Genomic DNA, 62,647 nt, shown 5'->3' with positions numbered 1-62,647 from the left:
GCACAATAACGTTTGGAATCATCAAAACTTCATAAGTTGTAAAAATGTAAAGCATGCAAATAGCAACTATCTTAACACAATAGGACCAAATATAAAAATATGGTGCATATTCTCCATATCTCGATGTTGAAACAACATTGACACTTGGAAGCCGAGATAAAACTTTTTTTGATGAGATTATCATCCGAGGAATAAATCTATGCAAGATTCGCCAAACAAAAATAGAAATAGTAGAAAGAATGCTCTTATGCCAAGTATTAGTGAAAATATTATCAATATTTCTTTTATCTCTAAAAGTATGCCAAGCACACTTTAAGTGAAAACCATCATCTTTTGATAGATCACATAAAATAATAACTTTAGAAGCAGTATTTATAGGCAAGTTTAAAATATGGTGGAGGATGCAATCAAGAATCATATTAGAAAGCTTATCATAGTTCCAACAATTATCATTAAAAAAAGAGTTAACCTTGACTAAAGCAGTAGAGGTAGAATTCAAGATGGAATTAATAAAATCTTTAACTAACAATCTTTCTTGCCAGAAGAAGATATTACCTTCACCAAGCCCCTTAGAGATAAAGGGCTCCACCTCTCATTTAACATAGCAAAGCCTTTTCCAAACTCTAGAATCACCAATCTTAGGAAAACAATTAGTAGGATGTTTGCTAACACAATATTTGGAGATCATAAAGTTATACCAAAGATTCTCTTTAGTGCATAAGTTATACCAAAGTTTAAAAGAAAAAGCCTTTGCAAGATCTTTTAAATTCTTGCAACAAAGATCACCTTCAACCAAAACACCATAACAGTTCTCCCAAGCAGCCCAAGTAATTTTAGAAATAGAAGAAGTGCTTTTCCAAAAGAATTTGTTAATAAGCTTGTGGACCCTATTGCAAACAGCTTGAGTCGGAAAAATAGTTTGAAAATTAAAAACTGGTAAAGCACAAAGAACACTTTTGATAAGAGTAACTCTACCACCAAAGCTAAGAAAATTGGAGTCCAACGATAAGATCATATTCTAGACATAAGCAATAAGATCATCAAACAAAAAAGTCTTCCTCCTACCATTAAAAAGAGGAACACCAAGATATTTGATGGGCAATTGAGAATGGGTAAAACTGGTTAAGTCTTTAATAGCTAAAATACAATCATTAGAAATCCACTTAGAAGCAATAAAATAACTTTTATTTTTGCTAAAAGATAGGCACTAACCATGTCAAATTGATGAAAGAAATCCATAAGTTTATGGATTCTATTAATAGCTACAATAGTAAAAATAATAAAGTCATCTGCAAAGCATAAATGAGATAAAGGAAAATCATCCAAAATTCTAAAATAAAGACCAGGATTATTCTCAAACTAATTGGAAAGACCCGTAGAAAGAAATTCAGCAGCAATAATAAAAAGGGCGGGAGAAATAGGATCATCTTGTCTTAAGAAATGAGAAGACTTGAAAAAACAATGATTATAACCATTGAAAATTATAGAGAAATAGACATCTTCAATACAATTCTTAATAAGCTTAATGAAAATAGAATTAAAACCAAAAAGCTCAAGGGTAAGGTAAATAAAGTTCCAATTAATATTGTCATAAGCCTTCATGATATCAAGTTTTACAATCAAATTACCCCCTCTCACCCTAACATCCAAATCTTGACAGAATTCTTGAGCCAATAGAATATTATCCGTAATAGCCCTACCTTTCACAAAACCCATCTAAGAAGGAGGAAAAATTCTAGATAAAATAGCAGTAAGATGATTCATAATAATTTTAGATACCAATTTGTTAAAGAAGGTACAAAGACTAATATATTCAAAATCATTCCAAGTGTTAACAGAATAGTTCTTAGGAATAAGCACTAATGAAGTAGAAGTAAAAAACTTAAGCATAGGGTTACCAGCAAAGAAATCCAAAATAGCAGCAAAAATATCATTATGAATAATAATGTGCCAAGATTTTTGGAAAAAAAGAGTGGTAAAACCATCAGGCCTGCCATAGAATCACCATTCATAACCAACAGAGTCTCTTTAAACTCTTCAAGAGAAGGAGGCCTATGGAGAGAGGCATTATCCTCAAGGGATATAAGGTTGGGAATAAAAGAGTGATCCATAACTTGAGTAGAATTAAAACTTTATTGAAATGGTTACGAAAATGATGAACAAATAAATAAGCAATCTCCATAGTGTTATCAGTAAAACAACCATCCTCCCTTTGGATTTTATTGATACTACTTTTAACCCTTTTTCTCTTAGTAAACACATGGAAGTACTTAGTATTATTATCACCTTCAACCAAGTGCTTAGCAGTAGCTTTTTTCTTCCAAAAGACCTCTTCCTGAGCTTGGAAATTAAAAATATTCTCTTTAGACTTCTTTAAAAGAGCTAAATTAGCATCAGTAGGGTCATTTTGACACAAAAGCTCAGTAGAATTCACAAGTTGTTCGGCTTGTAAAATGTTAGAAAAAAATAAGGGTTGAGATTCTGTCTCTATTGGGGAATGCAAAAGAAAAGTTGAAATACTATATGATTAAATATTTTAAACTAATGACAAATAATTACTTATGTTTTGCTAAGTAACTTCTTTTATTTTTAATATAGATTAGAGCATATGCATCCCTACATCTCTTTTAAGATTGTAGGGATATAAAGTGAGGTTTATGGACTTCTTATAATGATTATATCTCCATTGAACTTAAAACGCTAAACATCCTATGTCTGGCCATATAATAGTTCTATTTTAATTCTCCTAATTATTTTAATATTCTTCTGTTAAGGCAATATATCACACTAAATTTTAACTACATTCATGGTTATTGTATGCATTAAATTAAGAATAAGAGATAATGAAAACATCTATTATTCATTTAAAATATAAGGGTCTACATTAATACTTACAAAGGATTCACATTATTATCCCAAAACTAGAAATTTTGTCAGCCATAGAAATAAATAAAATAAACCAGAATTCATTGCTTATATATAAAAAAAGTATAAGACTAGAAGTGAAGTAAGATGTCATCTAGATACTTTAATACAATAATCACTCTCCATTCTCCTCCAAATATCTGATTACTTATAAATAGATTGGTTAAGAATCACCAAATGAAGTATCTTATCCTCCTCTAGTCTCCCTTAAACTTAATACTACGAAGGTACTCCACTTAAGCTCTCAAGACTCACTAAAAATGATAGACCCCCACAAAAATATTAGAGCACACTACTAGAATGAAAAATTTATATATATATATATATATATATTAGTATAAAAATAGACCCAAGTGCCACGAACCTTGAGATTGTGTGGCCATAGCATCATAAAATGAACTAGCACCTTTATGGGATGATTTGTTCAATTATTTCCTCCAGTAAGTAGTTAATCAAAGCATAGATGGGAAAAAAATTTCTAAGTATTGTTCATTCTGGATGAATTTGGATTCGTATAGATGACATCCAGAGTATAAAAATATTATGAACATTTTTATCCATACGAACATGTAAAATTTTTTAACTATTTGTCCGGGAAGATCTATAGTTCGTACATATGGTATCTAGAGTATAAAAATATTGTGAACAATTTAATCCATAGATACTAGTAAATTTTTTGAACTGTTTGTCTGGGATGATCAAGAGTTTGAAAATTTGGGATATCTTTTTGTCCAGACGAATAGGAAATTTTTTATAACTGTTTGTACTATACGATATACATATCATATTGTACGATATGCTTGTACAAAAATATTTTGTGCGGGATCATACAAGCAAGTTTTAAAATATTCATCCGGGATGATTAGAGATCATATTGTACAATTATGGATGGTAAAAATTGAAATGTTTAATTTTCTAGATAGTTTTTCATGTCTTTCATATAAAAAGTCCTTAACAATTTACTTTGATGAGTCTTATCTTCATGATTTCTTAGAGAGCAAGTGAAAGAGTGATTTGGGAGAGTGTTTAAGAGAGAGTTCTAGTTAGTGGAGTGTGAAGGATTCACAAGGTTATTCAAAGGTGAGAATCCCTTTTATTTTTATGTCAATCCTCATATTTTTTTCTTTCTAATTGCTCGAGAGAAGATCTTTGGAGAAGATCAAGTTCTCTACCAACACTTGAAGGGTGTAAAAGGATGATGGTATTCTGCCAACACTTGGAGGGTATAAAAGGACAACGATACTCTGCCGACACTTGGAGGGTGTGAAAGGATGACGGTACTCGGCCGCATCGAGGATTGGTGGAAGAGAGGAAAATTATAAAGGCTTCTTCGCCTTGTTGTGGGGGAAAAAGGAGAGTCACTTTGGTAATAGTGCAATACCTGAAGATGGAGTCTTCAGGGAATGGATGTAGGTCTTATTGGATCGAACCACAAGAAATTCGATGCTCTTTTTATATTTTTGCATTTAATTTTTTGTAATTTATTATTATGGTTGAAAAGTTTATTTTGAAAAAAAATTCAAATTATGAAATTAATAAAAAGGGTTTTTTATTCAAGAGCAATTTTTTTTTTTGAATACCAATCCCCCTCTCCCTTTTGGTTAGCCTTGGGACAATTGTGTAGCTCTAACAACCTATACAGACTTTTTAAGTGGTATTAGAGCCTACTTCAAAATTTAAAGTTTAGATTACTTTTAAAAAAATGATTATGGTCAATTTTGGAAACCATAACACCTCTAAAGGATAGTCAATCACTAGACCCCCATTATTTGATAACATCCCTTTCAATTTTGGAAAACACAAATGTCTACCTTTTCTTCAATCGCTTCACTATCGCATGTAGATTTTAGTTCAGGATGGATACACTACGCCAATTAGACTCATAGATGACATTAGAACTAAAATACCCTTTACTGACTAGACTGTAGAAGAATGAGACTTAGCATAATTAAATGCAAAATATTTGAATAGCTTCTTTTGTGCTCTTAAATCTGGAGACTACATGTGTGTTTCTACTTGTAAAAGTGGAAAAGAAATTTGGGATAAACATTGTATCACATATGAAGTGACTAATGAAGTGAAACAATTTAGATTAAATATTTTGTTACAAGATTATAATTATTGCGCATGAAATCAAATGAATCTATATCTGACATGTACACATGTTTCACTCAAATAGTCACCTTCATGCATGCTTTAGTTAGGGAATTAATGAAAGCAGAAAAAGTGAATAAAATACTTCATTTTTTGCTACTACTTATAATATAAAATAACTGCTATTACGGAGTCTAAAGATTTAACTATTTATTCCAATGATAATCTTCTTGAATCACTAATTGCTTACGAGCAAGGAGTGACTCAAAAATAGATTGATGTAGGAGAGAAGTAAAAGGAGAAGAATCAAGCATTAAAACTAGATGACTCGGAGAGTAATCAGTCATAGCCTGGGGATGAGGATGACATTGCCTTGATGGCAAGATAATTTAAAAGTTTTCTAAAAAGGAAGCAAAGGAGATAGATGCCAACAGTGGAATAAAGTTAAGTTTCACAAAAATGTTAAGGTTTCTAACAATGTTATTTACTATAAATACATGAAACTTGGACATATCAAATTGAACTGCCCTAATCTTAACCCCACTCCTAATAAAAAAAAGGTGGAGGAGAAAACAAATGTGAGGAAGGCAAAGAAAAGATTTTAGAGAGCTTTTTGGGTAGACTCAACTTTAGACTCTTCAGAAAAAGAGGTAGAGGAAGAAATCACAAATTTATGATTGATGATCGACAAGCTTGATCAGCCAGATCAAGAAGAGGTATGTGATTTAACCTATGATGAGTTAGTTGAAGTTTATGAATGAATTCATACGAAATATAAAAAACTTAAAAAAATGTATGCTAGGTTAAATTTAGATTTCATTGAATTACAAAAAAGGGCATGAAATCCTTAGAAAATATCACACATTAATTAATAGCAACCATATAAAATTATTAGATAAGTAGGATGAATTGAATAAACAGCATAAGTTATTGAAATCATCCCACTGTGAACTTAAAAAAGATTTTAAAACTTTTATGGATGAATCTAATAATAGATTGCACTATGTGAAAGTTGATGATGCAATGTTAAAAATTGAAAACTCATTTTTTAAGGCACAATTGAACGCACTTGAGAAAAACAGGATTCCACCCACAACTGAGGAATTTTTTAATCTTGATAAAAAGACAAAATTCAAAACCTAGGAAAAGATAAGTTTACACAAATAAATTAAAAAAAAAAACATTTTTTTTGTAGTTAAATGTTTTTCTTGTGGCATGATTGGGCATATATCCCACACTTGCACTATTCATAGAAATTATATCTAGTGTGGAGATTAAAGATGCATAAAATAAATCATATCATATATATATCTAGTTTAATTCAAACTTATTTGGGTTCCCAAGACTAATGTTTGATCATTTTGTTGAGATGCTCTCATAGAAGACCTCATAGAGCTTTTGGTACCTAGATAGTAAATGATCAAAGCATATGACTAGAGATATGACACAATTCATATCACAGGAAGCTAGGAATGAAGGCAAGGCTACACTTGAGATTATAGCACTAAAAATTTATACTCATAGGTATGATTGGAAACTTGAAAAAAATTTCATTGAGATTATTTTACTTATATAAGGCTTAAAGTATAATCTTTTGAGTATTAATCAGCTATGTGATAAGGCTTATAGTGTTAAATTTTCCCACTAGCTTCATATTAAGCCAAAATGGAAATGATGTACTACATAGAACTAGGATAAATAATGTGTACATACTAGATGTAAATTGTATTAAATATCCTAATGTTTTTTATTTGAAAATAATTACTAATGAATTATGGTTATGGCATATGAGACTTTATCATGCTAGCATGAAAAACCCTAGAAAAATTACTCAAAAAGAACTTGTTAGAGGTATACCAAAATTACAATTTACTAAGGATCACCTGTGTGATGCATATAAATTAGGAAATCAGGCGAAGTCCTCTTTTCATTTCCTTAAGGATTTTAGAACTATTAAACCATTGGAGATTATTCATATGAATCTTTTTGGACCTATTAGCACTGTAAGTCTAGGAGGTAAGGTGTATAAATTTGTGAATATTGATAATTTTTCTAGATTCACTTGAGTTAAATTTTTATTTTATAAGATTAAATCATTTGAGCAATTTAGAAACTTTTTGAATTAGATTCAAACAAAACTAGGATGTGATATTTTAACAATTCAAAGTGATAATGGTCGTGAATTTAAAAATGAAAAAATTATCATAATGTTTTAGCACTTAAGACCCCTTAGAAGAATTGGATAGTCGAAAGGAAGAACAAAACATTAATTAAAGTCACTAGAGCCATATTGGTAAAATATTCACTTCCTATATATTTTTAGGCTAAAGTGGTTAGTATAGCTTATTATGTTCTTAATACGGTGAACATTTGATTAAAATTGAATAAAACACCCAATGAACATCTTAAGGGTATAACACCAAATTTATCACATTTGCATATTTTTATATGTTAAGGTGTTCATTCATAATAATGAAAAATCTCTTTTAGAAAACTTTGTTCCAAAATTTGATGAACAAATTCTTTTTGTATACTCTAATATTGGAAAATCATATAGAGTTTTTAACAAAAGAACTTTGGTAGTTGAGGAGACCATACATGCTGTGTTTTATGAATCTGATATTTTGGAAGAGCGAAATTTAAAATCAGATCATATTAAAAATAACTCCCAAAGAATAAAAAAGATTGATTTAGAAGAAAATGTGAAAAAAGAAAACCCTTTGCCTAGAGAATTGAAATTTTCTAAAAATCACCCTAAAGAATTAATTTTAGGTGAACTAAGTGAGGGTGTTATGACTATACATGGACTTAGAAATGAGGTTAACCATTCTACCTTTATATTAATGATTGAACCCGCAAATGTTAATTTAGCACTATCAAATGAATTTTTGATTTTGGCCATTCAAGAAGAGTTGAATTAATTTGTAAGAAATTTTGTTTGGAAGGTCAAAAAATTGAAGTGTTTTTGAAACTAAGTGGGTGTACAAAATTAAAATGAATGATTCAAGAGTTATGATTAGAAATAAGGCTAGATTAAAAGCTAAGGGGTATAATGAAATAGAAGAGATTGATTTTAAAGAGACTTTTTTCCCTGTAGTAAGACTTCGAGCAATTAGGATTTTATTAGCCTTTGCTTATTTGAAAGGATTTAAATTGTATTAGATGGATGTTAAGAGTGCCTTTTTGAATGGGGTGATACAATAGAATTTTTATGTTCAGTAACCTCCAGGTTTTGAAAATTCTAAATTCCCTAATCATGTGTTTAAATTGAAAAAGGCATTGCATGGATGCAAATAGGCAACTAGGGCTTGGTATGAGAGGTTAAGCACTTTCTTATTAGATAGATCATTTATAAAAAGAAGTGTGGAGATTGCTCTCTTTTTGAAGAAATTAGGAGATGATATACTCATTATTTAGATATATGTTGATGATATCATTTTTGGATCTATAAATAAAAATATTTTTGATGATTTTAAAAAAATAATTAGTAAATTTGAAATGAGTTTAATAGAAGATATGAGTTATTTTCTTAGTTTTAGCATTAAGCAAAATGAGGAGGGAGATTTTTTTAGTCAGTCTAAGTATATTAAGGACATTCTCAAGAAATATCAAATGAATAATGCTAAACTAGAAACCACACCAATGAGTTTCTCAGTTTAGTTAGATAAAGAACAAAAGGAAAAATTTGTTAATGAAAAGAAATTTAGAGGTATAATTAGATCATTACTTTATTTTACTGCTAACAGACCAGATATAATATTTAGTATAAGTATGTGTGCTACATTTCAATCTGATCCAAAAGAATCACATTAGATAGTAGTAAAAAAGATTTTGAGATATCTTTTGGAAACTCAAAACTTAGGGATTTGGTATCCTAAGTACAGCTCTTTATTTGAAATTGTCTGATATTTTGATTCAGACTTTGCAGGTTATAGGGTTGATTGAAAGAGTACATCTCGAACTTAACAATTTATAGGAAATTCCTTAGTTTCTTGGTCCAGTAGGAAAAGAAATTATGTAGCCCTATCTACTGCTGAAGCTAAATACATTGCCTTAGCAGGTTGTGTGGCACAAGTAGTTTGATTGAAATAATAATTGATTGACTTAGGATTTACAGTTGGCATAATTCTTACTTTTTGTTATTATACTAGTGTCATTTACATTTCAAAGAATCCTATCCAACATTCTAAAATCAAACATATAGATATAAGGCATCACTTCATTAGAGATCATATAGCCAAAGGAGAAATTTAATTGAATCATATTTCTATAGAAAACCAACTTGCAGATATTTTTACAAAACCACTAGCCTTTGACACTTTCAGCACCTTAAGAACAAGGTTAAGTGTAATTGATCTTAATGCTTAGATTAAATTTTTTTGCAAACTTCATATGTTTTTTATGTGTGTATGTTTAGTTTTCTATTTTTGTTTGTTTTTTATTTGTTTGTGTGTGTTCTTTTTGTTTTTTGTTTCATTTTTGTGTGTTTTTAGTCTGGAAGCATGTCATTTTTTGAGATAATATATTTTGAGAAGTTATTTTTCTAATTTTCATATATTATTCTCTAAGTGTGTTTTTCGTACTGTATGAATATTTTTCATCATGTACAAATTCTATAGTGTATACATGATTGTTTTGGAAGTTGAACATGTAAAACCTCAATTTTTTTAAAAGGTTTCATAAAATATGATGATGTCATCATACGGTACAATTTGCATGGGTTCATCTATACGACTAGAGACCATTTTACAAGTTAGGTTCAGTTATTTATTGCTGATTGTCAAGGACGAAATCATTTTCGTCTACATGATCCAGATGTTAGTTTCTACAGGGGATGAACCTAACCGCTTTAAAAATGATCATTAATATTATGATCATCCTGGTTGAACACATGTTTGTCTGTAAGATCGAGTGGATAAAAAGCCTATACAAAAGGAAGCCTCGGAAAGGGTGTTTTATGAAAAACTATTTCATCATTGGTCATTTCTATTCGTACATGAAGAAAAAAAAGTTTCACCCCGTATGATTCCAAAATTGTACGTATGAAGAAAATTCATAGAGTACGATGTGTCATTTTTGTATATATAGAAGGGTTTTGAAATCATTTTTATTCACTTCCTTATTCCTATAAAAACTCTCTAGAGCCCTTGCCTCGGAAATGGCCAGTTCCAATAAATAACCTCGTGGTTCAGAGGGAACTTCTTCTTCTAGTGCTGTTAATTCAAACTTCTAATCTAAGAAGTATAAAGAAGCATATTTTAGGTTCATTGCTGTGAAGATCACCCAATCTTGACTTCTAATCCAATGTGATCTTCATTTTTCTATAATGCCTCTTTTTTCTTCCACTCAACTATCCTTTATTCTCACTTTTATCTATGGATATCACAAAGAAACCTTTTATTATTTCTTCACCAATATGAGATTCAGTGAAGATAACTCTAGGATAATTTCCTATGTTCAAAGATATCATGTGGAGATTACCAAAGAAAATTTAGGAAACTACTTTCGCTTGAGAACCCAAGGGATTAGAGCACACACTATGACCTCTAGATCTGACTTTAACTAGTCTGGAATTAAAAAAGTTCTTAGAGGTGTTTCCCAAGTCAATCATTTAGCTAGAGCTTATGCCTTGAACTAAATGCCCAGATCATCTAGCACATTTTAAGAACTTATGTTATTCTTAAAGCTGGTGATCGAGTGAATATGACTCTACTACTGTCCAATATCATATATCTTATTATGACTGAAAAACTCATTGATGAAGCCCAACTCATTATGGACTACTTGTATAACCTTTCTAAGATTGGTCTTCCACACCATAAGAGGAAAAAGAATGTGGCCTTAGGACATCTTATTGCCTTTATCCTTCATAAGAAGTACAACCTGATTCATCCTGATCCTCCCACTGAACTCCCGATCTATTTTACTGATGCCTCTTTTTTATCACTATTTGGGAGAGATCAGGGATTGAGTGATGATACTAAAGGATAAGGGAGAGCTCTACAACTTGCATAAGGACCTGACCAAAACTACTTTCAAGAGATGGTCCAACGATTTGATCGATTGGAGACTCACTTTGATCAATATTTTGATCAAATTGAGACTCATTTAAATTAGCAGGATGCGAGATACCAGGAGGACCTGTGTTGGATCCATGGTCAATTTAATACTGTAAATACAAATATAGCTATGATGAATAATTATTTTTTAGTGTTCAACCAGCCTGCTCCACCTAATCAGGCCCCTCTGAGTTCTAGAGGTACTTCTTTGTTGTTGTTTCTACCAGCCTTTTGCAAGTGATGTGATGATATTTTACCTTCATGTTTATAATGTTTTGATTCTATGTGATGATGTAATGCTATGTTAAGTTAATATCCATGAATAAAATGTATTTAATCCTTTTTATATCAATCTAAAATGACATGTTTTGGAAACTTGTGTTTGTTCCTCACTTTTATAAATGTTAGTATGCCTTTACGAAAAACCTTTTGTAATTGTCTAAAATGTGCAATAAATTGTTTTTCTTTACAAATTTATTTCATTATGAAATCTAATTTTTCAAAACTTTTAAATTAATTTATAAATGGATTGAGATAGGAAGATCAATTTCATGTTCTTTTAGGCAAACATAACTAGAATATCATTATTGCAATATTGATGTTCTATTATTTTTTATTTTTTTAATATGCTTATTTTTGTTATTACTGAACTTTGAATTTAGATTAATAATTTTGGAAAGACCAAAAAGTACAGCAAAAGAAATACACAATGTGTGCCAAAATTGAATGATTTTGTAATGGTTCGTAAGTGAAAAGAGGCATAAAATTAACCCAAATAGAAAAGATACACAAAGTCTGCCATAAATATTTGAAAAGATGCACAATATTGCCAATTGAAATTTTTTTATTCTTGTGTTCTTTCCAATATCATTTAATCTCTAATACAAATCAATCTAATTAACAAATATATTTTATATTAAATTTAAAGTTAACTAATCTTCATTTTATCATTTTTGCAATAATCATCTTTATTTAATTTGTCTAGCAAGAAACATGACCTTGATTAACTTTTCTTATCTTAGTTATTCTTTGATTTAAAATTTAAATTTTTTCATATTTAGTCTTATGAAATTAATAATATACTTGCAATTAGTTAAAACCATTTTCTAGGTCAATTCTTTTGATTTATCTTTTGTCATCATTCATTTCAAGTTCTACTTCCATTTTTGTTGTTGTCAAAAGGGGGAGTAATAATATTATTGGTTTGCTTGATTTTTGTTACTTGATTTGTTTTTTGTGTTTGTATTTTGTGTCTATTTTGTGTTCATACCTTTGTTCATATTTTGTATTATTCATATTATTTTTGAGATTTGGCGTCTTTTGGTTTCTTTTATTTTTTTTTTTGGTTTGCAATTCTTTGATCTTCATGGGAATCCCTAAATTTATATATGGTCATTCATTTAGAGCGAGCTAAAGAGAAATTTAGGATTTAAATGTTAGCTCAAACAATAATTATTTTGCCATCACAAAAAAGGGAGAGATTGTGCACTTTAGTTTTCATAATTATGTTTTCATATCATGTGTGTTTTTTATGATTCCAAATATTATTATTTTGATTAAAATTTCTCCTAACATATGTTGGATATAATACTTTTGTTGTTTGTGTGTGCTAATATTTCAGGGAAATCATACTCCAAAGAACTGAAGACTTCAAGTCAGATCATATTAGGGTTCAATGTAAATGGAGTATGTATTTTATATTTTTTTGAGTCTAAGAGAGTGTGGTTGTAATTTGGTAACCGTACACACACACACTTGGGAAGTGTTAAATTTTTTTTAAAAATTTTTAAACTAATCATACTGTTCGATTTAAATTCATATGGGATGATTTGTTCAGTTATTTCTTCCAGCAAGCAGCTAATCAAAGCATGGATGGGAAAATTTTTTTCTATGTACTTTTCATTCTATATGAATTTGGATTTGTATAGACGACATCCATAGCACAAAAATGTTTCTTAAATTTTTCCATATGAACATGTAATTTTTTTGAACTATTCATCCAAGATGATCTGTAGTTCGTATATACAACGTCTAGACTATGAAATTATTGCTAACATTTTTGTCCATACAAACAGGTAAATTGTTTGAACTATTCATCCGGGATGATCTATAGTTCATACAGACAACATCTAGACTACGAAAATATTACGAACATTTTTGTCCATACAAACAAGTAAATTTTTTGAACTATTCATCCAAGACGATCTAGAGTTTGTATAAACGATGTCTAGAGTATGAAATTATTGAGTATCTTTTCATCCAGATGAATAGGAAATTTTTTTGTAATTGTTCGTATTATACGATATACATATCATACTATATGATATGCTTGTACAAAAATATTTCATATAGGATCATACGAGCATGTTTTAAACTGTTCATTTGAGATGATTATCGATCATATTGTGCGATCATGGATGGTAAAAAGTGAAATTTTCAATTTTCTAGACAATTTTGCATATCTTTCATATAAAAACTCCTTAGAAACTAACTTGGATGAGTCTTTTCTTCATGATTTCTTAAAGAGCAAGCGTAAGAGTGATTTGGGATAGCATTTGAGAGAGAGTTCCTACAAGTGGAGTGTGAATGATTCACAAGGTTACTCAAAGGAAACAATCTCTTTTATTTTTTTGTTAATTCTCTTCCTTTTTATTTCTAGTTGCTCAAGAGAAGATCTTTGGAGAAGCTCGGGTTCTCTGCCGACACTTGAAGGGTGTGAAAGGATGACGGTACTTTGCCGACACTTAGAGGGTGTGAAAGGATGATGGTACTCTATCAACATATGGAGGGTCTGAAAGGATGACAGTACTCTGCCGCATCGCGGATTGGTGAAAGAGAGGAAAATTGTAAAGGGTTCTCTACCTTGTTGTGGGGGTAAAAGGATAGTCACTATGATAATAGTGCAATACCTAAATAGGGAGTCTTCAGGGAGTGGACGTAGGTCTTGTTGGACCAAACCATTATAAATTATTATGTTCTTTTTATATTTTTGCATTTTATTTTTAGCAATTTGTTGTTGTGGTTAAAAATTAATTTTTAAAAGAAACTCAAATTCTGAAATTAAAAAAAAATAATTTTTTATTCAAGAGGGGATTTTTTTAAATTTCCAATTCACCCCCCTCTTGGTAGCCTTGGGACAATTATGTAGCTCTAACAACCTATACAGACTTCTCATAATTGGGCCAAAAAAATCCATGTAAAAGATTTCTAGTGGTCTACTAGTTCTAATGTTCTTAATGAAATGAAAGATAATTTATTTTTTTTTTTCTTAAATAAAAGCCATCACACAAATGCCTCAAACTAGGTCCTTCTGAGTGATCTTCCTAAAAATATTCATGCTTGTATTACATAGTCTTCTATGCCATAGCCATGATTATTCAATAACTATTTTAAAATAATAAAGCATTTGAATTATCAATAGAAGATAGATCAAGAATGTAAATTTTATTTACCCTTTTTCCTTCTAAAATAATTTTTTAATTTATATTAATTATCATGTATTTAGTAGATAAAAATTTGTTATCAAAGCCCTTATCACACAGCTGACTAATATTAAGCAAGTTATGTTTTAATCCACCTATTAAAAGAACATTTTAAATAAAAAAACTTTTTAATTTCTAGTCATACTTGTGCCCGCCACATTCCAACCTGACCTATGTTCACTCCTCAAAATCCTCCTTTTTAGGTATTGCGCTAAACTATTATCTCTCCTTTTTTCCCCCACAGTAAGGCGAAGAAGCCCATACAAAATCTTTTCCACCAAACTGGTGTGGCAGAGGACCTTACTCATTTTCACCCTCCTAGTGAAGGTAGAGAACTTTGAATCTTTTTTCACTCTTCTGGAGAAGGAAAAGAGCCTAGAATCCTTTTTCTTCCTCCTAGAGATGACACATAACCAATAATCCATTTTCTCCATCCCGGAGATGGAAAATAATGATGATCTAACACTGTAAAATATCTTCACCCTTTCTTATAATAGTAAACATTATTAGTTTATGTTTCATAATTATTTTTATATTCCTTAAGCTCCCCCTTAGTAAGTAAATTCTGTCATAAATAGGAGAGGTGTTGGTCTTATTTTTTTTAATTTAAAAAAAAACATGATAATAAATGATAGAATATTAGGAGACAAACAAGGAATTAAACATTTCAGAGAAAAAAATTGCAATCTTCCAACCACATACAACTACCCCTTTTGACATCAAAAAAAGGAGGAAACAAAAAAGGAAACAATAAACAAGAGAAAGTCCCATAGTAAATAACAATCACAAAATAGAACAAACTAAAAACCATAAGGACCCTGATTAGGTGGAGTAAGTGGTGGGGGTGGTTGGAAGCATCAATGAATGGAGGTAAACCATTCCCCAAACCTGACCATGTCTTAATCATGCTGCTGTTGGGTTATGTAGTGATTAAAGTGAGCTAAATTATTTTCATGTTGCTTATGCTGCTCTGCTACATAGAGTCAAAGCGGGCCTCACACTTATTGAACCTGTGGACTATCAGATTAAGTTGGGACTGCTGGTGGATATTGGTAGGTGTTTGAATAGGGCCTCCCTCATCTACCACTGACTCTTTATCTACATGGTGAATATTACAATGATTGGCACTATGAAGGATGTAGAAAGATCTATTAGAATAAAAAATTGGGAGCTGATCAGGTGATGTAAGAAATTGGAAATTATACTTGATTTCAAGGACAAAAGTAATGAAATGCCTTAAGGAAAGATTTGGCATTCTCTTCTACCTAGGATCTCTATAGTAAAATAGATTTTCAAGACATCATATTATAGTGTAGAGAGAGTTGCTATTTGCATGTTTTATATTCTTGCAACTTATATTATTTTGATGATTTCAAATATTATTGTTTTTATATATCTCCTAGCACTTTTTGGAAGTTTTATTTCTGCGCTAGTGTGTACTAACATTTCAGGAAAATCAACTCCAAGCGATGAAGACTTCAAACTTTTCATTTGTAAATCATAAGTTTTTAAATGAAAGGGAGTGATTGTAATTGAGTGAAAAATCACAACACACACTCTTAGGGGATAATTTTTGTGAACTGATCGTACGGGACAAACCTGGTTCGTACGGGACGATCATGTCAATCAACCCCTCAGGAGAGCAATGGATTGAACGTGCGAGGAGAAAATTTTCTAAGTCCTAATTGTCCAGGATGAATTTAATATTCATCCCGGGATGAACTTCTCGGGATTCTCTCTTGCACTATTCGTCCACATGAAAAATAAGGTTCCTACCGGGACGAAACTCTCTGTATGAGATCGTACAAGATGAAATGAACCTTCGTACCAGGACAAAACTCACTGTATGAGATCGTACAGGATGAAATGAACCTTCGTACCAGGATGAAACTCTCTGTATGAGATCGTATAGGACGAAATTAATTTTCATCCCTGGACGAAACTCTCTGTATGCGATCGTACAGGATGAAATTAATTTTCGTCCCTGGACGAAACTCTCTGTTTAAAATCATCCCAGGACAAAACTTGTTCGTCCCAGGATGAACTGAATCGACTTATGTTAGTTGGTTACGTCCTGTAGATTTTTTGGGAATCGACTTATGTAATAACCGTTTCGTACCGGACGAACATAGTTTGTACGGGATGATGAGCGTGTACGAACATAATTCGTACCAAAATACATTAGGTTCGTTTCTGACACTTTAAGTAAAATCGTCCAGGACGATCCACGATCGTACGGGACGATCCACTGCGTACATATTTGAAAACTTACAGTTTTTGAGCTGTTTTTCTTATCTTTTGTATATATAGTTCAAATTAGACTGCCACCTAATCTTTTTGCCATTTGATCTTCGTGCCTATTGAAAGAAAAGTCAAGGAGAGAGTGTGAGAGAGCATTCAAAGGAGGATTCCTATCACTGGAGCGTGAAGGTTTCACTTGGTGTTCAAAGGTAAGAATCTCTACTTGTGATTTTGGATCTGTTCACTCTTTTCTTTCTTCCTTCTAGATTTCCTGTGAGAAGATCTGTCAAGGAGATCCGGTTCTCTGCCGACACTAGGAGAGTGTGAAAGGACGAAGGGTTCTGTGCCCACACTAAGAGAGTGTAAAAGGATGAAGGGTTCTCTGCCCATAATAGGACAGTGTGAAATGACGAAGGGTTCTCTGCCCACACTAGTAGAGTGTGAAAAAATGAAGGGTTCTCTGCCCACACTAGGAGAGTGTGAAAGGACGAAGGGTTCTCTGCCCTCACTAGTGAAAGTGTAAAAGGATGACGGTTCTCTGCCAACACTAATGAAAGTATAAAAGGATGAAGGTTCTCTGCCGCACCGGGTAGTGGTGAAAAGTGTGATTGTAAAGGCTTCTCCGCCTTACTGTGCGTGCAAAAGGAGAGACACTATTGGTATTAGTGCAATACTCAGATGGTGCCTCTGGGAATGGATGTAGGTTCTGTTTAAACTGAACGACTATAAATCGTGTGTTCTTTTATTTTACTATTTTTTTATTTTTCGCATTTAATTTAGTGTTTTAAAATTGTGGTTGAAAAACTGTTTATAAAAATTAATTAAATTTCAATTTCGGTTAAACTTATCAAAAGAGGGAAAATTTTAAAATACCAATTCACCCCCCCCCCTCTTGGTAGCTTTGGGACATTAATTTAGGTCTAACAACCTATTTACTAGACTCAACAAGTGGTATCAGAGCTCCGTTTCAAAATCATAAGTTTAAACTACCTTTTGATTAACGTATATGGCTATATTTGGAAACCGAAATACACCTGAGGGTTACTCTATTACTAGACCTCCACTGTTTGACAATATACCTTTTGATTTTTGGAAAACACGCATTTCTACTTTCTTACAGTCACTTGATTATCGTATGTGGATCTTAGTCCAAGAAGGTTATACAAAACCAAGTAGATTAGTTGATGGAGTTAGCGTTGAAACACCTTTTACAGATTGGATTATAGAAGAACGTGACTTAGCACAACTAAATGCTAAATGCTTAAATAGTTTCTTTTGTGCTTTAAAATACGAAGACTACATGCGGGTTTCCACTTACAAAAGTGGAAAATACATATGGGATAGACTTTGTATAACTTATGAGGGGACTAATGAAGTTAAGTAATCAAGACTTAATATCTTGTTACATGACTATGAATTGTTTCACATTAAACCAAATGAATCCATTTCTGATATGTACACAAGATTGACACAAATTGTCACATCTTTGCATGCACTTGGTAGGGAACTAACGAATGCTGAAATGGTTAATAAGATTCTTCATTGTTTACCTACTGCTTATGATGATAAAATTACTGCAATTACAGAATCTAAAGATCTAAACATTTATTCTATTAATAATCTTCTTGGTTCACTCATTGCTTACGAGCAAGGGGTTAGTCAAAGAAAGATTGATGCAGGTGAACCACGAAAGGAGAAAAATATAGCACTAAAAATGGAAGAGTCTAAGAGTGAACACTCACAACCAGAGGATGAAGACGATATAGCATTGATAACTAGACAATTCAGAAGCTTTCTGAAGAGGAAGCAGAAGAGACGCCAACAATGGAATAGAGGTAAGTTTAATAGAAATGACAAGGTTTCTAATGAAGTAATTTGTTATGAATATAGGAAACCATGTCATATCAAGACTGATTGCCCAAAAATCAAAGCCACTCCTAGCAAGGAAAAGGTAGAGGAGAAACCAACTGTAAAGAAGGGAAAAAAATTTCAAAGAGCTTTTTGGGCGGACTCAGCTTCAGATTCATCAGAGACTGAAAAGGAGAAAGAAGTCACCAATCTTTGCTTGATGGCAGATAGTGTTGATCAATCAGATCAAGAAGAGGGTCGCTCTCTCACAAGACCTCGTGGGAGCATATGGTACCTGGACAGCGGATGTTCAAAGCATGTGACTGAAGATACTACTCAATTCAGAATGCTAGAAGCCAGGAGTGGAGGCAATGTAACACTTGGAGATAACACCACAAAGAAAGTGGATGGATCAGGTATGATTGGAAACTTGAAAAACTTTTTTATTGACAATGTGTTGTTGGTTGAAGGATTAAAGCATAATTTACTAAGTATAAGTCAACTATGTGATAAGGGCTATAGTGTAAAATTTTTTCCTACTAGCTGCATATTAAGCATAAATGGTAAAGATGTGCTGAATGAAAAAAGGGTAAACAATATTTATATGTTATATTTAAATTGCATTTATACTCCTACTGCCTTTTGTTTGAAAATTGTTTCTGATGAGTCATGGCTTTGGCATAGGAGACTTTATCATTCTAGCATGAAAAACCTTAGAAAGATTACCCAAAAGAATTTAATGAGAGGTATATCTAAACTAGACTTTAATAAGGATCACCTTTGTGATGCATGTCAATTAGGCAAGCAAGTGAAGTCCTCTTTTCAGTCCAATAAGGATCCTGAATTATGAATGAATCTCAACAGTCTTTGAATACATAAAAATCTATATTAGGGTTATTGATAACTTAGTGATATGAGCAATAAATTGGATTCACATTATGATCAACTTCTTCAAGTCTTTTACACTCTAGTAATTCAAGACAAGTATTAAGTACTTGTTTGAATAGTTTAGCCATGCTTTCCCTTTTAAATTGATATTCTCTATTCATTTTCTCTTTAAGTGATGTGACACGATCACCTAATCTTGGCTCTAAACATTCTCCTCTTTTACAAAAAGTTTGAGACTTTTCATTTCCTCCCAATACAAATTTTGCCTGGGGTTTAAGATTTATATGCTACTTTCCTTTATCATTTTTAAGAGTAGATTATTTTTTTAATCAATTCTTAAAGATGATGCAGAATAATTTTTTTCTCTTCAAGTGTCCGTAGCTTTATTCTTTCAAGGTCTATCTAAATAATTTGCAAACATAGATAAATTCAACTTTTCAAACTTTGCTACTCTATCCAGTAGCTCCTGATAAGTGTTTATTTAGGCCATGCATAAAAATGGTAACATCTCATCATCGATGTTTCACAATAGCAGTTAAATGACATGCTCCTCTTTTAACTATTGTTCACATTTCATACTTATATTTTGCTAGCGAGTTATGTACTTTGTCACAAAATCATCTTTTTTTTTTCATTTTTCTAACGTAAGGTCAGAAATAGTAGTCTTCTTACTAGCACTGGCGAACCTTTTCACAAACATATTTTTTAGTTATACAAGTGTCTTAATAGAATCATTGGGAAGTTTGATGTACCATTCAAAAGCATTCGTAGTTAAAATACTAATGAATTGGCAGAAGAGTAGAGCATTAATGCGTCTAGTATTTCCATAAGTTGCTTTAAATTGGGCTAAGTGTTGTGCATGATTTATGTTGCCATGAAAAGTGTTGAACTTAAGCACCAAATAGTCTTTAGGGTGTGACACCCGATTGCACTCATATGAATTGCCCTGCTCATGAAATTTTCAACTTACTCTAAAGAAACAAAAGCTTTAACTTTTTTGCATTAATGATTGATTCTATTTGTGGAGTCATCACTGGCTTAGATGTACTTACGACATTTTGGTGATTTTGTAGATGCATAAATCAATCAGCCTCTTTTCCTTCTTCATGTGTGGTTCATATTCCAAACACTTTGGGTATTGGGTTCACTAATAAATTAGTATGAATACTACTTGATATCTGATGATTTATTGGCTGACCCAATATATGATGATTAGCTGGCTGAGCAAGAGCAAGATTAGTAATGATATACTTTTGCATTAACTAAATCATTATAATCATCTATGTCATCATTTCTGTCATCTTGCAATTTAGCTCTGACATCTCCTTATCTTTTTTTTTTCGTATGGTAGTTTATACACCTTTGTGCTTACGCTAATATCGCAACAATCACTTCATCTTATTGATCATCATTTTATTTATCACTTGAGGGGACTTCTTCTTCTAACTACTCATATTGAGCTTGCTCTTCTTGAGGGGTTATTAATTTGGAAGAAGCAGGCCCTGCTTCATTACTTCATTGATAGCCACATGATGGAGGCAGCATATTACCATGCCTAATCATGTAAACTACCACAACATTCATGGTATCTTCATCATTATCTTTTTTTGTACTCAAATCTCATAGCGACACTTCCAATATATATATATATATATATATAGCTCTAAATGTGGTATATAAAGTTCTTCTATTGGAGGAGTATGATCAGAATTGAACTTATTCTATGGGGAGGAAATTGGTTGATAATAAGATTCCTTAGAAGATTCTCCAAGGTGTCGACTATTGTAACTGTTAGTAATAAGAATCTTTTCCCTAGGTACCCATTATAGATGATTCTTATCAAAGGAGGATCTTTGGAGGCTACACCAGATGGATACATCAAATGTTATGCCTACATTGACTTTCTTCTTCATTAATCACGAGGTCTTGGCCTCCAAATTACATTACCCTTCCACCAGGATCTTTTATTAGCAGATTCTTGAATGCGAGGTTAAGGTTTCACACTCTAATGTTCACCACTGGAGCTTTTTTTATTCCTATTGAATTACCGTTATAAATGGTAACTCTCTCGGTGGGATTCTCCTGGCTTTGAACGTTAATTTCCTTTAATACTTTTTTATCTGGCCATTTTTTGTTGTAAATTTTAAAACTTTGTGCACCCCATTAGATAGAGTTTCATGGTCTTTCTACCTCTGAGGAGCTGAGGTTTGAGGTTGCTTTCCCAAAATAACTATTTAAACTCGCTAGTAAAACTATTCTTCTTCACCAACTTTAGATTTGAAAACTTATTATGGGTGGGGATGTTAATCTCTGACTGCAAGGCTGGGAGTTTTGACAGATGCACAGGTAGTGATTATTGGGCTCGTAATTTAATATTCATTTTTTCTCCTTTACCTTATGGGTAATCTTCCTCTAGATGAGGAAGCTTCAGGATCATACCTTCTCGATACCAAAGGCTCAGTTAGCGATGTGATAATGCTTGATAAGATCAACAAAGTCTTCTGCTTGACATCAATTCTCTTCATAATTAAAATATCAGGATGTGAGAGGCTCTCGAAGACTGAGGCCTTATTTCATTGAACTAGTTTAGAAGAAGTAGATCTAGTAGCTCATGGCTATTACACAGAATAAGAATGTCGTGCATAAATTTAAACAGAATCTGGCCTCACAACATGGCCTTGAACAGTTATGACATGAATAGGTATGACAGCAGCCATTGTAGTAACTGTAGAAAACTCTAAGCTACCAAATATGATAGTGGCTTCAGAGTCTCTGATACTAATAACAACATTGGCTAGGTGAATGCTATCTCCACGTCCATTTTTGACAATAAAAGAATTTTTTTGTAGTTTCATTCTGCACAAATGAAAGAATTAATGATTGAAATTTGATACATCATGTCGCACTTTTGAAATGCACAAACTAGATAAAATAAAATAATATATGTAGTAAGTTATATTTAATTACATATTTTCAAATACTAACTTTAATGGATTTATTTGGATTTAAATAATTTTATTGCCATTATAGTTTATATATAACTAGCCAAAGATGGAAAGAGAAATCAATCCTCAACGGAGCCGACAAAAATCTGTGGGCTCCAAAAATTTTGCGTCGTAGCCTCTCTACGGCCCCTTTCTTTGTTTGGGTCGTTGAGGAGAGTTTTAACGCTTAAGTTCCAAGACAAAGTTTTAAAAGGCAGATTGGGTTGTGAATTAAACATTTAAAGATTTCATCCTCATTTTGTGAGGACTTTATGATCCGAGTTTAGGTTTCCTATAGGTGCAAGCACCCTTATAAGTAATTACCCCTGTTAATAATTAGATAGAACCTTCGATTAAGGGTAGTCATTAAGGAGGTCACATAGGTCACAAATCTAATGTAAAATAGCAATAATTTTAGGGTCTGAATTTAGGATATGAATATCGGAGTTTGAGACTTTAAATTTATCATCATATACTTAAAGTTTGTGATCCCCTTCGGTTGAGATTAGATTTAGACACGGCCATCATCGATGTAACATGATTGTCATTTAAAAAATATTTGTTTCTTGTAGCAGTTTAAGAGGCATCTTATAATTTAAGTTAGGACGACTCCAATCCTTTCAAGGAGGATAAAACTCGAATATTTGACCCGCATAGTATTCTCAGACCATTGGATTTAGAAATCATATGTGATGATCATAGCACATGCGGGTGTATTTTAGAATATAGTTTAGAGATTATAAGAGTATTTCCTTCTGTCCTCACGTGCAAATATTGCAGATCTGCTGACGTTGACACTAGCTCTCTTATATACAATCAAATGGATTCTAGCCATTTTATATTTACAAAAATCATGGCATAGCTTTTAGCTTTCTAGATCAACAAGATCTTTACATCTCCTCTTGTAATTCTGATATGCCTTCTTCTTAAAAAATGATGGAAAACTATCATTAAAGAGATATAGAAAGAAGTCAAGTGAGGCTTCTATTAAGCTGGTAATAGCATAGGAATGGTCTAGTGCCTTAGAGCCAAAGGAATCATCTCCTGACACTAACACAACTCTTTGAATAGATCTCCCTAAAACTATTGGTTGTTGACAAAAAGTTCTTATAACCATCAAATGCAATACAAGAATGAATGTTGCAAGGATCGATCTGAGAAAAGCAACATATTCCAACAATAGTTAAGTCAAAAATCATTATCGACAACTTGAAGAATGTCCTGTAATTTAATGGTATATATTTGAAAATCCCCTCTCTCTCTCTTTCTAATATATATATATAAGGTCGTAAGGTCGACAGACGATCGAGTTGGGTGGAACCAGGGTGCTTACAGCTGAGTTGAGCCTAGGTCGAGAGTCGAAGGAGTCTGCAGAAGGCGAACAACTAACATGCAAACAATCAGGGTTGGCACACATAAGAAGGACTACAGGCATAAGTGGGAGGTTGGATTGCGTGCGGTCTTAATCGGGTCAGTTTCTTTGGTTGTGTCTATGTATGTCTCATGTTTGTTATGAAATCCTGGGGGTTTGAATGCTTCGAGTTCCTGTTTGTGTGAGTTTCTTCGTTCATGTGAGGAAGAGAACTGGTCGAGCGAGATTTTGTGTCATGAGAGATCATGAGTCGTTTCGAGAATGTGGATTGTGTGGCTTCTTCATGTGGGCTGATTCGATCATGGGTTATAAGTCAACACCTCCGTCCTTCATCGCATACTGATTACGATCCCGCCAATCACCGTTGCTTGTCGTCTACGATCCATCTGACCACGGTCACTCGTCAATTAGAGTCCCTTAGACCTCCATCACTTGTCAACTACGATCACTCCAATCACCATTTCCTATAAATTATGGTCCATCTAACCACCGTTGCCCGTTTATTGCGGCCCCTTAGATGTATGTCACCAGACAACAATCCTATTAGCCTCAGTTGCATGACTATAATCCCTCTAACCTCTGTTGCCCATTGATTATGGTCTCTCTAACCTCCATCACCCACCGATTAAGGTCCCTCTGACCTCTGTCACCCAACAACCCTTTAACCCAAGTTGCCAGACTAATCCCTCCAACCATAGTTATCCACCGACTATGATTCCTCCAACCTCTATCACTCGTCGACTACAATTCCTCTGACCTTTATTTCCGAAAGACAGCCTCGTAGACCTTAATAGTCTAACTACAATCCCTCCACCCTCCACTGCCCGGCCCGACTATGATCCCTCCAACCTCCGTTGCCTAACTGCGGTCTCTCTGACCATCATTAGGCGGCGACTATTGTCCCTTCGACCTCTATCACTGGCTGACTAAGATCTCTCCAACCTTCATCGCCAGCTGACTAAGATCCCATAGTTTTTCCCATTTTTAGTATTTCCACATAAAAATTATGATCTCCTATGATTGCACCTCTCTTTTATCTATATATGAGTTGAATCTTCATACAAAGCTAACATAACATTACTTACATCATATATGATCTCTTATGATTGCATCCCTCTTTTATATTACAAAACATTACTTCTTACCAAGCTAATTTATATATATATATATATATGATCTCTTATGATTGCACCACTCTTTTATCTATATATGAGTCGAATCTTCATGTGTTATAACATTACTTACATCATTGTTTCTTTTAGACCTGCATCACAACCTAGCTTGAGATTTTTCAAGACCTGCGATACAAACCCTGTGTGTGCATCAATCACCCCTTTCAAAACACTCATCACAATTATCTCTAGGAAAATCTACGCTGCATTCATCTTGATCGATTACAATGCTAAATTTTTATCTAATAAATTTAAATCATAGCTATCTTAGCCAGGATTGCATTACATCCACCACCAACCATGCCATAGCATTTGCTATCAATTACTAATATTTGTCTTTCCTAATTATTTACAAAGCATATTTGATGGTAAATCACCCTTGTACTAATGCCTTTACAAGTAATGAGTATTATTCAGCTTGGTCAATACCAAGGATTTTCCAACTTATCTTTTACTTTATTGGTTGTGTATGCTTTCTTTCGTGAATACTAAGACGATTACGATTTACTCTTCTGCATACCCAACTTACACCATGCAATGATATATCTTATATAAATTTCTCAATATAATTTAACACTAATAAAAGTTTGATCCTGTAAATAAACAATTCGCAAGAGTACAAGGAGCTTTGGCCAATGTGTGACATCAGACAATTATCCAGTGATGAATCTCATCAGTAATGCAAGTTCGCTTAGCAAAATCACATAAATGATCCATTAAATGTAGAAATCCAGTACTTTAGTGTCTAATTCATTAAAGATTGCATGTATGTATTCATATTTTGATGTGGATGTATAGCAAATTACCGCATTTTTTGAATTGTAGATATCATGTATGTCATCTACCTTCCCTTTTGCTTCTAATTTACAATGTACAAAACATATCGCTTTGCGATCAACTACAGACGTGCAGATACATATGTATCAATTATGCATTACAAACTTCTAAGGTTGTATAAAATTATTTATAAAAAATTTCATGGTTTTACAAGTGCTAGCTTCTTCCTCGACGGCCTAATGAGAGACCTTCCAAAAGCTACGGGCAGTGCTATCAACTTCTTCGCTTTGCTCACATATGCCCTTTTTGTGAAATTGTTGTAATCATTTGCTTCAATCTCGTCCAGTATCTGCCGGTAGAGAAGCAACGAAGCCGATACCTGAGATTATGGATGCATTACAAAGTTTCCTAAAACTATATATATATGATCAGATTTGATTTGCACTTGTTAGAACATTGAACAATTTGTTAAATTGATAATGTTATACATGCGATTTTTTCCATGTCAAGAGCGAACTTTTATTACATCCGGTGAACGTACGCTCCTCTACGTTCGGTTTTAGACCAAAACAGCGCAATACCGAGTTTTTTTAAAAAACTCGGTACAACTCGGTACTCGGTACTCGGTACTCGGTATTGCGCTGTTTTGGTCTAAAACCGAACGTAGAGGAGCGTACGTTCACCGGATAAAATAAAAGTTCGTCAAGAGCCCAGCTTCGTACGTAAACAAAAAAATAAATAATCTACAGGGATTCTAAGATGATTCAAATTGCTATAGATTACAATCCTTAAACAGGAAAAAGTACAACTAGTCAGAAAATAAACTGAGTCAACCAAAACCAAAAGATCCGAAGCTTAAAATAATAAGCAAAAGAGGTTCATTGGAGAAAGAACTTGAAACACTCTTACCATCTGGAACACTGTTATCATCCAAAAATCCTAACCCATTGAAAACAAAAGAAGACAAAATAGTGGTCACAAAAGATTGTCAGCATAAGCAAATAATTCAAAAAGCAACCAAAAACAATCCAAACATAACGCTTACACTTGATATTCAACCAAAGAGCACAAGCAAACCACGAAGGAGAGCTAAACAGTACGCCAACTGATAGAGATCGGATAAAGATGCCAAAAAAACTAAAATTCAACCCGAGCCAAAAGAAAAACACCAACAGATCATTGACCCCAACCATCTAAAGTAGAGTTAGCCACATAAGACTGAGGGAGTCTCAAATGACTTCAGGAACAAATTTTAAAAGCACGTGCAACCCATCTTCTAACAGAAAGTAGAGATTAGCGACCATGGCCAAAAACAACATTTCTGCTAGCGTTAGGTAATAAATGAAAATGCTTATGCTCAACTTAGAAATGGTAACCTGGCCAGAATGAACCCAATAATGAGATCAATGATGTAGCAGCAATACATATCCATTACATGAACAAGAGCAATGCATCAAAATTTCAAATTATCAACATCCACAATCCAAATCTAAAAGCATACATATAAAAAATTGGCGGTCCCTTCATAAAGTGAATCAGGTATGTGGTCATTAGGGGTGTCAAAAAGGGTCGGCGGGTCGTGTTCGGGTCGACCCTGAGTTGAACCGGGTCTAAACGGGTCAACCCGAACTCGACCCGTTCTTACAAATGAGTCCAGAATTTCAACCCGAATACGACCCGTGTAGTTTACGGGTTGACCCGACCCGACCTCCAAAAACTGAAGCCTGAGCTGAGCAGTTTCCTTCGGGTTCGCTAAGTGCAGCGTGGCGGTTGAGTCAGAGCATCGGAGCGACCTGCTTCTAGTCGAAGTGTCGAACGACCCGAACACCAGCATCTAGCATGGTCGAGGCGGAACTGCAGTGCGACCGGAGCATCGTGAGGCCGAGGTGGATGCCGGACTAAGCGTGGTCGAGGCAGCACAGCGAGGCGGAGCGGCGGAGCGGCGAAGCGCCAGAGTTGGCTGCGCGACGGAGACGGGCGATGCGACAGAGCGATCGGGCGCGATGCAATAGCCTGAGTGCCTGATGTGATTAGACGTGATTGTGCGACGTGACAGCATGAGGCAACGGGACAGGCTGGTATGACGTGACAAGTCATTTTCCCGGGTCAAAACAGATTGATTTTGGATTTTCAGGTCAACCCGAACCCAACCCGTAATGCAAATGGGTTGACCTGAACCCGAAATTTTTTGTGTTGGGTCCGAGTCGGGTCAGAATTTGACACCCCTAGTGGTCATCCAACCTTTTCTTTCTAGAATGGTTGATAGCTTTGCAAGTAATGTGTTAAGATAGTTGCTACTTAGTTTTGCATGTTTGATATTCTTGCAACTTGTATGTTTTTAATGATTCCAAATATTATTGATTTGATTATTATTTCTCCTAACATATTTTGGAAGAATTATTTTGTTCTTATGTGTACTAATCTTTCAGGAAAATCATATTCCGGATTGTTGAAGACTTCAAATCAAGATCAGTTTTAGAGTTTATTGTAATTGAAGTCTGTATTTTCCATTTTATTGAGTCTGAGAGAGTGTGATTGTAATTTAATAACTGATCACACACACACTGAGGAAGAGTTTAAAAGTCATATTTTTTAAACTGATCGTACTGTACGATATTACTTCGTACGGGAGGATCTGATCAATTATTTTCCCAATAAGCAGTTGAACGAATAGAAAAGAAAATTTTTTCTAAGTATAGTTCGTACGGGACGTTCCATGATTCGTACAGGACCGAACGTCTCGGGTTTGTTCTTGCACGAAGATCGTACGGGACGATTCCTATTTCGTACAAGGACGGTCGTCTCGGGTTTGTTCTCGAACGAAGATCATACAGGACGATCCATGATTCGTATAGGGACGAACGTCTCGGATTTGTTCTCACACGAAGATCGTACGGGACGATCCAATTTTCGTACAGGGATGAATGCCTATGTTTTTGTTCTCTCATGCAAATTTTTTTCTAAGTATGGATCGTACGGGATGATCCCCATTTCGTACCAGGACGAACATCTCGGGTCTGGTCTCGCTCATTTCTTCCTGATGTTTCGTACATACTAAATTTGAAATTTTATAACTCTTTGTCCCAAACGAACTTAGTTTGTACCGAACAATGATCGCATACGAAATAATTTCGTTCTGATTCACAATAGGTTCGTATGCAACAATATTTGAACTGTTCGTACATACGAACATACGATCATACAATACGATCGTGTACGCTCAAAATTAAAAAAATCAATTTTCTGGATAATTTTTCATGTCTTTTGTATAAAGGGTCCATTAAAAACTGAAAATCTTTGCTTCGTTAATTTTCTAGGGCAATTGAAGGAGAGAATGTGAGAGAGTGTTTGAGAGAGATTTCTTACTAGTGGAGTGTGAAGGGTTCACAAGGTAACTCAAAGGTACGGATCTCTGTGTGTGATTTGAGTTTTTCACTTTTCCTCTTGTCTTTCTAGATTGCTCGTGTGAAGATCTTCGAAGAAAATCCGGCTCTCCCGACATTAAGAGAGTGAACAGCCGACGGTTCTCAGCCGACACGTGGAGAGTGTGAAGAGTCGAAGGTTCTCTGCCGACACTTTGAGAGTGAACAAACGACGGTTCTCTGCTGACACTTGGAGGGTGTAAAAAGACGAATGTACTCTGCCTACACTTGGAGGGTGTGAAAGGACAACGGTTCTCTGCCGACACTTGGAGGGTGTAAAAGGACGAAGGTACTATGCCTACACTTAGAGGGAGTGAAAGGATGACTGTTCTCTACCGCACCAGGGATTGGTGGAAGAAAGTTTTGTAAAGGCTTCCCCCCTTGTTGTGGGGGCAAAAGGAGAGCCACTTTGGTAATAGTGCAATACCTGAAGAGAGATTCTTTAGGGAGTGGATGTATGTCGTGTTTGACCGAACCACTATAAATTCTTGTGTCATTTTAATTTCCGCTGCTTGCTGCAATTTTAATTCCCTGGTTGAAAAATTATTTTCATGTAACTTCAATTAAATTGCTACGAATCATTAACTAGTTTCAATTTTTAAATCCAAGAGAAGTAATTTTTTTTTAAATTATCAATTCAACCTCCCTTTTGGTTAGCCTTGGGACATTAGTTTAGGTTTAACAACCTATTCTAGATTCAACAAGAATCAATAAGTGGTATCAGAGCTTTGTTTCAAAATTACAAGTTTAGACTACTTTTAGATAAATGAGAATGGCTACTTTTGAAAATCGGAACACACCTGAAGGGTATTCGATCACTAGACCTACTTTATTTGATAACATTCCTTTTGATTTTTGGAAAACACGCATGTCTATATTTATACAGTCACTATATTATCGTATGTGGATCTTAATACAAGAAGGGTATACAAAATCAACTAGATTAGTTGATGGCATTAGAGTTGAAACACCCTTTGCAAATTGGACTGTAGAAAAATGAGAGTTAGCACAGCTCAATGCAAAATGTTTAAACAGTTTCTTTTGTGCACTTAAGTCAGAAGACTACATGCGGTTTCCACTTAAAAAAATGGATATGACATATGAGATAGACTTTGTATCACTTATGAATGGACTAACAAAGTAAAGCAATCTAGACTAAACATCTTGTTACATGATTATGAATTATTTCGCATGAAACACAATGAATATATTTCTGACATGTATACAAGATTAACTCAGATAGTCACTTCTTTGCATGCGTTAGGTAGGGAACTAACGAATGCTGAAATGGTTAATAAGATTCTTTGTTGTTTGCCTACTGCATATGATGCTAAAATAACTACAATAACAGAGTCTAAAGATTTGAATGTTTATTCTATTGAGAATCTTCTTGGATCACTAATTGCTTACGAGCAAGGAGTGAGTCAAAGAAAGATTGATGCATGAGAACAACGAAAGGAGAAGAACATTGCACTGAAAATGGAGGAGACGGAGAGTGATCTGTCATAACCTGAGGATGAGGATGACATTACCTTAATGACTAGGCAATTTAGAAGCTTTCTAAAGAGGAAGCAGAATAGACGCCAACAGTGGAACAGAGGTAAATTTAATAAGAATGTCATGGTGTCAAATGATGTGATTTGCTATGAATGCAGGAAATTCGTACTTGTAAAATTAGATTGCCCAAAACTAAAAGTCACTCCTAGCAAGGAGAAGACAGAGGAGAAATCAAATGTGAAAAAGGGCAAGAAGAGATACCAAAGAGCTTTTTGGGTGGACTCGGCTTTAGAATCGTCAGAAACAAAGGAGGAAGTCACCAACTTTTGTTTAATGGACGATAATCTTGATCAGTCAGATAAGGAAGATATATGTGACTTGACCTATAATTAATTATTAAAAGTTTCTGAAAGAATTCATGACGCATATAGAAAGCTAAAGAAAATGCATGCTAGTCTGAATTTAGAGTTACAAGAATTGCAAAGAGAACACGAAATCCTTAGAAAAGATCATGCATTGAAAGATAACAAACACATGAGCTTACTTGATGAGTTTGATAACTTGAAATAGGAGAATGAAATCTTAAAATCATCTTATACAAAATTGAAAAATGAATTCAAAGAGTTTAAGGATGATTCAAAGAGTAGAGAGTACTATTTGAATTTTGATAAGAAATACTAAAAGATTTGAACACATTTTTTAAATTGAAAGTACAAGCTCTCTAAAAAAATATGATACAACCAATACTTGAAGATTTCACTAATCCTGTTTTGTATCCAAATTTTTAAAATCCAGGAAGAATCAGAGTAATTATAGAAGATTAAGAAATCCATTTCCTGGAGTTAAATGTTATTCTTGTGGCATGTTTGGACATATTTCACACACTTGTACTTTGGATAGAAAAACTCATTTAGTGTGGAGACCAAAGATGCATAAACCTAGACATATCATACATGCATCTAATTTTATTTTGCCAAAACGCGAACCCAAACTTGTTTGGGTTCCCATTTTAACATTTGATAATTTCGTAGGCACACTCTCAAACAAGGCCTCGTGAGAGCATTTGGTACCTAGACAGCGGTTGCTCAAAGCATATGACTAGAGACACTACATAAATTATAACGCAGGAAGCCAAGAATGAAGGCAGGGTTACACTTGGAGAAAACACCACTAGGAAAGTGGTTTGATCAAGTATGATTGGAAATTTGCAAAACTTTTTTATTGAAAATGTGCTACTAGTTGAAGGCTTAAAAGCATAATCTGTTGAGTAGTAACCAACTATGTGATAAAGGATATAGTGTAAATTTTTTTCTCACTAGCTGCATATTAAGCCTAAATAATAATAATGTTTTTCATGGATTAAGGGTAAACAATGTTTTATGCTAGATTTAAATTGTATAAAAACTTCTAATGTTTTTTGCTTAAAAAACTATTTCTGATGAATCATGATTATGACATAGGAGACTTTATCACTCTAGCATGAAAAATCTTAGGAAAATTTCTCAAAAGGATTTGATTAGAGGTATACCAAAACTAGACTTTGCTAAGGATCACTTTTGCGATGCATGTCAATTAAGAAAATAGGTGAAGTCCTCTTTTCAGTCCAATAAGAATCTTAGAACTAGTAAATCTTTGGAGAATTTACATATGGATCTTTTTAGACCGGTTAGAACTATAAGTCTATGAAGGAAGGTATACGGATTTGTGATTGTAGATGATTTTTTAAGATTCACTTGGATTAAATTCTTATATCATAAGAGTGAATCATTTGAGAAATTTAGAGATTTTTCGACTTGGATTCAGAAGAAACTAGTATATGAGATTTTAACAATCCAAAGTGATCACGACGGTGAATTTGATCAAATTTTTATAAAGAGAAAGGAATTGATCACAATTTTTCTGCAACTAGAATCCCTCAGCAGAATGGGGTACTCAAAAGAAAGAACAAAATATAAATAGGAGCCGCTCGAACTATGTTGGCAGAATATTCACTTCCTAAATATTTTTGGACTGAAGTAGTTAGCACTGCATGCTATGTTCTGAATAGGATGAATATTAAATCGAAATTAAATAAAACACCCTATGAGCTTCTTAAGGGGAGAACACCTAATTTATCTCATTTGCATGTTTTTGGATGTAAGATGTTCATTCATAACAATGAAAAATCTACATTAGAAAAATTTGATCCAAAATCAAATGAATGAATTTTCCTTGGATACTCAAGTATTGGAAAAACTTATAGAGTATTCAATAAAAGAACTTTGATAGTTAAGGAGACCACACATGTTGTATTTGACGAATTTGGAATTTTGGAAGAGCAAAATGTTGAAGAGGGTGAGATAGAAATTAACTCCCAAAGAATTGAGAAAATTAATTTGGAGGAAAGTTTGGAGTTAGAAAACCCGTTGTCTAGAGATTTGAGATTTTCTAAAAACTACCCAAATGAATTGATTTTAGGTGAACCTAGTCAAAGTGTTAGGACTAGGCGTGGACTAAAAAAAGAAGTCAATCATTCTGCCTTTATTTCGATTATTGAACCAACAAATGTAAATCAAACACTTTCTCATAAATTTTGGATTTTGGCTATGTAAGAAGAATTAAATTAATTTGTAAGGAATGATATTTGAGAATTAATTGCAAGACTAAATGATCAAACTGTAGTTGGAACTAAGTGAGTATTCAAAAACAAAATGAATGACTCTGGACTTGTCATTATAAATAACGCTAGACTGGTGGCTAAGGGGTCTAATAAGATTGAAGTGATTGATTTTGAGGAGACTTTTACCCCTATAGCAAGATTTGAAGTAATTAGGGTTTTATTAGCTTTTGTCTGTTTTAAAGGATTTAAGTTGTTTCAAATGGATTTAAAAGTGTCTTTTTGAATGGGGTAATTTAAGAGGATGTTTATGTTGAATAATCTCCAGGTTTTAAAAATTCAAAATACCCAAATCATATTTTTAAATTGAAAAAGACATTGTATAAATTGAAACAGACACATAGGGCTTGATATGAGAGGTTGAGCACTGTCCTACTTGAGAGATCTTTTCAAAAAGGAAGTGTGGACACAACTCTCTTTTTAAAGAAATTTGGAAAAGATATACTCATTGTACAAATTTATGTTGATAATATCATCTTTGGATCTACAAATAAAAATATTTATGATGATTTTTCTAAAATAATGAGTAGTGAATTTGAGATTAGTCTAATGGGAGATTTAAGTTACTTTTTAGGCTTTAGCATTAAGCAAATTGAGGAGAGAACATTCTTAGTCAACATTACTTTTTAGTCAAAGTATATTAATGACATCTTCAAAAAGTATGAAATGAACAATGTTAAACCTGTTAGTACACTTATGAGTTCCTCAATTCAGTTGGATAAGAACTGAAAGGGAAAATCTGTTGATCAAAAGAAATTTAGAGGAATAATTTGATCTTTGCTTTACTTGACTGCTAGCAGACCCGATATTATGTTCAGTGTTTGTTTGTGTGCTAGAATTCAATCAGATCCTAAAAAATCACATTTGACAACAGTAAAAAAGATTTTGAGATATCTCTTGAGAACTTAGAACTTAGGGATTTGGTATCCTAAATTTAGCTCTTCATTTGAAATAATTGAATATTCAGATTCGAACTTTGCAAGTTGTAGGGTTGATAGAAAGAGTACTTATAGAACTTGTCAATTTATAGGAAATTCTTTAGTCTCTTGGTCCAGTTAAAAATAGTTCCATAGCTCTATCTACTGTAGAAGCTGAATACATTGCCTTAGGAAGTTGTGTGACACAAGTTTTTTAGTTAAAACAACAGTTGATTGATTTAGGATTTACAATAGACACAGTTCCAATTTATTATAATAACACTAGTGTCATTTTCATTTAAAAAATTCCTATTCAACATTGTAGAACCAAACATATAAACATAAGGCATCATTTCATAAGGGATCATGTATCCAAAGCAGAAATTGAACTGCATCATGTTTAAACAGAAAATCAACTTGCAGATATTTTTACAAAACTACAAACCTTTGATACTTTTAGCACATTAATAATAAGGCTAGGTGTGATTGATCTTAATGCTTAGTTAAAATTTTATACAAACTTGATATGTGTCTTTGTGTGTTTTTGTGTTTTGTTTTATTAATATTTTGTTTGTGTTTTTATATTTTTGTGTGATTTTGAAATGTTTTCACATCGGATTTCCTGTTTCTGATCGATCGTACGAATTTTTTTAAGTGTTCTATTTGTACTGTATGAAAATATTTTCATCTTGTATGAATTCTATAGCATTTCGTTCATTATTTTGAACTATTTTGCGTATAATTTTATTTTACAATACAGTTTATACTGTACGATCTATGTATCGTCCTGGATGATGTGTATTCATTCGTATGTACGCACCTAGACGGTTATCCAGGAAGAGTAATTTATTATAACTAATCGTACGTACGAACCCCTAGTTCGTATGTACGAACCACGTGTCATTCAATGTGGGGGACGGATTTAACCGTCATTAAAACGATCTTAAATAACTGATCGTCCCGGACGAACGCCTATTCGTCTGTACAACCGTATGGTCAAAAAACTTGTACGAAATGACGCCTCGTAACATGCGTGATTACAAAAAGTTGTTTCATTTCGAACGTATTATTTCGTACATATAAAATTTATTATCGTACGTATGAACCTATAAATCGTACTGTACGAACCTCTTTTCGTACATACGAAAGATTATTTTTCCTTTAAATAGGAGGGCTTTGAAAATCATTTTCATTCACTTAAATAGCCTTTCAAATTCTTCTCATCCTTGATATCAATCTTAAACAAATGGTCAATTCTAGCAAAAGGGGTAGACTAGTTACGGGATCGTCTTCAAAGAGTGGAGACTACAACTTCCTATCCAGGGCTAACGAGGAATCTTTTATTAAATTTGTTTCTGCAAAAATTACAACCTCTAGAATTCAACTCCAAGAGAATATTCACTTCCAAGTGATGCCTCTTTTCGTTACCACTCAGTTTGCATTTATTCTGACCCTAATTCATGCCTATAATAAAGAAACCTTCCACTACTTTCTAGCCAACATGATCATTAGTACTGAACAAAGTAGGATTAGTTCTTATGTACTGAAAAAGATGGTAGAAATAACTAAGGAAGATTTAAGAATTTTTTTGCACTTAAGGACTCGAGGAATTAGAGCCCGTACTTTGACTTCTACTTCTGATTTTGACTGGATTGAAATAAATAAAGTTATTAGAGGGATTAAACAAGTATGTCATTTGCCTAGGGTCTCTACTTTGAACCAAAATGCAAGGATCATCCAGCATGTCCTTAAAAACCTCTATAATTCCTAAAGCTGGTGACCGTATTAATATTACACATCTTCTATCCACTGTCACTTATCTTATCATGACTGGACAACCAATTGATGAAACACAACTTATTATTAATTATATTCATGAGCTTTTTGAAATTGGACATATCTCACATAAGAGGAAGAAAAACATTGCCTTAGGACACCTGGTGATATATATCCTTGAGAAGAAGTTCAATCTTGTTCATCCTGAGCCTCAACTTTAATTGTCCATCTACTTCACTGATGCTTCATTTCGAGCACTTTTTAGGAGAGATGATACAAGTGAGGATTCTGAGGGAGAAGGGAGAGCACCTGCACCTGCGCTTGCTCATGGACCTGACTTTCAGGAAATGGTCCAGCGCTTTGACCGACTAAAGAGTCATTTTGATCAATGCTTTGATCAAATTCAAACTCACCTACACCAGCAGGATGCACAATACCAGCAGGACATGGGCTGGATCCGTGGTCAGTTTGACTCGGTGAACACCAATGTAGCTATGATGAATAGCTATTTTTCTATCTTCAACCAGCCACCTCCTCCAGACCAGGGCCCCTCAGATTTATAGATGTACTTCTTTGGTTGTTGTCATTGCCAGTCTTTATGATGTGATGTGATTACTTGATGTTTTATGTATTTTTTTTAATATGATATTGATATAAAAATGTGCTTCATTGTATTTGATCTTCAAATTGATATCAATTAAAAATGTTATCTTTTGTTCAGTTGATTTTGTTCTCTGTTTGAAATAATAGTTTGCTTATATGTTAATCCTGACTTAATTGATCTAAAAAGTGTTATAACATTAACTGCAATAAAAAAATTAATTTCATAATGAAATCTAATTTTTTCAAAAATTTAAGTTATTTTATAACTTGATCAAGTTAAGGCTATCAATCTCATGTTCTTTTTTGACATACAAAATTTTAATACTATTATTATAATTTTGATATTTTATTATTTTTAATTCTCTTTTCAATATAATTATCTTTGTATTTAGAGAAGTTTGAGTTTTTAGATTATTGTTTTTGAAAAGATCAATTAAAAAATGAAGAAATATACAAGTGTACAAAAAATGAAAGAATGCGTAATGGTTCGCAAATTGAAAAGAGGCATAAAATTAGCCCAAATACAAAAGATGCACAAAGTGTGTCACAAATATTTGAAAAGATGCGCAATGTCACCAAACATGTGTATTGAAAATGTTCTTTCCTTTATCTTTTAATCTTCAATTTCAAATCAATTTAATGTTTAATTATATTCTGTATTAGAAATTGACTTTAACTAATCTTCATTTCGTCACTTTTGCAATAATTTTTCTTATCTAATTGTCTATATTGTTTCATGACCTTGATATAATTATATTGTCTATGTTATATTTTAATTTAAATATTATGAATCTTTATTTATCTCTAATGAATATTAATCTTGTTATTGCAATTATAATTCAACCTCTTTCAAGATCAATTATCAAAAGTTTCTCATATGACTTCTTTCATTTCAACTTTTTCTTCTTCATTCTTTTTATTATTGTCAAAAAGAGGGAGAAATATTCTTTAATTTTGTAAAAAGGGAGAGAAATTTTGTTTCATTAATTTTTGCTTTTGATATTTGCGTTTGATTTTTACGTTTAATTGTTTTTTTGTTTGCTAGTATTGTTTTATTTTTCTGTGTGAAGTATTTAGTGAGTTTATGAAAAATAAAAAAAATGATTTATACTTAATAGAATTTTTTTTATATTCATATGTTTATTCATTCAGGGGGAGTTAAGGGGAAATTTAAGATTTTCAATTTTATTCTAACAATAATTATTTAGCTATCATCAAAATGGGGAGATTGTTGAGATAGTTGCTACTTAGTTTTGCATGTTTGATATTCTTGCAACTTTTATATTTTTTATGATTCCAAATATTATTAATTTGATTATTATTTCTCCTAACATATTTTGAAAGAATTATTTTGATCTTATGTGTACTAATCTTTCAAGAAAATCATACTCCAGATTGTTGAAGACTTCAAATCAAGATCAGTTTTAGAGTTTATTATAATTGAAGTCTATATTTTTTATTTTATTGTATAAGAGAGTGTGATTGTAATTGAGTAACTAAGCACACACACCGGAGAAGAGTTTAAAAGTCATATTTCTTAAACTGATCGTATTGTAGGATATTACTTCGTACAGGACCATCTGATAAGTTATTTTCCCAACGAGTAGTTGAACGAATAGAAAAGAAAATTTTTTCTAAGTAAGGTTCTTACGGGACGATCCATGATTCATACAAGGACGAACGTCTCGAGTTTATTCTTGCACGAAGATCGTACGGGTCGATTCTTATTTCGTACAAGGATGATAGTTTCGGGTTTATTATTGTATGAAGATCGTACGCGACGATCCATGATTCGTACAGGGACGAACATCTTGGATTTGTTCTCACACGAAGATCGTACGGGATGATCCAATTTTCGTATAGGAATGAATGCCACTGTTTTTGTTCTCTCACACTTTTTTTTTATAAGTATGGATCATACAAGACGATCCCCATTTTGTACCAAGACGAACATCTCTGGTCTGTTCTCACTCATTTCGTCCTGACATTTCATTTAGACTAAATTTGAAATTTTCTAACTATTCGTCCCGAACGAACTCAGTTCGTACCGGACGATGATCGCGTACGAAATAATTTCGTACCGATTCACAATAGGATCGTACGCAACAATATTTGAATTGTTCGTACGTACGAACATATGATCGTACAGTGCGATAGTGTACGCTCAAATTTGAAAATTTTAGTTTTCTGGATAGTTTTTCGTGTCTTTACATAAAAGGTCCATTAAAGACTGGCGTTAAAAATCTTTGCTTCGTGAATTTTTAAGGGCAATTGAAGGAGAGTGTTTGAGAGAGTGTTTGAGAGAGTGTTTGAGAGAGATTTATTGCTAGTGGAATGTGAAGGATTCACAAGGATACTCAAAGGTAAGGATCTCTGTGTGATTTGAGATTTTCACTCTTCCTCTTATCTTTCTAGATTGCGCATGTGAAGATCTTTGAAGAAGATCCGATTCTCTGCCGACACTCGGAGAGTATGAACAGCTGACGGTTCTCTGTCGACACTTGGAGGGTGTAAAAGGACGAATGTACTCTGCCTACACTTGGAGAGTGTGAAAGGACGACGGTTCTCTGCCGCACCAGGGATTGGTGGAAGAGAGTTTTGTAAAGGCTTCTCCGCCTTGTTGTGGGGGAAAAAGTAGAGTCACTTTGATAATAGTGCAATACCTGAAGAAGGAAACTACACTGAATTCTAAGATTTATTATTAGAATCATATCTTTTTTTTTATTTTTTTTACTAAAGTATTTTATTCTTAAATATTCGTGATTATTTTCGTTAACGATTCTTTGTTTTCTATGATGGAGATGGAGATGATGATGGAGATGGAGATGGATGCCAAAAGATCAGAATCCTCGGATTCTGATTTTCTCTTTGATCTTACCTTACACGAGACTTTTTCTACTCCATAATAATGAAAACAAAGAAACTTTATTCTCAAACTATCTCTCTGATTTAAATGAAATGAAAATCAGATTCAATTGGAGATGGTAAATAATAAGTAAATAATAATATTCTAATCATGAAATCATATTTCATAAATAAAAAATGAGAAAATAATCATACTTCATGATTAATATTCATATTAGAATATATTAATACATAAATTTAATACATAAATACATAATTCTTACATAAGAATATAGATTCTATAATCTTATTAATAAGATTATCTTATTATTCTATAATTGAATATTTATGAATATTGAAATGAAATATTTAGTTTAGTATAGTTATTAGTTAGTATAGTATTTAGTGAAAGTGGCTAAAAACTTTTATCCATTCATGGGGATTTCTTTTTCATTTGAATGAAATGAAAGTCAAAGGCTTTTTTTGAGGTTTCTAATTTCTTTTCTTTTTTGAAAAGGAAAAGAAGGATCTTTTATGATGGACAATCTCGAAAGATTTGTTGAAGATGTAAATAAGTTTGCTTAAAACTTATTTGTTTTTTTTCATGTGATATTATTCATATGAGAAAATCTGGGGTAATTTGAAGTTAAATCTCCGGATAAACACTTCTTTTTCAGTTTAGATTATTATGTATCGGTTCAACCAATGACTATTCATTATTCCATATTGAATCAATTGCATACGGTTCCAATTTAAAATAAAATCAAAATTATAGGGATGTTATGGTAAAACTTCGTTTGAAACGATGTGGTAGAAAGCAACGTGCGACTTGAAGGACATGATTGGATGTGGATTCTGACATCCACCATTTTCTATACGAATGAAGATGCTCTTGTCTCGACATAGTTTGTTCTGTTAGGAACCTAATTGGATTTGTCTTGGGTTGCTAAATAAAGATACTAATGGTATAGAAAGGTATAGCATATGATGGAGCTCGAGCAAAAATGATTGATTCATTTATCGGGGGAATAATCTAGGGTTAGTGACAATCAATAAGTTAGACCAACTTTGTAAATAGATCATCAATATAGAAATATAGATAAACGGAGAGGTTCAAATTTGAACAAGTTTTTGAAATGAAAAAGAAATCAAATTTGTTGAAATTTTCAAACTGTTTCGATCAAGAGTGTATCACAAAGGAATCAATCGTTCGTATTATTTTTCCCTTTTCCATAGAAAAAACAAAAGGTATGTTGCTGCCTTTTTGAAAAGGAGTAAGGATCACCGAAGTAATGTCTAAACCTAATGATTTCACAAAGCGCAAAGCAAAGACAACAAATTCCGGAACAAGGAAACACTCTTTTTACTAGTCTCAACAATTTGATCAGAATGATAAAAAAAAATAGATCCGAAAGGAGACAAAAAAAGAGGTTAGAGACAGCTCAAGAAATTCTAAGGATTTCCTTTCAAACTCTTTCAAAACTACCCAACTTGAGTTAGGAGTACGAATGAATTTTCTTTTTCAGGGAGTGGATGTAGCTCGTGTTTAACCGAACCACTATAAATTCTTGTGTCATTTTAATTTTCACTGCTTACTGCAATTTTAATTCCATGGTTGAAAAATTATTTTCAAATAACTTAAATTAAAATGCTACGAATTATTAATTGGTTTCAATTTTTAAATCCAAGAGAAGTAATTTTTTAAAAAATTATCAATTCACCCCCCCCCCCATTATCAAATTCCCCCCCCCCCCCCCCATCTTAGTTAGCCTTGGGACATTAATTTAGGTTTAACAACCTATTTTAGATTCAACAAGAATCAACAATATGAATGAAATTATGTAATGCAAAACTCGAGTTTTCTCTTCAAAAGTCCCTTTTGTTGGTCACTCCCAAATGGGGGGAATAATTTTCAAGACCATAAACATTTATTATTTGGGTGGCCAGCACAAGAACTCCCCCATTCTAATGTACTTCGTTTTGCATGCTTATTAAAATACTCATGTACTCACTTTGAATTACAGAAGATTAATAAAAAAAAGTTTGCTATTGCAAGTTAGTGGATAACTTTGGTACCTAATCCCTTTATCTCGGAGAGCTTGCAGGCTAATACAATTCATTCAAACTTGAAGAGTTCAAGCTATTTTCATTGCACTTATATTTTTGGTTTGGCCTTTACCCCTAAGCTTAGCAGGCACTTATTAACGCCTCTCAATCCTAAGAATTTTCCATAACATCGCTACAGACTCCATAAGCCACCAAACCCTTCCCTCCAAAAAACTCTAATTCTCTCTCTTTCTCGGGTTAAGCCAAACTCAGGCTCACCTCCAAGGCATCAACCACCTCCCCTCTTCTCTTAAAGCCATCATAACACCAACAAACTTGTTAGAATTGGTCCATTTTTAGATTAGTTGTTCTTCAAAGCATCAAATCAATGTCTTTTTCTATATATAGGCTTATAGGTCGTTGTAATAGATACCCCCAACTGAAAGGAATAGAAGAAAATTCCTAAGAGCTCTCTTCCCTCTCTCCCTCTCCTCTCTCTCTCTCTCTCTCTCTCTCTCTCTCTCTCTCCAAGAAGCTCAAGCTTCTTGTTCCTCCCAAGAAATCCAAAAAACTAGCATCAGAGCAAGGTGGAGGAAAATTCGTGTCCAAAGAGAGAAAGAAGGAAGCAACGATAGGTGTGCAAATGAAGCCTGGTGGAGCGGAAGAGGAAGTTTCTCGCCAGTTCGTTCAAGCATGGGAGCGCAGATAGGCCGCGGATATACAGTTTTATCACACACTTGGTAGCCGAGTGTGGTTGGACGAGCAACTTCGCACGAAAGTAGGGAGGCTAGCCTAGCCGGCTGGACGCAGGGTCACTCAAACGGACCACATGAAAGCAGATGTTAGGTGCAATGTAGACGAGCGAGGCCTAGGGCCAGGGTGCGGAGCCTAGGGCCATGGCGCCGAGCGAATATGCGAAGTGCAAGGCATGGGGCGTGGTGGCGGGGCAAGGGCCAGACTCGCGTGGGGAGTGGGATCAGACCTTGTGCACGAGGTCGGGGGCTAGGTCGTAGGCCTGGGTCGTGTCTCACTGTACGCTCGGTGTAGAAGATCATAGCAGAATCATGAGTGGGATCACGGTCTTTCCTTGGAGCGCGGGATCATCCGTGCATTGGATCTGCGTGTGAGAACGGAAGATAGGCTTCAAAGTCGCAATCAACCACAAAACCAAAAGTGGGGTCGCATGATGGATTTCGTGAAGGCAAGGATGTTGGTCATAGTTGCAGGGGATCAGGTCAGAAAGCACGTAGGGAGCAGGGTAGGGCAGTTAGAACTCAGTAGGCTTGGGTTCGTGCGATGCAGATGGAGGAGATTATTTATTAAGCTTTTTTTTTTCTTTGTTTGTAAAGTATGGACCATGGCAGAGATTGTTAGAGTTGGTCCAGTTTTAGATTAGTTGTTCTTCAAGACATCATATAAATGTCTTTTTCTATATATAGGCTTACAGGTTGTTGTAATAGACACCCCCAATTGAAAGGAATAGAAGAAATTTTCTATGAGCTCTCTTCCCTACCTCTCTCTCTCTCTTCCAAAAAGCTTAAGAAGCTTCTTCTTCCTCCCAAGAATCCCAACAAAACTCCTCCGAACACCTATGAAAAAAAAGATGATCTAGATAAACCCCTACCAGATGGAATTATCTTCGAAGAGAAAACCCCCAAAGCTATAAACACTCAATCTCTTGCAAAAACAGGTAGAGTCAGACTAACATTCAAAATATTTATCCCATTCATTTTGATGATTATAATAATTTTAACTCTGATGAGCAAAATTCTTGAAAGTGAGTTTGGCATCACTTTTGAATCAACCTTAACACCAACAAACTCCTCCGAACACCTATAGACACATGGATGTTATAGATAAACCACCTACTAGTGGAGTTATCTTCCACGAGAAATCTCTCACAACTATAAACACTCCACCTCTTGCAAAAGCATGCAGAACCAGACAAATATAAACATATTTATCTTGATCATTTTGATGAATGTAATAATTTTAACTAGGCAGAGCAAAATTCTTAAAAGTGTGAGATTGGCATCACTTTTGAATCAACACATATTCTCTATGTTTATGTGTGGAGATATTCATGTATATAATAAATAAACCTAATTAATCTAGGCATTGCTTTGGGTTAGTAGGTAAATGTACATAATACATTTATTCTAGTGAGAGGTTTCTAAACCAAATCAAATGAATTTGTTTGATTAACCCTAAAATAGGAAATCTCATCATCATAATCTAAATAAGACAACAATCTATGAAAAATTGGATAGAAAGTATTAGAAATGACTTTTTTTTAATTAGATTTAAATGAGAAATTGAGTCTTGATAGGATACAAAGGAAAAAAAAGATTCATGTAGCCGGCCCTACATAGTACCATAAAGGCTTGATGGCACATTGGAGAACAAGGGTTCATGTAGCCAACCCCACAGTAGGATAAAAGATTGATGGTGTTGTTGTAGGTCGATTTAGCATATTCAAAATACAGTTTTAGCCTTTGCCCATTCACCTTGCAGCTCCTTTTTATGAGAAAGCTCAACAAATCCAAAAAAAAAAAGTTTACTGTTAAGGGACCTAACCATCCTGATCTCAGCTTATCAGGCAATCATTTCATTTGACAACTAAATAATAATACTTGTAGCACTCGCAAAAAATCTTGTTTTAAAATATGTTTATCATGTCAAATTTTAGTGCATTCCTTATGTAACTTAGCATTTTCACATGCAATATTTTCAAATTTGTCCACCCATCTATTTAAATAAGTATATTTTCTCTTGCAGCCTGCTGTTGACCGAAGACCTGAAACCACCAAATGGCTCCCACGACTCAATCGATCCCCACGACCTCGCCCACAATCTCACGGAAACTACTCCCCACGTTCTTCCTCACGGTACAAAACAATCAAATCATTCTCAACCATTCCGGGCTCTCATGGAAGAAAAAAGGAAAAAAAATTTCAGTGACCTACCTCTCCACTGTCGCGATCCATCTAAAGCCAACTCCCACAATCTTTCCCTAGCAACATCAACCCCCGTCTTTGTCCTATATTCCTCATCATGCCATCCACCTCCAGATCCTTCTCTTCACCACCGAAGCTAAAACGCCCATCACCACTGAGCCACACCTGTCGATCAGCCTCTATCTCTGAGCCAGAAATGAAAACTGACAAAGGGCACCCAACATCTTAATTTAAATCAAAATTATATATATATAAGCCTTTATCCCACTACGTGGGGTCGCCTACATGAATCCCTTTTTCTCCATTGTGTCCTATTAAAAGCCAAATTCTCGTTTAAATCTAATAAAGAAAGGTCATTTCTAATATTTTCTAACCAAGTCTTTTTAGGTCTACCCCTATCTTTCTTAACATAAGTCAAATCTAATACCTCTACTCTCTTAACTGGGTCGTCGGAAGGCCGCCTTTTTATGTGACCAAACCATCTAAGGCGACTCTCTCTAATCTTATCTTCTACTGGAGCTACTCCAACGTTTTCATGTATATGCTCATTTCGAATTCTATCTCTAAGGGTAAAGCCACTCATCCACCTGAGCATCCTCATCTCTGCCACACTTAACTTAGTATTATGCTTCTCTTTTAATGGCCAACATTCGGCACCATAAAGCATTGCAGGCCTCACTACCATCTTATAGAATTTTCCCTTAAGTTTGAGGGGTACATTTCTATCACATAACAAGCCCGATGCATTCCTCCACTTCAACCATCCAACTTGAATTCTGCTGATAATATCCCCATCTATTTCACCATCACTCTGAACAATAGATCCAAGATATCTAAAGCGTGTACTCTTATTAATGACTTGATCGCCCAAAGTCACAATCCCCTCACTAGGTCTATTACTACTAAACTTACACTCCATATATTCCGTTTTAGATGTACTCAAGCGAAAACCTTAAAACTCTAAGGTTGACCTCCATAATTCAAGTTTACCTTCAACTCCCTCTCTAGTCTTATCAACAAGAAGAATATCATCAGCAAAAAGCATACACCAAGGTACATCCTCTTGCAAATGTCTAGTGAGAACATCCATGACTAAAGAAAAAAGATATGGGCTTAAGGCTGATCCTTGATGTAACCCAACCGAAATAGGGAAATACTTGGTCAATCCACCTTGTGTTTGAACACAAGTAATAGCTCCTAAATACATATCTTTAATGATTTGAATATGAGTATTATTGACTCATTTCTTTTCAAGAACTCTCCATAGCACTTCTCTTGGAACTTTATCATATGCTTTTTCTAAATCAATAAATATCATATGTAGATCCTCCTTATTTTCTCTATATTTCTCCATCAAACCTCTAAATAAATGTATGGCTTCCATAGTCAACCTACCCGACATAAATCCAAATTGATTTTGAGAAACATTAGTATCACGCCACAACCTATGCTCCATAACTCGCTACCATAGTTTTAAAGTATGACACATTAACTTAATACCTCTATAATTCGCACAATCTTGTGCATCACCTTTATTCTTAAAAATAGGAATTAACACACTCATTCTCCACTCATCTCGCATCTTTTTAGTCTTCAAAATAGTAATAAAAAGTTTAGTAAGCAAAGAATTTCTTTCATCTCCCATTTCCACACCTCTATTAGAATATCATCAGATCCAATAGCTTTTCCACCCTTCATTTTCTTTAAAGCCTCTCTAATTTCAGTTTTACTAATATGCCAATAAAAATAGAAATCTTTATTTTCATTCAGGGTGTTCAGGTCACTATAGTCAATCTTATTTTCATAATCTTCATTAAAAAAGTTTAGCAAAATATCTCATCCACCTTTGTTGAATATCTTCTTCTAAGAAAATTATTTTTTTATCTTCATCCTTAATACACTTCAGTTAAATTAAATCCTTACTACTCCTATCTCTTTGTTTGGAAATGTACAATGTTGAGATTATATAAAATTAAAGAAAAATGATTTGATGCATCTTTTAGTACACACACACATTTATCATGCATCTCCTCTTATCTAAACAATGTATGATTGGAGTTGGTTCTTTAAGAATTTTGAGAGAACTCCATTCAAACTAAGAATCTCAGCTGCATTCTCTTTCTCAATATGATAGCAAGTCTCTTTGCAAAGATAAGTTTTGATGCACAAGAGTCATTCTATTATCCATCAGATCTACACGATATTCTTCAATCAATAGTTTTGGGGAGATATATTCAAGGAGTAGTGTTAATGCCAAGAGATGTCTCCTTTAACTCAGATGCGCTAGATCGTTCCTGCGCTATTAGCATATTAATAGGAGCATCACTTGACTTCTTTCCAACTCTCTTTAATGATATCCATCATGTTGTCAGAAGAGGGCATATCACAACTACATAAGGAAAGGTAGAGATCTTATTGATCTAGAAAGCTAAAAGCTATGCCAAAATATTTATAGATATAAAATGGCTAAAATCCATCCGATATTATGCAAGCGAGTTAGAGCCAACACCACCGAATCTGCAAAACTAGTACAAGAGGACAAGTGTTATATCACTATAAGAACTCCAAACTATATACTAAAACACACCCTGCATGTGCTCCGACAAAGGTGTTAAAGCTGCAAACTCAAATATCTGAGAATACTGCGCAGGGTCAAATGCTCACTAATATAAAATTCTATTTCAAACCAAACACAACCCTGCATGTGCTCTGATAAATGTGTTAAAGTTACAAACACAAAAGTCTGAGAATACTGCACAGAGCCAAATGCTCATTAATATAGAGGTTGATAATTGTCGATTTTTCCCCAACCGCAAGATCTTAAAGAGGGAGGTGGAAGATAAGAAGTGACTGCAAAAAATTCTAACTTCTACACAAAGAGAGAGGCTCTGAATTTGGGTAGAGGATGCCACCTATCAAAATAGGGGAATGTCTCAACTGTAAGAAGTTTAGAACGCAGAAGGAGAAAGAAAATGAATGGTTGCAAAAAATTCTTCTCGACGTTCAAGTAACACCAGAATTCTGCCCGATCTCCAAGATACGCCGGAACTCTACCCGAAGCTGTAATTGGATTTCAATCTAGAAGTGATTCATTGTAATTTGATCGTCCTAAATTTCAAGGACGAGTCAGCCTCTTGTATCTCAAACAACACTAGTGAAACTTTTTCAACTGGGTGTGACCCCGTGATTTTTTCCTTTTCCAGGGTTTTCCATGTAAAAATTCTAGTGTTATTTCATCTTCTATTTGTGTGTTGGATATTCGTACAATGCTGAGACGTGAACTTTCTAACTCTATCGCCGCGTATATTCTAGTCCGCAACAATTGTAATTCAAATATGATAACATAAACCGTATACCCATCAAGAAATCAATAATAAAAATCGCAGCAAGTCTATCTAACAGCTGATCAATGAACAATATAGGAAAATGGTAATTTCCAGCGGCCTTATTCATTTTTTTGTAACCAGCTCTCCATCCAGTTATGGTACTTGTTGGGATGAGAATTGTTTTCATTTGCACCATCATAATTCCTCTTTTCTTAGGCACTGCTTGAACTGGTCTCACCCAAAGATAAGATAAATAATTCCAGCATTAAGTAGCTTCAAAACTTATAATGCACGAATTCCTTCATATTTGAATTAAATCATGTCTAATATTATATTGAAGGTTTATAATCTTTTTCAACAATAATTTATGCATACAGATAGATGGACTTATCCCTTTATATTCACAACGGACCACCCTAGGGCTGTTTTGTGTTCTTCAACACTCTTAACAATTTAAGCTCCTGCTGATCATTCAGCTTAGCTGAAATAAAAATTGAAAGAGTCGATGGATCACCAAAAAATACATACATAGATAAGATGATCAGTAGTTATTTCAATTGAAGTGTAGTTGTTTCAATTCAAGTGTTGGAGGCATCTTAATAAAAGGACTCCGCGTTGTGTCTGTTTTCCAAAGTCTTCCAAGATTCTATTTTATGAATATCAGTGGCTGTTACTTTAAGACTTTTAGTACAATTTGCCATCTCAGGATTGTCAAAATAGAAGACATCCATAATACATGCAGCAAGTATTCTCCCGAACAATCAAAATTAATGACTAAACACATTTATCGGCAATATCCACACAAAGATAACTTCAACTTTAGAATTTGGATATTTTATTGATTTCAATTCATTGAATGTGACTTCTTCTTGAACACTAATAATGAGCTGCTCTTTTGAACAACAAGATTCTTCTCATTGTCAAAAGGAAATGATTTAAGATAATAGGTATCTCTTGATCATTTTATTTCATATCCAAACTAGGAAATCTGCTGGAAATCTGAACTAATCAATTTTTACTAGCACATCCTCCACAATTCCAATAGAATACCTGATCAAATGATAAGCAAATGCAAGGATATTAACGTAACCTCACCAATCCCAAGCTATTTGTAAATATATGGAGGCATCAAAGTGACACAAGCTCCATGATCGCATAATGCCTTTTCAGCCTATGGTGCATGGAATAGTAAAGCTACTTAGAACGTTGAGTTTTTTGGGGTAGCTTCCTTTGCAAAATGGCACAACACAATTCTATTAAAGCACCTGGCTAATAATCTTCTAATTATTATTTGCAAAAAAGAATCTCCTTCATGAACATCAAATAACTTTGCATCTACTCCAATACATCAACAAATGGACTGTTGATAAGCAGTTTCTTGAAAAGACCGAAGAACTGATTCTTTCAGACCATAATTTTCATGTTGTTAATGAAATACAGAATGTTGGTGAAAACCATGATGTTGCTGAAAATTGAGAGGTTGCTGAACCTAGTTCTGATTCTTTCAAGAGAAGATAGGATGATTTCACCAACCCTGATTCTTTCAGTTTGTCATAAATTGAGATGTTGATAAAGTAAGATAAGTGCATCCTTCAAAGAAACTTTACCCTCATTTTCTTGTTGTTAATGAATTACAAAAAGTTGATGAAATCCAGGATGTTTGAGAGATTGCTGAACCTTGTTTAATTCTTTCAAGAGAAGTTATAGGCAATAGAGAATGGACTGTTAAGCTGCCTATTTGATTCTCAAAATTTGTGACTGAGCAAATGGATTATTAACTTGGCATTCATTGCATAAGTGACCTCCGCAAAGTTTCACAACTCATCAAAGGAGTGTAAACTGTATCTACCGTAAATGGAATCAAATGTTTAGCTTATTCAAGATTTTTTATATCCATTTCAAAATATAACATCTAAGTCAAGTTGTTTAATTTAACATAGCCTAATCTCTAAAACATCTAAGTCAAGTTGTCCCATTATTTTGGTTAGGGTCTTCATTGAGCAAACGGTCATAAGAATGATGGTATTTGCTTAGCTTCTCCAAGTCCAAACTTAAAAGGGTTGGGTACCCCTAGGATAACCCAATCAAATTAGGATAAAATAGTATAAACCTTAATTAAACATCTTATACAATACAAAATCTGAGAAAACATTATAATCAAATAATGCCAAAGGGCTATGATCACCAATCAAAAGTAAAAGAAAAGTTCAGGAAGATGATGTTTATGTACAAAATAGTATAGATCCTTTCAAAGATAGTACAACTTCCGAGGATGGCTTTCTAATAGCAAAGTGCTTACAGTCCTTAATAATAAAATTGGAATACTTATTGAGATACTTCCTACAAATCTTGTTAGCCCAAAGACTAACATTCTTAATGAACTTCAACTCAACCAAGAACCTAGCCAAAATAATAATAGATTTCAATTAGGCATGCCTTATCCCACCAATGTTTTAGGGAGACAAATAGAAACCCAAGACCTTAACATGACCTCCAGAAAGCAAGAATTTGCAACAGATAGATGTTATCCTACCGAGCACCTCCTTAAAAATATTGAGAATAACATGGCAATCACTTTATAGAACTCTGAAGATAACATAGTCACCAAGTTACCACTGATTTTCAGGGGAGAATCAGATTATATTAAAAACACTAGCAAAGAACGAATAGAGATTTTGGCAATTAGAGAAGTTAAAATTGATATGAAAGTCTCAGAGTTCATATTTCATAGTGGAGCCATTATAAGCATAACAATATTGAACACGAAAGAGGGGAAGGAACTACCTTGAACAAGAGAGTGAATAAATTAGACATTTAATACAATAGGGGATATGCAAACAAAGTCAGCATTCCATTTAAAAGAAAAAAAAAAAAACATGACCATCATGAAAGGGGTAAAGTTTTTTCATTCGGATAACTAAGTATGTCCTATAGTGAAATGGGTTAGAAATGTTGTGTGGTAGTTTAGTTTCAAGCAGGAAAAAAATGAATATCAATGCTATATTATTGACCCCCGCAATGGTGGATTTTAATGTTCTTTTGCAACCTTCGAATGTTCCAGAAAAACCTTTTAGGATTCATTAGTAGCATGGGTTGTCTTTCTGATATTGTTATATCAATAATATGGTAATAAATTACTTAAAATTTGAGTGGCAAAAGTACTTGCATTTTATAATTTTAACAGTTCAGAAAAGGAAATATTGGTTCTTTATAATTCTAATTAAGATTTACCTAACAAAAGACGCCTCTTATTGAATAAAAAAATAAGGCGCTAGAAGAGAATGCTATTTTCAAGTAATAATTAAAAGTGATCCAATAAATTTATACAGATGCAACGCCATAAAATTTGAAAGCTAAACAGTTTGGGCAAAAAAAAATCATGCTTACGATAGGTAAATCAAAATAATATCAACCACAAGAAAATAAATCAATAATAATATTTATTATTATTATTATTAAAATTAATTTTTTGCAATAATTCGAACCTTCGGTTTTTGCTGAAGAGTTTAATGCCGATATCCAACTGGATGGTGTTCAACACTGTGACAAGTATCCTATAATAACTAGAACTAAATTTCTGTCTTCAAAAGTGAAACCTTTTAAGAAATACAAATATAAATTATGGCAGTATATTCAATTATTTGTATAGTTCTAAAAAACGCAGCTGGATGCGTTTTTTATATGTAATGCATGAGTGTTAGAAATACATCTTGGTAAGGAATTGCATACACCTGAATTTCATTTAAATACTAGATATCTAAAACTATTTGAAATTAGAATATTTTGTAAAGCACACAGAAATAACAGAGGAGAAATACACAAAAGGTATTTGCAATCTTACCGGCCACCTACTAGCTTGACTAAGCTCAGAAACCCCCTTCTCTGCCTCCATAAAGAACATCCGAGCCCTTCTAATTTGATTTTTCATGAAATTTCTCCACCTATCAGTTACCTTCCCATTAAATATATCTTCATCTGAAAGCCCGGCATCAGCGAGCTCATCCTGTGGAAGATACACCCTTCCTCTTGTTGCGCTGAACAATACAAAGTAGACCAAAGTCACTGAGAAGATTCACCTTCCGGATTCATTGGTGGCTAAAAATGTACAAAGTAAACAGAATAGGAGAGTTTTTTCCAGTGTTTTATTGCAGGTAAAATCGCTCCAATTATCATAATACAACTACTGATGATAGCCGATCAATCCACTTTGGATGGCTAGGATCAATACCACCAAACCTTTTTTAAAACCACACAAATATTAAAAAAGTTTATTCCATTGGTCCCAACAATACAAAGTGGATTAGATAGCTGGGGAGGGTAGCAGCATAAATAATAGTTATTAATGCATCATAAAAAATTGCATCAATCAAGCATGAATCTCGAGACATATTTAACCTAGAAAGATCTAAAATTAAATTTGGGATCATTTGAACTTCGATTTTGGTAAACTTCTAGTCGAACTAAAAGTCTCTACGAAATGAACTCTCCAACACAAAAAAGGTCCAATCAAAGTCTAAATCATTGAATAAATGCATCTTGAAAACTGAATAAAGAAGATTAGTTAGCCACAAAATATGAGTAGTCCGTATTATTTTAGAAGGCACGACATACGGATTCATATTTTAAGTGTTGCAGTAACATGCTACTAATTCAACTTCAGAAGCTTAATTCAACTGCAAATTAATCTAGCCTATGGGCTCCGAAAACTCGGCGCGCCCAAGCCTCTTCGCACTAGTCTCTTTTCTTGTTTGTTTATAACGACAGAGAGTTTTAACGAGCTTAGTTTCCGGGTGAATTTTCAGAATGTAGATTGGGTTTTAGATAAGACACTACCAAGAGATTTCACCCTCATCTTACAAGGACTTTATGATCTAAGTTCTACTTTCCTATAGGCGCAAGCCCTTATAGTTAATTACCCCTCTTGGGAACAAGAGAGAACTTTCGTTGAAGGCTAGTTGTTAAAGAGATCACAAAGGTTGCAAATTTAGTGTATAATAGCAAAAGTTTTAGGATTTGAATTTGGGATATGAATTTTAGAGTTTAAGAATTAAAGTTTATCACCACAAACTTAAAATTGATGATGGGGTAATGAAGACGAGCCCGATCAAGATCCCATTGTTTCGTCATTTCGAGTTATCATGGTCTCTGGTCAACTTAGTCAGAGGAGGTAGTCAACCAAACCTGACAGAAGGCACGTTCTAAGTATCCATGGGTTGTTTCGTCCAAGAATACCTTGTAGACCTGGGGTGTTTGTCTAATGGGATAGATCTGAATCCACCTTAGCTAACAGAGGGCTTTGTGCCTATCGAATATACTCTATGATTCATTACTCAAGGGTTTGACGCCACTAAGGAACATACGGGCTTTGGTCATGAACATAATATAATGGTGTCATTTTGCGGCAAAACAACCTGATCAAAGGGCACGTGCCACATTCTACTGGCAAGAGACTATTTGAGGATGAATCTTAGTGATACACCCAGCATGAAATTTGCTCTTTGTGAGCTGAGATTAATTTTAAATTTATCACCCCCAACAAACAGTTGCAGGAGATGGATGTGTTTTAGTTTTAATTTTTTTAAGTGATAGATTTTATTTTAAGAATTTAGACTTTTTATTGGATTTGAGGTTTGACCACTTCAGTTGATATTTGCATTCAACACGACCATCATTGGGGTGATATTAAAATCACTTTTATTTTTGTAGGAATTTGAAAGGCATTTTATGGTTAAAGTCAGGTCGATTCCGGCCCTTTCATGGAGGAGGATATGACTTGAATATTGGACCCGTGCAGCATTCTTGGACCAATGGATTTAATAATCATATGTGACGATCAGAGCACACGCGAGTTCTAGTTTAGTTTGCAAATAGACTGTTATATTAGCGAGCATTTGCCCTGCGCAATATTTTCAAACATTTATGTTTGTAACTTTAACACGTTTATCGGAACACATGTAGGATTTGTTTTAGTATATAGATTGGAATTATTATAGAGATATAGTCTTCTGTCCGCTTGTATGAGTGTTGTGGATTCGATGGTATCGTTATCGATGAATTTTGCTTCATAGAAAATGTATTTTGGCATTTCAAATAATTTTATTTTCATCATGGCCATTCATGCCTCTATTATTTCTATGCTCCAATAATTTTGAACTTTCCTTATTCTCATTTTGCTAGTAACTCTTCACGTATGCCGCTTTCAATAACGTTTATGTTATTCAATACTACAATTGTGCGGGCATTACTAATTGTGAATAACCTATGTGCTATCATAATTGTTATCCTGATAATGCATTTTATATCAATCACTCTGATTCGTAGTCCAGTACACTAGTTACTTGCACAGTGCATAGTGGTACCTAGAAGGCTTAAACCACTATCAGTTGAACACTTTCAAATTTTTATTTTGTTGTTGAAGTTCATTCACTAAGGAATTCTAACAATCATTCATGGTAGATCTCTGTCATCCGAATATATTTTTCATACTTGACGTCCTCTATAATATGAGATATTTGGAAGAGATCATTTCTAAAGAGCTTATGTACAAGCATAAAAACTAGTTGGTCCACTAAACAGTGATTCTAAAATTTTGATTTTACAATAATGAATTATCATTGGGGAGAAGAAGCTTTTTCTGGCAGAGAACAAAGAATATTATCTCAATGAGATAAACTTAACACTTCTGAAGGGTATGCTAAGTGTTATGCCAATTTACATTCAGCAGATTTATCCATCAGGAGTCATTTAAAAATAAGAAAAGAATTTCCAATCAATTTCTTAGTCATGTGCATTAACCTGATATCCACTGAAGTGAGCAAAGGCTGTTATCCACATGAAGAGAAAGGACATGAATATAGACAACCAAGAGGACTGAATTCAAGAATTTTTATATGAGTATGGTGTATGTTCTCATCTCAAGACATCTTGTGAGTATCTCTTGCATTTATTATTAACCTGTGATTGGAGAAATTTTGGATATTCATCCTCAAATGTTGGTGTCATTTTTTTTTTTTTTGGGTGTCATATATTTCTATTATTATGAAAGATGCTTTCACTTAGGTTTAATTATTATCCTATGAAAGTCTTTTGAAATGTTTAAAGTGGCATACATATAAATCATTTAAAAATGATAGTTTCTGTTTGAAATTAAATCATGTGAAGATCATTTGTCATTATCAATTTTGTCAGCCTCCTGCCTTCTCCTCACCACAAGGGAAGGTTGGGGAGGGCACTTGCCCTTTTGGTTCGACTAGACCAGATCAAATCAAGGGTGATGAGTTTGGGGGAGCGAATCGATCTCGAAAATAGTCTTCGAGTCTTATAATTGTGTGCAACCTGTTAATTGAGTGACTTAATAAATTTTAAAAAATAGTTTTTATTCCCCTCGAAAATCCAGCAGCCTTCTGGCGCACCCTCGCTATGAGGGGAGCTTGGGAATGGCATATGACCTTTTGAGTCCCCACCCAGCGAGAAAGATAACCGAAGGCCAAGTGCTTCGGAATGTTATCGAATCCCGAAATTGGTGTTCGATGATCCTTATTGTGTGTGACTTGTTAATTAACTGATTTAATTTTATTTAAAAATAATTTTTATTACCCTTGAAAATCAGGCAGCCTTCTGGCACCCCCTCCCTACGAGGAGAGGTTGGGGAGGGCACTTGCCCTTTCCAGTTTGCCTAGCAGGAAAGATCAACGACGGCCAACGGATTTAGGAAGTTGTTTGGTCCTGGAATTTAGCTTCACGTCTTCTATCCACTCAGCCGGATCAGATCGACAGCCGAGGGCTTCGATGGACTGTCGAAAGAGAGAGGTGGGTTTGATTGCTCATAGAAGATTGAGATCAAAGCCAAAAGTCCCTATTGCCTCAATGTAAGTGTGTGTAACCCTTGTTCATTTTCTCGTTTTTTTATACCATCAATTGCCCTTCAGACGTGTATACGATGTGACCGACGTGGGTGCCTAGGAAGATCGTGTGGAGTGTCGTGGGTGGCCGACAGTTAGTTGTTGTGTGTGGGGGGCTAAATATCATGTCAACATAACTGAATAACATTTAATTTCCAAAGAGATTAAGAGACTTCTATCATAACTTACTCTTCCCCCACATCCCTAAGAATGTTTGTAAGCTGGTTCGCAATTCCTAGAGCCAATGCAGCATTGTAAACACTCTCAGTTGTAGCATGAGATTCTGGAGCAATGCCCATCACTGGAACACTCATCAATCCTACAGTACCAGCAACATAGTAGCAATATAGATAGAGCTCGTCGAAATTCTTGTATCTTGATTTTTTCAAGTCCATTCTCATTCCTTCTATCATGTCCTTGAATGGCTGTAGATTGAAATAAAATCACAAAATATATATATTTATATATAAAAAAGGTGAGAAAAGATAACCAAAATAAGTGGTAGATGGCACAAGCCTGGATGTCGACAGGGAAATTAACAACAGTATCCGAAAGGGCAGCATCAAGCATGTCATATGGTTGTCCAGCAAATACATCCTCCAGCCTTGCCTCCCACCGATCAAGAGCTGACGGAGTGATATGGGATGCATTGGGACCATCCACAAGCTCATCTGTTCTCCTGCACCATACTGGTAAAACAAAATAAAAGTTATTTGATAGCAATGATTGAAGTATGTTGCATTTAACTAGAGAATTAATCTCTCTGATATTAAAAGATAATGCTAAATGCAACCTACTTTAGCACAGCTTTATATTGTAGAAAGCAAAATGCATTTCATACACCGATTTTTATCACTATTATATATTCAATTGCCCTTCGCTTCTTCATAAGTTAAGGATGCCATACATCTAAAGCATTTGCCTGATGTTGAGGTTCATAGATTCAAAAAAGAAAATGTCTAACTGTCCATGCGACATCCTACTCTCTTCTATGAATCTAGTTAGGACAATGAAGCATTGCTAACGGGGATAAATGGGAATCCATTTAGAGAAAGCGCATTTTCTTAAAATTATCAAGCATATTACTGAACACCAATGATCATAGTAAATGTTTGTCCAACCCGACAGATTTTGGCTCCCAAAAAATATTGATACAGTTAAATTCCCATATTATGGCAGGCATAGCAGTTTTTTTTTTTTTCGGTTAGCTAGCTTTAAAATTTGATAATATAAACCACTTTTGAAGTAATTTTGTCTCAATAATTTTTCCCTTCCAGTATGGGAGTGCAGTGCAACTGAGCACGTGACTGGGATAGCTCAAAGGATAGAGACGTTGAGTTTAGTCCACCTATAAGACGTTGAGTTTAGTCCTTAGGATAGTTCAAAAATACGGAATCAGAAAATACCTACTGATTGGCCTTCACTCAAAGGCCTAAGTTGTAAGTTAAAAATGATTTTGAATATTAATAGAAATAGCAGAAATTTGATCCCCTATGATTCGTTCTCTAATAATCAAATATCACTAATTACCTACTTCTAAAAAGCACCTAGAGATTATGTGGCCTTCGAGTTGGAATCGATTTGAGTGATGATCAAGAGGATGAAACTTTCATAACTAAACTAAGAAAACACTTTTTTTGGCAACATATCTATGTTATATCCGTATTAATTATGCGTATATTAAATCAACCAAAATAGATCTAAAACAGAACAAGTGAAAAAACACAGTTTCTAAAAAAGGGGCCAGTGATCAAAACTACCATAGATTGCCCATATTGCTCTTCTCCTCTCCGGTGTCATTAGCAGAGTTCCTGAAAGATTATCACAATAAGTAAAATGAGAATGAAGGCATATCCTCCCTCTTCCAAGCCAGAAAGCTTTAGACAAAAAGTGCTAACCCAAGTAAAAGGTTTTGGCATACTCTGCGCAGACTTGCCCACATCGATCATAAGCTTCCTTCAACAAATAAACGGTGCCAGGAACTACCATGTCTGTGTTCACTTCGATAGCTGTCTTCCTCCTTAGCTGCTGCTCCACAAGAGCCGCCTGCTTCAGGACCACATCATAAACCTTCTGCTCTGAAGAAATGGCAACCTCTCCCACCGGATTCGCAACCATGCTCGAATAAATGGGGAACTTCAAATCCTTCTCTGTCTCCTGGACAACACAAGCATAGTTCGTGTTTGCAAACAGAGAGTAGAAACTCCATCTTATCTTCTTCCTCTGTAGAAACCTACAATCATTCTTTGGGTTCAATAGCCTACTCCCTCCTTCTCTTATTGCATCCGAGAACCCAATACTGGTTGAGAACTCAATAGGCATAACAACGCGCAACTGAGCTGCTGCCATTGAAGCAGCTTCGAATCAAAACAGAACTTTAGCAAGCTCCGTATCCTTTCTGAGAAAGAAAAAAGTAATCATCCATTAAAAAAAATTCAATGCAGAAATAGAAGATTCATTTGAAGAATGTTGAGATTCTTGACCTATCTTTATTAGTCAAGAATCAGATGAGTGTTTTTAGAAGGCAGGGAGGAGATGCTCGGCAACTGGAAGGCGTAAGTTAGCTGTACGTGAAGAAAGAGCTGATTCCACGGTACCTACTGAGCTGAAATAAGATGGCGGATTTATATCCACTCACCTCTTATCACTCCAATCTCCACAGTGAATAGTATCCCAGTATAGTTCTCACACAATAGCAAGTGAGAAAGTCCCCGAAGACTCTCCCTCAATCTCAAATCAATCACCGAAAACTTTGGACTGCTGATTCCAATAAAGCAAAATCGCATATGGGTAGTAGTCCACTCTACCATGCTATTCTCTCCATCTATATTTCGTCTTTTTGTCCCGCTGTTTGTTAGTGCGCCTTAGTGGTGCTTGGCGGTTGGAAAGCAGAAGAGGGATAGGGTTATCACATTGCAGCAAGGGATTTCGCAGGGCAAATGCCTGGAAGCCACATGGCGGGAGAGGAACTCTGAGCCAGCTAGGGTCATGCACCGACTCTGGGAACCACGTCTGCCATCTGTCGTGACTATACGTCGCAGGGTCATATGGCGGATCGGCCATGCGCCACGTCAAGTGGCGATTTATATTCTAAGCATCGGAACTATCATATTTTTATTTTTATTTTTTTCAAATTTTTATAAAATTTTCACAAGTTCGATTTTTTCATTAGGCTTAATGAAAAAACGACATCAAACAATTTTAATTGCATGCCATGTATCTCAAGAATACGTCTATTGAATATGTTGCTTCACACATATTTGATTAAAAGAACAGGAATTTCTTGTTTAAATTAAATCCTAAATTTTAATTTAACATTATACGATTATTTTTTTTTATCGGAATAAAAAATTCTATTAAGATAGGAAGATATAACAAAAAGACCTCAAGAAGGGCCACATCAATAGAATTACAATTAATGATAAAATAAAAAATAGCAGTAGGAAAGCAAACTGAGAGTAGGAAAGATAAAATCGACATAATGTCGGACTCAGACCGACACCTAGTTGCCAGGGAGGGGCCATCCATGGAGGACAGACAAAACATCTGAAACGAAAAGGCGCATCGAGCCACCCAGGTTGCCAAATAACCCTGGCCATCTAAGGCGCATGCAACAAAGCTGTTTCTTCATCGTCCATTCTGAATCAAATCCAGCATCGCAACGAAAGCAATGGAAAAAGAAAAATAACCAAATAGCACATCTTATAACTTCCAAAAGAAGAAAATAATTTCTTCTTGGAATTCCGTTTATGTTGTCTAACAAAATTATTGAGTGAGGTTGTATCCAGGGTGTTATCAATAAAGACCTTCCCACTATCAATAGCCATGTCATCATGTAACTAATAATATTGCCACCTAACATCTCTAACAATATGGGCTAACATATTAGCATTTGAAATGATAGAAATAGACTCATCCACTAGAGGCATCATAATACCTTCCTTCTCAACAGCAGCCAAGGCTTCCACGCCACTATCAACAAAAGAAACAGAATTATCAACAGACAATTTTGCAACATCACCAATAATCAGACTATCACTAAGATTAATACAACAGTTGATATCAGATACAGCCACAAGGGCAGGAGCCACATTAGGAGAATCAACCCCATCCATCGCACCATAAACCACCAATTCCCCATTAACAACAGAAGAAAAACTAGAACGAACAGCATCAGCAGGCGCAGGGGCTGTAGGGGAAAGATCAGGCAAGACACTAGTCTGACAGAAGGCACACCCACAGCATAGGGCATTAATAAGATAGATAGGGGAATCCAGCACAGCAACGGGCTCCACCAAAACAACAGGAGAGCCACTCGAACAAATCACAATAATAGAAAAAGGGACAATCGGAGATTAAAATTGGCAAGACAGAATTAACGCAACCCCAACTTCACCAATAATGGGAAAAACAATGGGAGACACAGCCACAAAACTTTCCTGACACACAGGCGGTAAAACAATAGGAGACGGATTAGCAACAATAGGACTAAGAAGGATAAGAGCAGTATCCCCTAAATCCCCAACATCCCTATCGCCAACAGGAATGCTAATATCATCAGAAACCTGTAAATCTGGTTTAGATAAAGAAGGAGCAGCATGCAAGCTAGCATTAAGAGTAGGTCGTCAGTCACCAAAAGAATGACCAAGACGCTTACATTTGGGACAAAAGAGAGAAAAATCTTCCATAGTAACTTACTGAAAAAATAACCTAGTTTCTCTGGTCTTATCCAAATCTTGTCCAAAAATTTATGTGTAATATCAATTTCAACCAGCACACGGGCAATAGATGGGCGAGACCCCAACGTAATGGCATTATCCACCTTTAAGAGGTTACCAAAGAGAATCCCCCATCCATGCAAGATATTAGGAGAGAAAAAATGGGAACGCAAATTAGGGAATGAGATACAGATCGGGAAAATGGGAGACTCATCTCCAATGTCACTGGAAGGAGACCATTTAGACACCTTCATGAAGCAATTGAAAACTAGATATGACCTATGACAAAATACCCTAATATAATCAAGATCATTATCTAGCTTAATGAGATTATGAGATGAATCCAACAAGGTCACCGAAAAAGTGTCATTTAAATGAAGGTTGAATAAAAAATTTGAATCAACGCGAGCAGAGGTCGTCGCGAAGGGAAGAAGCCAACAAGCGAAAACTTAAATGGTTCGGCAAGAAAAAAAACTCCTCATCCGAAACCAAAAGAGCAAGAACGCCACATAAAGAAGACCGTATAAGATCGAGAAATCTACCAAGAGATGATCTCGCTAAAGCTTCCAAAAATGAGCGAGACCTAGCCGATCCATCCAGAAAACCAGGATCGGCTAAACGACAAACCGACATTCCGACAAAAGAACAAAAGAAAATGAAAGAGGAAAAGAACTTCCCTCGGCACGCAGAGGAAGAAGCCAAGCACCGCCGACAGAGAACGGCTAGGGAAAAGCCCTAGCACACCATATAGACAATGCCACCACAGAGACCATAGTCCAAGAAACCCCTCAATATTATATGATTAGTTCTATCTTAAGAAAAACTCTCGTAATATGAGTTCTATTTTCTAGGGATCAAACAATACTACATATAAATAAAATTTGATCCTAATTTGATTACTTAATTTAATTTCAAAATAGATAAGATATATTATAATTGCATAGTACAAATTAGTTCATAAAATACATTTAGTTTAATTTTTAAAATTCAAATTCACTTATATTTAGAAATCCGGAATCAAGGGCAGGTGTTCTTTAAATAACATATAATCTAGTATGATCAAGATCATATAATATTGATACATCATCAAAAAATTAGCTTGATCAGGCACGAATCTAGAGGCAAAAGCTAGTTGGAAACTTCAAAAATTAATTTTGGGAGCACCCGAACTCCGATTTCAGCGAGCTTATAGTCAAACTGAGCGTCTCGGAAATACGAACCTGACGACACCAAGATCAACCCAATCTAAGTCCAAATGAGTCCAAATCAAGGGCTCAAAGGGCTGTCAGAAGGTTTAAACCGCAATTTGAGTTACCAAACGGTCTCCGATTTTGACGAGCTTATACTCGAATCGAATGGCTCGACGAGACGAATCTAACGAGCCCAAGATTGCTGAATTCTGACATCATTACTAATGTCCAACAAATGGTGCACGATCGAAGGGTTCACTATCGGCCGTCCATTCAAACCACTCCCTATTCACCCCTTATCTCACACTTATTTACGGGCCATGCCACTCCAGAAAATATATAAATAGAGCCCTCATTCTTCACAAGAAAGGATCCAAGCAAGAAGAGAAGGAAGAGGAGAAGGAAGAGAAGGAAGAAGCTCCTCCTCGACGTCCATTCAAACCACTCCCTATTCACCCCTTATCTCACACTTATTTACGGGCCATGCCACTCCAGAAAATATATAAATAGAGCCCTCATTCTTCACAAGAAAGGATCCAAGCAAGAAGAGAAGGAAGAGGAGAAGGAAGAGAAGGAAGAAGCTCCTCCTCGACAGCTGATCGTCCTGTACGAACTTGGTTCGTCCAGTACGAACGGTTATTACAAGGTCGGTTCTAGAAACTGCTGAAAACTGTTCTAAGTCGGTTTATCGTTTGAACGAAAATGTGATCGTCTGGACGAAAATTTTCCATAGAACCGATCGTCCTGGACGATTATTTATTTCGTCGGGACGAAAATTTTCCAGAGAACCAATCGCCGCGGACGATAATTTGTTTTCGTCTGGACGAAAAAATTTTGCAGATAACTGATCGTCCTGTACGATATTTATTTTCGTCTGGACGAAAATTTTCCAGAGAACCAATCGCCGCGGACGATAATTTGTTTTCGTCTGGACGAAAAATTTTGCAGAGAA

At 34.4% G+C, this 62,647-nt stretch overlaps 1 protein-coding gene across 2 annotated transcripts; it reads right to left on the bottom strand.

The window, feature by feature from the left end:
* Nucleotides 1-25,814: 25,814 nt before the first annotated feature.
* LOC110111885 (phytoene synthase, chloroplastic) lies at nucleotides 25,815-58,679 on the bottom strand. 2 transcript variants are annotated; one of them, XM_020843940.2, is made up of 7 exons: nucleotides 58,271-58,676; nucleotides 57,686-58,185; nucleotides 57,548-57,598; nucleotides 56,304-56,476; nucleotides 55,977-56,212; nucleotides 51,728-51,920; nucleotides 25,815-26,221 (listed from the first exon to the last, which is right to left on the bottom strand). In XM_020843940.2, the coding sequence occupies exons 2-7, from the start codon at nucleotides 58,134-58,136 to the stop codon at nucleotides 26,042-26,044; spliced, it is 1,284 nt and encodes a 427-aa protein (XP_020699599.1). In that variant the 5' UTR covers nucleotides 58,137-58,185; nucleotides 58,271-58,676; the 3' UTR covers nucleotides 25,815-26,041. The 2 variants fall into 2 exon arrangements, with proteins under 2 accessions (XP_020699599.1, XP_020699600.1); XM_020843941.2 differs by having other exon boundaries at nucleotides 26,042-26,221; nucleotides 58,426-58,679.
* Between the last annotated feature and the right edge of the window lie 3,968 nt (nucleotides 58,680-62,647).

Source organism: Dendrobium catenatum, unplaced genomic scaffold (assembly GCF_001605985.2).
Source record: "Dendrobium catenatum unplaced genomic scaffold, ASM160598v2 fragScaff_scaffold_1223, whole genome shotgun sequence".
Classification (NCBI taxonomy): Eukaryota; Viridiplantae; Streptophyta; class Magnoliopsida; order Asparagales; family Orchidaceae; genus Dendrobium; species Dendrobium catenatum.
This window is presented reverse-complemented; position numbering and strand designations above follow the sequence as displayed.

Bases quoted from the DNA above. Each gene is read 5' to 3' on its own strand.
- LOC110111885 (XM_020843941.2), bottom strand. From the start codon at position 58,136: ATGGCAGCAGCTCAGTTGCGCGTTGTTATGCCTATTGAGTTCTCAACC. The intron at 56,213-56,303 runs GCTTGTGCCATC...TTCAATCTACAG, and splicing joins ATTTCCCTGTCGACATCCAG to CCATTCAAGGACATGATAGA. The intron at 26,222-51,727 runs GTAAGATTGCAA...CCATAATCTCAG, and splicing joins GTCAAGCTAGTAGGTGGCCG to GTATCGGCTTCGTTGCTTCT.